At 39.0% G+C, this 72,089-nt stretch overlaps 1 protein-coding gene across 2 annotated transcripts; it reads left to right on the forward strand.

Annotated features, from left to right (window-relative positions):
- Window positions 1-18,256: 18,256 nt before the first annotated feature.
- EIF4E3 (eukaryotic translation initiation factor 4E family member 3) lies at window positions 18,257-43,645 on the forward strand. Of its 2 annotated transcripts, none has more exons than XM_081945046.1 (7): window positions 18,257-18,560; window positions 32,027-32,099; window positions 32,424-32,518; window positions 36,048-36,108; window positions 37,775-37,841; window positions 41,732-41,887; window positions 41,984-43,645. In XM_081945046.1, exons 1-7 carry the CDS (start codon window positions 18,382-18,384, stop codon window positions 42,028-42,030), a joined length of 678 nt encoding a protein of 225 aa, XP_081801172.1. In that variant the 5' UTR covers window positions 18,257-18,381; the 3' UTR covers window positions 42,031-43,645. The 2 variants fall into 2 exon arrangements, with proteins under 2 accessions (XP_081801172.1, XP_081801173.1); XM_081945047.1 differs by lacking the exon at window positions 18,257-18,560 and adding an exon at window positions 19,135-19,202.
- Window positions 43,646-72,089: the final 28,444 nt, after the last annotated feature.

Here is a 72,089-nt window from a genome sequence, read left to right on the forward strand (position 1 = left end):
AAGGACAACCTTTATAAGATGGCAGCTATATAAATGTTTTAAATAAATAAATTAATGGAGATGAGTATTGAAAGATCATTTTAGCTTTTATTTCAAAGGTTTTCTGATTTTATTTATTTTAGATTTATTACCATGAAGAAGTAGGTTCACAAGACAACAAATATAAAGTAGAATCATCATTCTATTAAAGAAAAAAATGCATAGTAATTAGGCAACTTTAAAAAGAATAGGAGAGGGATATTCTTCCAGTTTCAAAGTACTATTCCATTACAAATGATCTGTTGAATAAGCCATTTTCAGTATTTCAGTCACACAACTAATATTTAGCTGGTGATTAATTATATTTGTTTAATATTAGGAAAGTCATGTTCCAAAACCAGAATAAATTCTAGATGTTTTCAATTCAGAATTAGTTCATCTCAGAACATCATCAATTAAGATTAAGCAAAATTCTGGCATCATGTTTGTAACTCAAAGTATTAATTGGCCGAACTATTAGAAGGAGCTAGGTAATTTGAATAATGTTGAATTGTACTGGTAAACTCTTTCATTTCTAAATCAATTCTCCTATTGTGGTTTAAGATAGAGATTATTTCACTAAATTGTGTTTATGGATGGATCATTTAAATGGTTCGTCCTCAGGTAACAATGCAGGAGCTGCATATTAATTCACTATACAGCCAGTTTTACCTTTGAATGTATTTGGATCATCATTTTTTTTCAGGTTATTGCATCTTAGTTTGTATATCTAAAAAACTGGTTATTTATTAACCTGCTCTTGAATCCTGTTCTTTCATTGCTACTCTCCTTCAACAATTTTCTTAAATTGTGAATAACCCACAGGCACTTTCTACATGCTTATTTTAACAGCTTTAAAAACCACTGGCCTGTGTTCCTAAAAGCAACACAGTGAAGCTAATGAGCTTGGGGAGATACTAAGACACTGTAAACTTCTCAATCCAGTTGTAATTAGCATTCCGAAGATCACCATTTCTTTGCTCTAAAGCTATTATTTGATTCAAGTTGTTGCTTTTTTAAAAAAAAAATCCCCTCCGGAGGTGAACATTTTATATCTTGTAATTAAGTAAGTGCTTCATTACCTTATACATATGTAGAACACTAGACTAGAAACATCTTACTGCTGTATTTAAGTATATAGTAGGGAAATAGATTTTTGCATTCTTTCCGCTAGGTCACAGATGTCAATCTTGCCATGTCATGTTACCGTCACATGACATTTGCTGATTTTTTTTTTCTCCCATTCGCGGAGCTGGTATGAGAGTGGCCTGTGCATGATGCATCCAACCAGTGAGCCACTACTTTGACACCTCTGCCCTAGGTCTATCTGATATACAATACAATACAATAGTAGAGTTGGAAGGGACCTTGGAGGTCTTCTAGTCCAACCCCCTGCCTAGGCAGGAAACCCTATACCGTTCCAGACAAATGGCTATCCAACATCTTCTTAAAGACTTCCAGTGTTGGGGCATTCACAACTTCTGGAGGCAAGCTGTTCCACTGATTAATTGTTCTAACTGTCAGGGAGTTTCTCCTCAGTTCTAAGTTGCTTCTCTCCTTGATTAGTTTCCACCCATTGCTTCTTGTTCTACCCTCAGGTGCCTTGGAGAATAGTTTGACTCCCTCTTCTTTGTGGCAACCCCTGAGATATTGGAACAATGCTATCATGTCTCCCCTAGTCCTTCTTTCTCTTAAGCTAAACATACCCAGTTCCTGCAACCGTTCTTCATATGTTTTAGTCTCTAATATACTGTTAAGGTATGGTGAGTCTCCATATAAATAAATAAAAGATGACCAGCACTCTTAAAATATAGATCTACTTATCATTTGATGAAAATAAAATTTGTTCTCTTTCAAAGTTTCTGCATTTCTGCAATTTTACTGTTTTGTGTTATATACTGCAGGTCCTCCTGATATATAAAAAGAATATAAATAAGCATCAAAAAAAATTTCATTTCATGAACAGTGTGATTCAACATGCAACATTGGAGTCACTAATTTGAGTTCTGTGCCCGTAGAAATCTGTTTAACAAGTACATCAATAAAATACATATCACACTGTGAAAAAGTAATTGACCTCTTCGATTCCATAACTGTCTGTACCATCTTTGGCTACAATAACTGCAACCAAGTGCTTTCTCTAAATGGGTCATTGGTTTCTGAAATTGCTGTAAACAAATGTTGGCCCATTCCTTCATGGCCAACTGCTTCAGTTTTGCAACAGGCATGAGGTTTCTATCTAGCATGAACTATTTGCTTCAGGTCCTGCCATAATATTTCAGTGGGATTAAGGTCTGGATTTCAGGTTAATTGTTGGAAAACTTCACATTTGTTGCTCTTCATTCTCTTAGATAATTGAGATCACTGTCCACTGTCTGAGCTGCTTCGGATTCAGCCTCCGGTGATGTACAAATAAACTGATATTTTCACAGGAAAATGTGACATTCTCTGATACAAGGCAGAATTTATGGTTCCTTCAATGATGGCAAGTTAACAGAGTCTTGAAGCAGCGAAATATTCCCAATCCATGACATTATCACCTTCGTGCTTGACAATTGATATGAAGTTCTTGCAGTATTCAAAGCACTGTTTCTGCCAAATGTAATAATACCCATCATGTCCCTTGAAATGTGCTACTTTTGACTCATCTGCCTCTATAATATTCTTCCACCAACCTGGATCTTTATCTATGTGCTTTTCAGAAAATTTAACACAAATATGAGTTCTTGCTTCTTCTCCCACAAATCCCAATTTTATCTATCCAGTGCTTTTTTGATGACACAATCATGAACACTAATTTTTAGAAAGAATGCCCTCTCCAGATTTCTGGATGTTGCACTTAGATTCTTTGTAAATCTTGTACAATTTGATGATATGTTTGTGAGGACAATTTTGACAAGAAAGCTACTATTGGGAAGATGCATAGTATTACAAAAAATTGTAGTTTCAAATTATGACTCTGATTATGGATTGATAGAGCTCTAAAATCTTAGAAATGGTGCTGTAACCTTTTCCAGGCAAAGAGCATCATGGGCTTTTTGATACAACTCTTCAGAATTTTTTTAGCAGGCATAATTGATCAACCTCTGAAATCTACAAGGTGATTACCGAGATGTGGAAGTCAAAGTTTGTGAGACTTAAATAAAGCATAATTTTCTCTAGTTCTCCCTTTAAATGAGGGGGGAAATGTGTATTTCTCACATTGGAAAACATATTTGATTACTCTTCATGAAATAAATGAGAACCTTCAAAATTAGTGTTATACATAAAAGGGAATGAGCAAGGAGATAAGTAGAGCTGAAATGACTCTTCATTTCATTCATTCACAGAGATGGATGTGTTCAGGAAGTCAGATAAAAAGTACTTTTTCACAAAAGTGTAGATTTTATTTTCCTTTGCCTTGGGTTTTTTTTAAAAAGAGAGACATTGTAATTTGATAGAAAAGTAAAGCAGTAATCGCCCTAGTTTGAAGGCAAGATGAAGCACTTACTTTGCATATGTAACTCAATATGTCCTTAGCATATTGAGTTAAAAAGGTTAAATAGGAGACAAAGCACTCCTAGACTGATAAGACAGGACCTTTGTATATCAAACACTTAAAAGTTAAGGAACTGCAGTACAGATTACATTCAAGGACTATTGAATACATCAGCTCTGGCAGCATTTAACTGCTAGACAACAGTACTTATAAATAAGACAGGTGGAGCAGAATGGAATTGGTTAGCCTTTTTGGCAAGCAAGGAAGAAAAAAGGCATGGTCTGGGTGGGACTCAAATGGGGATTCCTGCATAAAATATGATAAGAGTTTGGCCAAGTCCTTTCTTGGACATTTCTCAAAATTCAGTTTCACATTTGCAAAATGTATTGGGGTGAAATAAGCATACATGTAATAACAGTTGTTTTTAGGCTATTTAACCGTCAAATAAAGTAGATAGCAATTTTAGGGCTTGTGGTCTACTATTCTGAAATCTGATTTACAATTGTTTCAAGCAATGTGCATTTTTGATGGAAGCCATAGCAAGCAAGGAAGCTTACATTCATAAAATGTTAAAGCTCCCTCTAATGGTCAGTTGATGCTCTCGTCCATGTTCTAAATTTTTCTTTTCTTGGTGGAGCTGTGCATATTGGTATGCTTGAGGAGAAAAGGAGAATCTAAAAATTGAGCCTACAAAGACAAACCTAGCAGTATTGAGTAGAGGAGCCAAGTGTATATTAATCATCTCGGGGGGCACGGGACGAGAACGTAGTACTTTCAGTCTTGGTAGGGAAGTGTTTCAGATAATAGCAGTACCTGAATTCACTACCTGAATTTACCTTCTTAAAATTTAACCACAATGCAATTCAGTTGGCAGGAGACCTAAGGCCACACCTCCTGGTTTTAGCAAACAAGCCAACATTGTTGGATTAAGCATTTCAGATGACATTATGTCCTGGCCCATTGGCTAATTCCAGTTAAGGATATGAAACATGAAGACAAATATACGTATCTCAGAATGTGGCAGGATCCTATCTGTGTCAGTCTCGTTCCAGTAGAGAGAATTTTCCTGAGAATAGGCTCCAGCACGAGTCCAAAAGCTCAGAAGAATAAACCTCAGTGACCGACCCAGATTGGATCCAGCAAAGAAAACATGGTTCCCATAAAGGCAGAGTGGTATAATCTGTTTAGCAGGATTTTGATCATGGGTTATTACAGCATGGAAGATACATTTCATACACCACCTTTTAAGGGTTTAGGTATTTTGTTAAATAGCAAGTAAAATCTGGAGATAGTTCTGATTAAATAGATTGTGATCGCTGCCTACTGATAATTAAATTCATAACAATGAATAAATATGCCCTAATTATATAAATCCTTGTATGCCCCCTATTTGTGAAAATATCAAAAACAGGACCAGCAGGCTACAGTAAAAATACAATAGGTATATTGGAACACAATTTTCTAGCAAACTATTAAATTACTATGATATTTTAATGCAAGAACAGGGAGGTGATTAATACAAAATAGCAAAATGCTTGAAATGCGATCCTGATGAACTCTGTTACCTTTCTTTAAAATCTTGAGGATTATAAAATAAAACCAGCAGGATATAAATTCTTGGATTTACTTTATAAATTAAAGTATCAAAACTAGAATGGCTTTCACCCCAGGGTTTTGTTCAGCAATTACACACATATATATATATCAACAATGTGATGAGTATACAGTAATTTATCTCTTCTGCCAAGACAGGAAAAATTCAAATGCTGAGATCATTTTGAGAGGCTGTAATGCTAATCAGTTTATTTCCTTCCAATATATTGGCTTGTAGCCAATAGGAACTTTAAAGTTTACAATGAACATTTTACTTGAATTAGATATATTGAATTTAAAAAAAAAGAAACGATCCATACGTTTGGCACAGAAAACCACTGTCATTTTACATTCAGGTCATCTGGCAGTATTTACCAAAAGTTGATTAATGCTGACACAGGTTCTCCAGATGTTTTGAGTTACTTTCAACATATAGCATAACAGTTAAACTAGCTGATCCAAAGCATAGTTACTGTTTTGATGGAGAATGCAAAGTAGCATGTTGTATGGTTAGGAGTGAAGCAAGAAAGAATGTTGGCACTATTTTCCAGTAAAATCCATGGAAAAGATTACATTCCAGGAAATTTACTAAAAATTAAAACTACTGAAGGGAAACCATCTTGATAACTTCAGGTTTTTTTAAAAAAAATGTTCTTATTAAAGTTTATTATAAGTTAAAATACAAATACAAAAGTTTAGACAATTTAAAAGAAAGGAGAAAAATGAAGAAGTAAAAAAGAAAAAAAAGTGACTTCCGTTTTTTTCAGTGCAGTTAGAATAATTATGAGCCAGTTGTCAAGTGTCTGAATTTTGATCATGTGACTATGCTGCACCAATTGTTTAAGTGTGAAAAATAGTCATAGGTCAGTGTTGCTGTAACTTTGGTCATCAAATCAATGGTTGCAAGTCCAGGACTACTTGCACAATCGCCTTCTTTTGCTCTAGGAGGAAAAGCAGATATCCATGTAATTAATATTATAAATAGGCCACAATATATTCTTAGGCCACAGTTTCTGAAACACTACAATGCTAATAGGTAACTAGTTCCATACAACGTATTATATTCAGCTACAAATCTGGGAAATTATACCTCATCAAGGCAGAGAGAGATCATCATCCCTGGTTTCTCTGAGAAATCCATTATAGCAGTGATGGTGACCCTTTTAGATACCGCCTTCCCAAACTGTGCATGTGCATGCTCAAAGTGAAAGGTGTGTGTGAACGTGTGGACATGTGTGAATGCACGCATGCATGGTCATGTGTGAATGCACACATGAATGGTCATGTGTGATGCATGCATGGATGGACATGCACATGTGGACATGTGCACACGCACAGCAGAGACCCGAAGACCAGCTGGCCGGTGGGAGGCAGGGCATCCGAACACCAGCAGCACGGCAAGAGGTAAGATCTTTTTCCTCCCATTCTTGAAATCTGATGTAGTACACTAGGACTGAGAAAATTGGTTTTATCTTTTGCCAATATATGGGAAGTACTGCATGTAAATCTTTTTATCATTAACTTATGCAATAGAAATAATCTATCACATGGTAGCATACTGCACCCCATTTATGTATATTATCAGTAAAACTCACTGTTTCCATAGCAACAAGCATTAAGAAGCTTTAAGAAGCCGATCTTTCTTAAACAGGAAGCCTAAAACATGCTTTTGTAGAACACATGTGCATGCACATGCACTGACACACATAATTCTGCCTTCATAACCATGGTGAATGCTTTTATACTTACATACATTTTGTTCTATGGATGGAAATTTATGAGACATTCAACCTAGAAATAAGGAGAAATTTCCTGACAGTGAAAAGAGTCAGTGAAATGCTTTGCTTTCAGAACTGGAAGTTTTTAAGAAGAGACTGGACAGTTGAAAGTAGTATAATGTCTCCTGCTTGAGCAGAAGGCTGGACTAGAAGACTTCCAAGGTCCCTTCCAGCTCTGATTCTATTCTATTCTATTTGATTTGGATCACAAATTTGTATCTTCCAGGCATGTTTATGAATTTTATATAAGGAAATGCCATGTATTTTCTGTATTCCCAACTCATTCCATAAAAAAGAAAATTGTGGACTAGTTTTATCAACCCAATGATTTTTCCTGCTGGAGGAATGGTATTATTCCCTTAAGTGAATTGACAATAAGTAAATCTGCCGTATATAGAAACCATGTGTCTACCTGACTATGATTTCCACATATAAAAGCTTCCTTTCTGGTATAGTTCAATAGTAGCTGCCGTGGGTGAAATATCTTAGTGAGCTTAGACTGTGGTTCTTACCTGATCCTTAGTGCCTTTTATATTGTACTCTCTTGCTGATGTTTTATACATTAAAGTGAAACCGAAATAATAAATAATACAGCCATTAGTTGGCCTCCACACACGTCGTCTGGCTAAAAACAATGAAAGTTGAAGCCCAATATATCTGGAGGTCAGGTAACAAGGCAGAAAATAATGTAAACAGTTACTAGAATAGAAACCATTACAGTAACTAGGAAAGTCTTCCCCCAAACTTTTGTCTCTGTTCCCTGTTTATTAACCTTCTGTATGATCCAAACCACAAAGTGCTACAAAGGGAGCAAATATTGCATTACAAGAGGAAACAGCTTCTAGGGCTACATACTTAAAAGAGAGATTAAAAACAAAAATAAAATACTTTTGGAGTGTGGTTTTTCTGTTTTTTTGTTTGCCAATCACATTGCTATTCATCATTTTTACCCTTTTAGGTAATATAATATCAAGAAAAGAATTCTGACAGAAGACAAGTTAAAAGCTTCCCTGGACAACTAGCATTACCAAAAGAGTCTCAGAGGCAATGCAATCCACAGCTGGAAGTGGAAACCAAGCCACTCCTTTCTACCCGGAATAAAGCAAGTAGAAAAGATGGGAATCCAGGGCATTAACTTCTGTGATTAATTTATCCAGGGATCTATGGCAATTCGCCTTGGACAACTCGCCACAGCCAACTCACCACAACTAACTCTCCATGGGACAACTTTCCACGGCCAATTCACCACGGGGCAACTCACTGTGGGACAAGAATTACATTAAAGGAAACGGAATAAAATCATTAAAGAAAGGATGCAAAAGGAGGGACAGAATGAAATGGGAATGACAGTAATTAAAATATTTTTTATTTATTTTAAATACGTAAATTGAATTGTTAAATTGTCCTGCAGTGAGTTGTCCCATGGCAAGTTAGCCGTGGCGAGTGGTCCCACAGAGTGTTGGCCAAGGTGAATTAGCCACAGCAAGTTGGCCATGGCCAATTGATTTTAGTGAGTTGACTGTGGCAACTTGTACCATTCCGTTATCCAGAGTTCTCAGCGCGAATGTGACAACAGTCAAGGGCTATTTATAAATCAGAGGTGGGGAACCTTGGCCCTTCTATGACTCGTGGACTTCAACTTCCAGAATTACTGAGGTGGCTCAAGAATTCTGGGAGTTGGAAGTCCTCAAACCATAAAAGGGCCAAGGTTCCTGACCCCTGATGAAAATGATTCTGATGTTTCAGGAGTAATAACTGTGGAGTTGTTGTATCTTACAGTGAAGTCCTTAGTCTAGCAAGATTGATGCAAATGATCAAGAAAGCAAGATTCGCACGAAGTTTCTTTAACAAGTGTTGGAAGAAATGCACATCTGGATTCAGTTCCAAGTGGGAAGAAAGACACTGGAAACATGGGAGACTGCTTGGAAAGATGGTTTAATGGCAGACAGGACCACATAGTTTGAGAGCAAAAAGAGCACATGGGTGAGAGAGGGAGAGATTTATACCCTCTTTGGGCCCCGCCTTGGAGCTTCCTATTCCTGTGTCAGAAATGTACACTGATTGGTTGTCAGACTCCCATGGGGCCATGTAGGGGTAACTTTATAAGTTGTCTTGAGTCCCAGATCTGGTTGAATCTTGCTGGTTGATGATGCAAGGAAGGGGCTTTGGGCCATTCCTATTATGGCTTAATGGCTTTGTCCTGGTTTGGATCTTGAGTGAGGGCTAATCCTATCATGTCCTAAGGGCCACGTCTTTTATTTTGTGGATGTGGCCCAGCCTTTGTCTTGGCACCGAAGTATCTGCTGGGGCAGGGAGCTGAGGCTTTGAGTTTATGTCTTTAGAAACATGTTTCTTCTTTAGAGAAATATAATAGTCTACCTTTTTAATATTTCCTAGAATATTTTATTTTCCTAGGTGATGGGTGAGTGCTAACTTCCTACACAAGCTTCAATGCCAAGAATTAGGAGTTAAGAGATTCAAAATCTTGAAAACTGGGGCAGAAACCTTTCAGCCTTCTGTTATTAGCCAGTCCATTTTCACTGAAGATCTTAAATCTTTTTCCCTAAATGCTTCCATGAAGGAATGAGACTCCATTTATTAGATTGGCCTGTAATGGGGTCCTTCCATCACCCGATTGTTTGTGTTTAAGGACTCTTTCTTTTTTTTAACCTTCAGCACAATCTCCTAGACACTTTCGGAATTGAAGCTGTGAACGTGATGATTCAATCAGAAATAGTAAAACTGAATTCACAGAAGTGGGCAGAAGTATTGATTGCCTCCTTCCGACGTCTAAGCGGTACAAAGATATTGATCTATGTTGCAATTTTATTCAGAAATACGTCCCGTTGAACTGAAAAGGCTTATTCCAGTATGTGACATTTGCTGGCTCTGCTTCAAGTTAATGGTCCAGTTGAGTCTTTTCAGATGGCAACTAAAATCATATGAATACACGCAGTATGCAGCATGCATAAAACAATAAGCCTCCACAGGAAAGGATGCAATCAATCAATAAAACATAAATTGACTTACTAACAGCTGACCCTCCAAGAGCCAGTTTGGTTTCATGGTTAAGGCACCTGGCTAGAAAGTAGGAGACTGTGAGTTCAAGTTCAGCTTTAGCTATGATAGCCATTCAATGAATTTGGGCCAGTCATTCTCTCTCAGCCCAACCCACCTCCCAGGGTTGTTGTTGTGGGGAAAATAGGAGGAGGAAGATATGTTGAATATGTTTACCACCTTGCGTTGCAAAAATAATAAAGGTGGGATACAAACACAAACAAACAATTAGGCATTAATACACATATGTCACAACTTACATCGAAGCCTTTCCAACTGCATTTTTGGTGGAAGGGCCAAAAACCACAGAATGAAAGAGTGGGGAGGGGTCAAACCTCCCAGAATTCCCTTATCTGGATGTTGACAATCCAGGGCTCCAGAGCTGCATGTTCTTTCACCCTTCTGCTCCAGCTCACTGTCGGGTGATCCCACCACTGGCTGGCCCCGCCCCTTGCCCTCCCCTCTCAGTCACTCCTCGCCTGGCCTGAGAAGGTAAGGGCGACGGTGGGGGATGGAGATTCGCTCCATATTCCAGAGTGGGAGCGAAGCACCCCTGTACTTGCTGGGTCTTGCGGGCGCTTCTTCCAGTGGCTAGCTCTCGCCTCCCAGATGTCAGTTGCTGTGATGCCCCATCTCCCCGCTGATGGTCGGTGTGCTGCTAGTCTGCCATCTTCAGTGGGTTCTGAAGCAGCGGCGGCGGCAGCAGCACCAGACCATGCAGATTCAAGACATGCGTGTTTCTCCCAGCCTTCTCCTGTGGCGGGGGTCGCACCTTGGATGGAAGGGGGAAAACTCCGCAATTGCCAGCATGCTCCTTAGTTGACCTGCCCTTCGGAGATGCTGCGGCTCCTGTCATTCCATTCATGCATTGGCTCATTCTAGAGAGAGTACTGAATGAGTGTAATGATCTGTCTCTATCTGTGCCTGGCCCACTGGACTTTGCAAGGAACATAAGAATTGTTCATGTGCCTGATTTGTCCCAGAATTTGCACCTGCTTGGACAAGTTACATTATTCTGTCTGTTCTTGTGCAAACACACACACACACACACACACACAGATTCAATGGGGAAGAGCTGTCCTTTATACCCAAAGGCGTATTCTTGCAGCAACTTGTTCTTGAACATGGATGCATAATGGCTGGGAAGGGGACTGCTTTACAAACATGCACTCAGTTGTTGGGGTTTTTTAAGGGTTCTTAGAGCAGATCTTTCACATCTGTTCTCTCTCTCTGGACATCAGATTCCCATCAGTTCAGGGGTTTCTTCCCTCCCCCAGGGGGGAGGGAGGGAGGGAGGGAGAGAGAGGTTTCCCACAGAAAATAAAACACCCACAAAACCTGGGTAGGTGTGGCTGGGGGGGTGTCATGTGACTGGGTGGGGGTGGCCAACTCAACGTTTTGTGGCTCCCAGTGTTTTCTTTTCTGTGGGAAATGGATACAAATGGCTCTTTGAGTGTTTAAGGTTGCAGACTCCTGCCACAGTCTAACACAATCTTACGTAGCTGCTTAGCAATACTGCTGTGATTACTTATTTTCCAGAAATAAACATCCTCCTGGAAAATAAACAATTGCAGTTGTGCCTTTATTTGGGATTCTCCTGCATAACCCTGGCCTGTGAGGTAAAGAGCCCATGCCTTGCAGTAAGTAACAGAAAAATGCAACTGATCAAAATGAAATACTGTATATTCTCTGTAGCCACTTCCTAGCTGTACAGCATGAGATTTGTGTCTAGGGAATTTAGCCCCCTCTTCTCCTTTGGCAAGAGAACAACCCCAGAGGAATAAATAACATAATTCTAAAAAAGGGAGAAAGAGAAAGTAAACATTCTTGAGTTGTTTTAAGTAGTCACATGTAAAAGCAAGACCTTGACCAGCGCATTGAAAATAAAAAAACAACCTTGGCTCATTGGATATTAATCTACATTTACCCAAGTAACAGTTCCTTTGAATCAAAAATTCCTGATTCAGATGTAGTTTGTTTGTTTTGGGGAAATACTCAGCTTAAATCGTCAGCCCAAATAAGAGATTGTTAAGAGGGCAGTTTCAATTTTTCAAATCTGCCCACTGGGCACTTTTATTTCATTTCTTTCCCTCAGTCTTTTCAACTTCACAGGAAGCGGATTTGAGACGAGCACTTGTGAACAATCTGGCCATCTGGAAGAGAGGCTGGGAGGACGTTTTCTCCCATCAATATCCTTCTAGTCAGCCAGCAGAACGTGTATTGCAATGGTGATGGCGGGAAAAAGGAAAGTGGGAAGGGCTAAAGCAGGAGTCCTCAAACTTTTTAAACAGGGCCAACTCAGACTATCAGGGCCCCGGACTAGCTAGGTGGGTATGGCTAGGCAGTCATGTAACTGGGTGGGCATGGCTAGGTCATGTGACTAGGTGGATGTGGCCAATTTAACAGTCCATTGAACAATGCACACACATTAAACTTTGTTTTGCTCATGGCGGTGTTTTATTTGCTTTTGTTTCCATGTTGCTCTTTTGTTGCATTTTCTTTTTACTAGATTGTTTTTTCAGTTTTTTAGGGATCTAGTGGTCCACTTCAGGAAACTCAATTTTGCAGCAATTCTTCTCAGCCCCAAGGAGCTTGAGAAATCTTTCTGCCTCTATTTCTTTCTTTCTCTCTCCTTCTCTCTCTCTCTCTTTGTCTCTCTCTTCCTGTGTCTGTCTCTCTATCTTCTGGAGGCGGGAGAGGTGAAAAACGGGCCATTTTTTGATCTCCTGGGGCATCTGTGCATCCCATTTTTCACACACACACACACCCCACCTCCAGAAGAATTCTGCAGGCCAAAAGCAGGCGAAAATTGTTTGGCCAAAAATGGGCCAGTTTTGCACAGTTTTTGGCCTCCTGGGGTGTCTGTATGCCCCGTTTTTCACCCCCCACCTCCAGAAGCATTCTGCAGACCAAAATTGTTGGCGTTACCTTTCAGTTCCAGGTTGTGGGGTGCCTGAAGCTAAGTCCTGTGCTTGACTGAAGGGTGGGCAGGGCGATGTGGGCGGGGCAACTTTGTGGTCCTAGGCGGACCTAGACTACCATAGTTTGAGGACCCATGGGCTAAAGCATAACCTCTCCCCACTCCCACCCCTCTTTTTATGGTTTGCACATCCTCCTAAAGTCAGATTCTCATTAAAAATAAATAAAACATAGTTCGATGAAGTTTCAGGCATGTTTTTTTTTTAAATCCCAAGAGCCAAAAGCTGTAAAGCAGAGCTGAATGTTCTTTTTCAGCCACACGCTCTCTGTTCTTTCCTGCCAAATGCAATCCCAGGCCACAAAACAGAAAGACGAATCCATCTTTGCCTTAACAACTAGGCTGAAGTTGCTCATCTCATCCTCCAATTATCCTGTATTTCTCAAAAAATGTACAGAGTCCCCTGTGACTGATTCTAAAGCCTCTCTGAAGATAGCATAAGAGTAGAAACGAATCTGGCAATATAGCAGTCACTTACCAGAGAAACTCAAAAAAGGAAGATAGGCTGAAGATTGAATCAAGAAAAGATCACAACCAATTTGAAGAGCATTCCTTGTAGCAAAATTTTAATTATTAGAATACATTCTGCTTTGAAAAGCACAAGGAGTGAGAAAAAATCTTTCTCAAAATACTAGCTAAATATAAATATCAGTGATTCTTTACATATTATGCTTGTAATATTACATATTACATTTTTAGTACAGATTAAAATCCTTAAGGAACATTCTTCAATCTGATTATTGCAAAATCTGAAAAACACAAGCATAACTTTTGGTGGTCTCATACATTTTAAGTTCTGCTAAATTTATTTATTAATTAACTGGATTTATAACTTAACACAAAACATTGTGACTCCGGATGGCAAGAGTTAAAAAGATACAATTATTAAGCCGTATTATTCATTTTAATTGTTTTAAATTTACTATTACATTGTTAAATTTTATCTTATTTTCCTCCCAATGTTGTATTGTAAATTGAAAAACTCAGTTGAATTTGATTCCTGGTGACTTCATGGACATGTTTATATAGTTACTTTTCCAAGATCAGCCAAATTTAGCTCGGTAAAGATAAGGCTTCCTTCCAGTCTGAACCAAGTTCTAATCACTTCATGGGCATGCACAAATATTTTTGGTTTGCCATTGTCTTCTGCAGTTTTTTTAAAAAAATATCTATTAACCCTAGTATTTCCGTGTTGTCACTCATCTAAGTATAATAAAGCCTCATCCAGTATTGGCTAAATACTGCCATTTACCAAGTATTGTAATAAATCCTCAAAGAAATGTCAAATTGACAAGAAAGTAACTCAGGACTTACCAAATATTTGTCCTCTCCTACTGTTTCTCCATTATATAATTCTTTTTCCCTGACTGATGAAGATACTATTATTAGCTTTTGCTGGCTATACTTACTGTTTTATAGAATTAGTCCAGTTTTCTGCATTTACATAAGATATGGATAATACATTAAACCAAGCTAAAACATGTATGAGTAGTGCTGTGTTGCATCATATGAACATAAATAATGAATGCAGAGAGATTGAATGTGAACCCTCTTCACAGTGATAAGGCATATGTGACAAAGTTACAAGAGCTTAATTCAAAGCCAGAACACAGACCAGTGACAATCTGGAAAATAGTAGGTAGAGGTAGGTAGGTAGGTAGGTAGGTAGGTAGGCAGGCAGGCAGGCAGGCAGGCAGAGCTATGCCTTAAAATTCCTTAGTTAATTTCAGTAATCAAAACATGTAAAATGTTTTCTGCATTTCTGTTTAAGGGGGAGGTACAGAATGCAAGGGCAAATCAATATAAGACAGAATAGCTATTTTTCCATTCTGAAATCAATTATAAAATCAAATTCCAATTACCGAAGAATAAACTTGCTTCTAATAGATGCAAGCTAATAGCCATTCTAATATGCTACATTCACGGTTAATTATGCTAATTTCATAGCCATTAGATAACAATATCATAATGTATTCCCAAAATAGGTAGTGATGCTGCAGATCCCCAGCCAATGTGGGAGCACATCTGGAAGGTTGCAGATGCTTCAATCCATTCCACCATCTGCCGCCCCTTTTAGGATGTTTTCATAGCAACAGTACTATTGCTCATTGTTCTTCTCATCCTTCCATAACCTTTGAATTGCTCCCGGTTTGTTGTAAATATAATATGCGGCAAGACTCTTATCTGATGTGACTCTCCCATCATGACCCCTACTGACCACACAAAGCCCTTATAAGCAGAGGAATACCGACATTAACATTCCCTAAATTCTGCTGAAGATGTTACCTAGCCTGGTAATGAAATGTTCAGAAACCAACCAACAGGATCAGAGAACGAACCTCATAATGCACACACACACACGAAAAAACATAGTCCTCGGGTGAACACAGTAAGGGAATCTCCCCATCCCACATTTATGTTTTACAATGGTCGTAAAAAGGTCACCCATGATCAACCTGATTTTACAACTTTTTTTGCAGCAGTAATTAAACAAATACAGTAAGTCATAAAGCAGCTTCTGCAGTTGTTAAGCAAACCAATGGTTTATGGTCAAGTATTGCCAAAATCTGGAAGTAAATGCCAGTTTTCAGCAAAACCATTGTAAAATGCACTGTAGGATAGCAATAGCACTTAGACTTATATACCACTTCACAGTGCTTTACAGCCCTCTCTAAGCGGTTCACAGAGTCAGCCTATTGCCCCCAACACTCTGTGGCCTCCTTTTACTGACCTTGGAAGGATGGAAGTCTGAGTCAACCTTGAGCTTGGTGAGATTTGATCTGCCAAACTGCTGGCAGCCTTGTGATCAGCATAAGTAGCCTGTAGTACTGCACTCCACCGCAGTTCTAGCAATAGCACTTGGACTTATATACTGCTTCATAGTGCGTTACAGCCTTCTCTAAACGGTTTACAGAGTCAGCATATTGCCCCCAATGATCTGGATCCTCATTTTATCCAACTTTGGAAGGATGGAAGGCTGAGTCAACATTGAGTCAGTGAGGATTGAACTCCTGACAGTCAGCAGAATTAGCCTGCAATACTGCATTCTAACCTCTGCTCCACCACAGCTATTGTGCTGCATACAGCCAGAAAAGTGGCTCGCTTGCTGAGAGCCCGAAGGGCAGTCATGCAACAGTGGGGGATGCTGTTGGAACTTCGAATCCAGTCATAAATACCGCCAGAGAGGTCATTCATAACTTCAAAAGGTCAATAAATAACCGGTCATAAGTTGAGAACAACCTGTATTTAAATTTTAACTCCAAAATATACATGTTTTAAAAACAAAGATTAAAAACTAATAAAAATGAATATAGAACAAGGAAGAAAGAAAAAGACATCAAAGGAAAAGCTAAGCGCACAAGAAAGAAAAAAGATACAAAGAGGCTTCCAATTGTATAAGTACAAGTATAAATTTATCTCTTCTTCTAAAATTAGATCAAGACTCTTTTCTTTCTCTAATCAATCCTATCTAATTGTCAAAATCATAAATCATAACTTTTTTCCCGTTTTCTACCAAAAAAAAATCAATAATGTATTTATTGACTTTTGCCTAATCAAACAAGTCAATTTGGCCATCTCAGCAATTTCTATCATTTTCATCAATCATTTTGCTCTTGTAAGTATTGCCAAATCTTCCCATCTTTGTGCATACTACGATCTTGCTGCGGTTATTTTACACAAAAACAATGTTCCATGACATTTTTCCAACTGCTTGTCTCGTTAGTCTCAAGAGGAAGATTCTTTCAAATCCTTTGAATCATCAGTGTCTATATCCGAATCCAAAATTCTTCTAGCTTTTTTGCACATCTGCCAAGCATGATAAAATGATCCTTCTTCTTGTTCACATTTCCAAAACTTTTGAAGTGCCTTTATATATTTCAGACAATTTCTCTGGTGTCATATACCAATAATTACGCTCATTTTCCTATACCTGAAGAGTATGGGAGTTTATCTGTAAACAACCATCCCCGCAGCACAGCACTATGTGAGTGAGAAAAGAACTGCAAAAAACCTTCCAGCAGATTATGTACAAATCATAGCTCTCTAGGGAGAATTCCTAAATATTAAACTGCTTGAGCTTTGCCTGACCTCATACTTTTTGATACTACAGCTTTGTTGCAGATAACAGCATCTTTCATTGTTACAGAACACAGGAACACTAATATGGTATAATCGGTGAATTCAGCAAGATGTGCTGCATAATCGGGAATATTCAAATATAAGTTTATGAGCTGAATGATCATGGTTTATTTTTCTGGTGTCTATGTGTATTGCTGGCAGTTGTGGATGGCATCTTCAGAGGCAGAGTGAGCTGCTTTAAGGAGTATTTCTGGGCAGCCCACAGGGAATTAACAGGGACTGTTAAGACCTGTTCAGTTCCAGTTGTTAGCCAGTGCCAATCAATCATTGTTATTTCTGACATAAGAATGCCTACACCAGGATACTTGGGAGTACCTTAAAATTTGAAGATTCCAGTATAAATAGTTAAAGTATTCCATATGTTTAGTGAATCCTTGCACCATACCGGCGATTCAGAGGAATAAAAACTGAAATAGTATGAAGAGAGGCTGAACCAAAAAGCTAAGTATACATAGGTGTGAATTTATCCTTGTATTTGAGTTTCTTTAAATACAGTTAAAGTACAGTAATTACGTGTCATACATTCTCACTGAACTGAAACAAATACTAATCTACCTTTTTTAAAAACTTAAAAGATAAAGCCAATGTTTGCCTTCCCAATCTAATGACCTCCAGTTGTATTCCAGTTGCAACTCCAAAACACTGGCCTCCATTTGGGGACTCAGTACCACTGCGACACCATTTGGAAGGTCTCGTCTTGAAGAGGGGCCTTCGTCGAATTTAGTAGGGCCACCAGGTATAAAAAACGCTTGAAAGCTGCTGCCACCAGTGACGGCTTGGATTTATGCTCCCTTGATCGACAACCCTGCATTCACGGAAATAAAACAGGCGAACCGAATTGCACCTTAGCAAATTCACGTGCAACTCTTACCTATCCTAAAGGTGCTTTTTTCCAAGAGGCAACTGGACTTTCTGGTTTTTCTTTGAAGACGTTTCACTTCTCATGGGTGAGAAGCGAAACATCTTCAAAGAAAAACCCGATAGCCCAGTTGCCTCTTCAAAAAAAGCACCTTTGGGACAACCATGACCTGGATGTCTGAGAACCTCTTACCTATCCATCGTCACTCCCCCTCCCCCCCCCATCTCTTCTTGCTTGGGTTGCATTTCAGAGCGCCCGCATTGCAAGGCACCAGCTTGCCAAGCGAAGCCTTGTACAGCATCGAGGAGGGAGGCGAGCCTCACGCATGTGCGCAAGGCTGACGGCGGGCTGATCCAAGCACCGGCACTTAGAGTAAGCCAGAGAGGGCCCCCTGGTGCCCGCCGGCCGGCGATGCAGCGAGGCGGGCTTTCGCCGAGCGAGGCGGCGCTGACTCAGCCAGGGCCGAAGGAAGCGCAGGGCAATGGCGCTGAGCCCCCCCGAGCGGCAGCCGGGCCCGCCTGAACCCCCGTGCCCGGCGCCCCAGCAGCAGGAAGACGAGGCGGACGCCGACGCCGCCCTCGACCCTCAGCAGCTGCGAGGCCTGGAAGACGAGGCCGGCGGGATCCCGCTCCACTCGCCTTGGACCTTTTGGCTCGACAAGTGAGTGCGGGCGGGGAGACCGGATGGGGAAGCGGGCGAGAAAGAGGGAGAGCGCCGCCTGCGCCCGGCTCGGCTGTGGGGCGCGAGGGCGTCCTTCCCGGGCTCCCCGCGCCGCCGCTAGTCCCGGCCCGCCGGAGACGCCGAGCGGCGGCTGGGGAGAGAGTTGGCCTTTGTTGGCTTTCTCCTCGGCCCTTCCCCCCACTGCGCCGGCAGGTCTCCGCTTTTCAAGGGCGAGGAGCGCGAATTGCCCAAGCCCGGGAAATCGGAGTCTCGTCTTGCTCCACTTTGGCTCAGCATCTCGGCCGCCCACGCGTGGTTGCATCGCTGGAACCTCAGCCCGCTTCGCCTGGGACCCGCGTCTGCCTTACCTGCAAAATGCCCTCGGGCTATAAGTCTTCGGACGTTTTCCTTGCTATTTCTGGCAACGTCGGAAGCCGCTGTCGTGATGATGGGAGAATAAGTCATAAATGGGGGCTCTTAAGCAAAACGCGGGGGTGGGTGGGGGAGGGAGCTCTGCGGTGGTCACTCTTTCCCCCTCCCTCGCAGGCTTTTAAAGTGGGCAGACATTCAACAAGTGCACCTCCCTCGGATGCCCACAAGAGTTTTGGAGAAGCACATAGAAAGGGCAACAAGTCTGGCTAAGTTAGTGCCTCGCTCTAAATTTTAAAAAAATGTTTGTGTACAGTTTAGAGAAGGTGTGAAGTTATACACTATCTAATTCACCTTTTATGGCTTAGCTTTAGATATGAATTGGGTTACCGTCCCCCCAAGAATAACAGTTGGAAGGGGACCCTGGAGGTCTTCTAGTCCAACCTCCTGGAACACAACACAAATGGTTGTCCAATCTCTTCTTAGAAACTCTGATTCAAACAAGCTCCTGCCTAAGAGGCTTGATTCTGGTTAACAAAATAAGAGAAAAGGGTTGCATTTTGATACTTATGCAATTTCACTGAACTTTTGAGTGCCTATCTCTGAATTCTGAATATTAAGCATCATACTAATGGTATTTTAGCGATTTAATTCATCTTTTCTAGAGGTGTTTCTTTTTAATTGGTTGCACTTTTCAGAAGCTCCATGACCTACCAACCTTATCCTAAATAGCTGATGTTCTGTACTGCAAATTCTATCATCCTTACCCGGATTTGTGTGATGGAAGATTCTAGGTTTTATTATTATTGTGGATAGATATTGTTTTAATTTTGGGTTGTGATCCATCCAGAGCTTGGCATAAGATGGGTGGCTATTTGCACATTTGAATAAATAAAAGTTTACTGATGGCAGTTGTAACCCGATGTATTTTGGAGAGTTTCATAGTAGTAAAAACTGCCTTAAGGTAGGGATTCCCTAGCTGGAAAAAAGTATTTTGGAGTGCTTTGATGTGAACGTTTTGTCTCTATCTCACCCAGATAATGATGATAATTTAAGGGGAATGTTAAATGGTTTGATTTAGTTGACAACACATGGAAGACCTCCAGGATATTTGTAATAGTTGCTTTTTCTAAATATAAAAGTTGAATCATAATTATCTTTAAGAAGAAGCCTACACCCTAAGGAGCCTTGTGCTGCTCATCCTCTGCCACTCCTAAATCATTATAGTATTCTCTTTAAAAAAAAATAAAAAAATAAAAGACTAATAGGCAAGGCTTCCAGAAAAAAATTGTTGCTTGCTGAGCTGTTTTGAAGGAATATACATTTTGAATCTTACTCCTCCCTGTTTAAGCATTATATTGCTGTGCTTCAGCCTATAAACCTGATCACTTTAGTTCAAGCAGAACTTTTTATAAATTGTTAACTGTCCCATACTTCGTATCTTGATCTCTTTCTGCATTCTTTCTCATTCAATATTTTAAAATCGGGCTGCCTGAGAATCTATACTCCCTACATCCATGTTATTAAACACAGAAAAAACACACCCCTGGTGACCCCTCTCCATTTTGCTGCAAACATAATCATTTCTAAAAATAACAGTGTTTTTCTGGCACATTTATAAATCATGTTGACCTTTTCCCAGGTCAAAACTGCATCAAAAATAATGTCAGTTATTCCAAAATTAGGCAGATATGCTTGGTTGTACTGAATCAAGTGATGATTTGGGGTTTTTTTTCTAATCCCTTGATAGCCCAAAACTTGTTTCACTCCCTGTCCAGTCAGATCATGTAAAAGGAGTTTCTTTACAGAACTGGAGTTGTAACTTGAGAAAGACAGGGGTCCTTAAGGAATAAACAGCTTCCTCTGAGGCAAGGCACTCTGTCCTAAAAAGTTTAGGACCAATTGTATTTTATTAGCAGTCTTTTGTGCTGAAGAGCTTGTCAAAAGAAAAGGACAAGACCGGATGATTTGTTTCCCATTTGAAATTTTAAAAGGAGTTCAATCTGACTTCAGCATAGGGTCATATAAGTTCAGAGTGCTGATTTATGACACTTATTTTCCCATAGACATTGATTTGTTGCTCAGTGGATATTTTGAAGTATCACAAAGAGTTAAAAGTGCTTGGAATGTAAGTGTACAGGGAAGTATGATATGAGGGAATAGCACTCTGTACTGCAGTTTTCCTTCCTTTTTTTTTTAGTTAGATTCCGACTTCTTCATTATGCAGTTAAGGACAAACTATTATAATCTCACCCTGGAGAACTTCTCTTCACGTGGTCATTAAGAGGCAACACTCATTTGATGGCACATAATCAAAATCATTGTGATGATGCCTAGATTGGCGCTTATTCCAGACTGATGTTTTCTTGCAGTCTTGCAGAATTAAAACAGGTCTTAGGTCAGATTTTTTTTTTCATGAATGTGTGCCTGCTTACTGAAAAATACAGGAATATAATAAATACTCTGCTCAGAATGCCATTTTGGAATAAAAACCAGTGAGATGGGGGTAACAGATGCTAACATCAAAAACGATATAGGTAATCCTCGTTTAATAATCACAACTCTGTCTCTAAGCAGAATGGTCTTTAAATGAAACAGCCCATGGCCATACCCAATTTACGATGTCAACTCTACAGGGGTTATTAAATGAATTACCTGGGGTTGTTAAGCATGGTGTTACTACAGGTAGTTCTTGACTTACTGTAGGCAGGTCTTTAATTACGATCTCAATTTAGCCCAAAATTTCCATTGCTAAGAAAAGCAGTTGTCCATTTTTACAGACTTTTTGCCATAGTGTTACATGTACCATTACAGCTGTTAAATGTTAACTTCCCCCATTGAATTTGCTTGTCAAAAGCTCCTAGGAAGATTGCAAACGACAATCCCAGCACCCCAGGACTCTGCAACCATAGTAAATGTGCTCTGGTTGCCATGTGCCTGAATCATGATTGATTGACCATAGAGACGCTGAAGTTGTAACCTTAACCTTCATAACTGGCCCTAAACCTTCATTATCAGCACTGCCCTAAGTTTGAACAGTTGTTAAACAGGGAAGTGGTTAAACCTGTAGCAAAAGAAAGAGTAAAACATCAAAGAAGTAGAAAAGTGTGAAATGTTGAAAAGGCCTTGTTAAAAGGATGAGTGTGGTTCTTCTACATGAGAGGTGGAATGAAAGCAAATAAGCCACTGCAGAGAACTCTACTGTACATTTATTTTTCAAGGTTTTTAATTAAGTAGAACAACATGCAAATAGACATCAGTTTCCAAGTTCCAAAGTATAATCCCAGTTTCGGACTATAATTCTGTAATAGAGAGATAGTTGAGTGTGCGTGTGTGTGTGTATAAATAAATATAAATAAACGGGCTGTGTGTGTGTTCCAGCATAATTCTGGAACGCCTTGAGCAGTTTCAACCAAACTTGGTACACAGTGTCTTACTCTCTGGAAACAAATACTGTGGGGGTAAGACACCCTAACTCCCCTCGGTATCTGTGTGTGTGTCCGTGTGTGTGTGTTCCAGGATGACTCCTGAATGCCTGGGCCGCTGAAATGAAAAGGACTGAATTATATCTATAGTGTCAAGTCACAGTACTTTTGCCAGTGATAGTGTACATTTTGGATTCAAGTTGTGTTAAGATACACTCTGTTGTGCCTTAAAATGGCTTCTACTATACAGCACAGTGGAGTTGCCATGTTACGGCTTTGAAGTACTTCACAAGGGGGCTCCCTCTAATACAGGATTGGGATAAATACATACCCGAGCTATGCCCGGTTATCAGATAGTACTTTCTAAAATTGGAGTACATGTACATTTCCTGAGAATAACCATAGTAGCTAAAAGACTATTAATAATATGGCTTGTAGTAAATAATCCCTTACGTATTGTTTTATATGAATTATATATTGATATTGTTCCTATCTTATATAAATTGGATTCACAAATAGATAGAAAATTGCTGGAATATATTCCTACAAATAAGATCAGAGAAGATAGTCATAGTAATATTGAAATTAAAAACAGGATATTCTAAAATAATCTCCGTATTCAGTCCTTGGATGGCAGTTGGAATTGGAATTTCCATCGTAAGTGATATAGTTGTAAGTTGTGACACCATATGACCATGTTGTTTAATGATGGTAATCCGGACAGTCCTTGTTGTCGTTGCAATCCCAGGACCATGCAGGTTGTTAAGCTAGAGGAAATTGTGGGTCAGTGTGCAGGAGCCATGGAATAGGGTTGCTATAAACAAACGGTACTGAGCTTGCGGATGCCATGGGAGATGGAGGGTGCTGCAGGGAGGCACTGGAGAATGTGGGTTGGTGGAGGTGCCATGTGGATGTGTGTGCTACAGAGTCGGAGTGGGCATGATGAGTATTGGCAGGGGGCGAATGCTACAAAGTACAAACAGTGGGGGGACAGACCTTCCCTGCTGACTTCCTCATTGATTTTGCTTGTGAGAAGTCAGCAAGGAAGATTGTGACATCATAACTTCTGCGCTGTCATAATCGCTGCAAAGTCATAATTGTGAGTGGGCTCCTGAGCTCCCAGATCATGAAGTTGTGATGGCCACAGCTTCATGAACCAATAGCAAAGTCCCTTTCCTGACTGCTGTCGTAATTTTGAATGGTCACTGAATGATTGTCACAAGTTGAGGACTACCTGTGTATAGATTTGTGATTGCTGTCTTACAATCTTAAGAGCTGCAGGCAGCAGATTAAAATAGTGAGCCGATTACTTTGGGTTCATTACCAATTAATGCTGTCTACTTAAGCTGGTGCATTGAGAGTGTGCCAAGGTCTTCTAAGCAGATGTTAGGAATACTGCAATATTTTCCCTGGCCTATTTCTTGAACTAGACAGCTGTTGGACTTCTTCCAAATCTACTCGCTGAAGCGTTCTTGGATCTCCTGTCCTTAACTGTTTCTGTTTCAGCCTGAAGTTCTATAAATCAGACTGTGAGCTTATAAGATTCTGCTGCTATGTATGTTTTCTTCCTCTTGTAGTTTTCCCACGACTATGATTTGCCCAAGTGTTACAGCAATTAATAGGCAACTCAGATGTTACTGTTGCCAAGTTTCACAATTAATGTATCCTCTTGAGCATCCCAAAACAGAGATCTCTTGGATCTGGAATACTGGATTGGATTACATACCTTGTAAGTACATAACACATCCATATGTACAATAACCTTGCTTTTAAAATAACCTTGGTTTTGCAAAATTATTCTGCCATTCTTGCCTATACTATAAGTTTCTATTCATATTTTGCAGTATTCAAAATGCTTATTTAAACAGGAAGTGGAAAACACAGTCTACAGTAGTACTCCATAATGCCACAAACTTTTGCATTTCCCAGCATCCTTGTTGAACTAAATGGTACATAAAGCAGTAGATGGAAAAGAGAAGAAAGATTCAAGTGCTGTGGGACTTTTCCTTGGTCACACTCAAGGAAAAACTATAAATTGAAACTACTTTAATAATACACATGTTCTTTTCCTGTGGATTAGAACCTTTAACCTTTTTTATATTATGGGAAGGTGCTGTGAGCAGCATCTATAATCTTCCTGCATTTTCTAGATTCAAACAGATATTTATTTTAACATATTTTTAAAATCATAAACAAAATTACTAATTTTACTAATATGTAATTGTCCTTGTTCTCAACCTATGACTCAGTGCTTCTATCTTCAGAGTATTTAAAGAGAATCACATTTATAAAATTCCTGTTAAATAACAGTCCACTACAATGGAAAATACTAGAGAATTATTGTTTAACCTTTTGTAGATTCAAGTAAGAAAAGACTGAGGCAGGAATTGTAAAAGCTAACTAGTTTATTAACAGACTAACTGACTGGAACGAACAACACTGAACTCATCTGACAGCTATTTATAGGTGTAGCTGTCAGATGGGGAACCAATGGGAAGAGAGTATTTTTCCCGCCGGCTGGCAGGCGCGCCTGGGCCAATCAGAGGCGCTTCTCCGAATGCCCTCTGGTGGCCGGGGCTGGCAGGACACAACATAACCTCTTGCTTTAAAAAATGATTCACTATTGTTTATGGAATGGGTGTCAAACTCGATCATGTCAAGTGATGTATTGCGACGTATCATGATGTTTTTTGACTTTGTGGAGCCGGGGTGGACATGGCCTGCGTGTAACTTATCCGGCCCATGGGCCGCCAGTTTGAAACCCTTGTCTATGGCATAATGCAGGGGTGGCGAACACGCGGCTCTCGAGCCGCATGCGTCTCCCGGCCAAAATGAATGAGGCTCTTTGCCTCTTATCATTATTTTGTATACTGTGGCTCGGATCGCGCGCTCCCTTTCGGCGCTAAACCCGGAAGTACGGTCGACGCGACGACGCTTGCCTGCGCTCCACCAGCTCGGCTGGGAACAGAGACGTTTCTCTGCTCAGCAATGTCTTCAGTGGAGTGGTGGCAGCCTGGCAGGCTGAGCCTGCGTCTCTTTCAGGCGCTCCGCTCCGCTGAGGAAACGTCTCCGTTCCCAGCCGAGCTGGTGGAGCGCAGGCAAGCGTCGTCGCGTCGCCAGGGGCGGGGCAAGACCGTACTTCCGGGTTTAGCGCCGAAAGGGAGCGCGTGGTGTGGCTCTCTGACTCTCACAGTTTCAAATTTTGGCTCTTTTTGTCAAACTTGTTCGCCACCCCTGGCATAATGCAAGTGGGAAGTTATTGTTTGGGTCCACACAATCATATTTAGTTACAAAAGAGGAAATTTCTCTAATTGGAGAGGATTAACAAAAGAAACTAAAAGAAACTATCCAAATAAATCAAAAATATTTACAATGTTTGGACAGCATCTAAAATCACAAAAAACCCAGAATGTATTCCACAGCATCAGAAAGGATCAACCAAGTCCAGGAAGTGGCCAGCATGGCTCTCTAGCAATGTCCAAGAAGCTATTAAAAGTACAAAACTTTCAGGAGAATAGGAATCTTCTCTTAAATCGAAAGAAAGAGTAGCACCTACTTTGACCAAAAAATTATAAAATCATAATAAGAAATATAAATTAATAACTTTATTAAGGAAAAAATACATGAAAAATAAAATAAATTATTTAAATAAATTCAAAGAAGAAAACTGATAAGAGAAGCAGTTGGGCTGTGTGAAAGGGATGTCCAAGAAGGTTATGGAGATTACAGAGAAAATGCATTGTGTCTTTTGCTACTTCAGAAAATATAGAACAGATACCTGGAAGTATAGATTAATCCTTGATTTATGACCATAATTGAACCAAAAATTCCCGTTGCTAAACAAGGCAGTTGTTAAGTGAGTGCACCCCATTTTGCAACTTTTTGCCTCAGTTTTTCAGCTCTGAAGCCAACCTAGCTAAAGCCATTTTGTGATGCCTCATAGTTGCCACAAAGAAAGGGGGAAGGGAGGGGGGGAAGTAGATAGTCCGGTTCCGGTCAAAACAAAATGCTTTCCTGTAGGAACCAAGGTCATTGAAACAGGTGGCCGTTGAAAGAGGACAAGAGCCTGCCTACCATCTTTATTGGACAATGTGACAGGTGACACCTGGGAAAGGGGAGTTTGATTCTTTTAATTAGGTGAAAAATGCGGGAATTATCAGAGTTGGTTTTCACCAGCTGTGCCAATATGATGTATCCAATAAACATATCCTTTGAGGAATCTACCTGCCTCAGAGTTATGCTTTCAATGAGTGCATTACTCGGACAGCTAAGTGAATCATGATTGTTAGCAAATATGACTTCTCCCATTGATTTTACCTTTCAGAAGCCGGCAGGGAAGATTGCAAATGGTGATCACGTGACCCGGCACAGTGCATAAATACATGCCAATTGCAAAGCGTCCAAATTTTGATCACATGATCATTGGGATGCTGCAAAGGTTGTAAGTGTGAAAAACGGTCAAGGAACTATTTTTCAGTGGCATTGTAGCTTTGAACAGCCACTGAATGAATGGTTGTAAGTCGAGGATTTCCTGTATTTACTTCATCAAGGAGAAAATCAGGATACCAAAAAACAAGTTGCTGCAACAAATTTTAAGACATCTTGAGAGATGAGAACAAACCACAAGGTTCTGGTGGCAGTTCTGCAGAATTCCTTAAAAATAAATAAATATGAAAATGAAGATCTCTGCAAAAGTAGGTAATTTGTTTTTCAAATTAACCTGAGGCCTAGTTTTCAAAAAGAGGCCTCAGGAAGATCTGTAAATTGAGGTCCATCAGTGTAACTTTCTGGACAAATTAATGGAAATAGTAATAAAGAGAAAAAAGGGATTTTGTTGAGCAAACCTTATGGAAGGAAATGTAGCAAATTAATAAAGCAAATATGTACCATATTCAGCTTCCTGAGTTTCTGAAAATGCCAATAGGCATGTGATGGAAATAAGCCTGTAAACGAATATTGAATAATACAGTAGTATATTATATACTGCAGTATATTTTGTATAGTATCTATCCTCTTGACTTTGCATAGAACATTAAAGGCTTAACTCTTCCTCTGGGTATTGGATCAGGATGTTGGGTAAGACCATCTTGTGCCTTTTATGTCAAATTGTTATTATTTAGGCACAATCATTCTGGCTTTTTAAAATCTGATTTATTTTTGTTTTGTTTATGTTTATTATTGTCGACCACCCAATGTCATATATTAAATAGACAGCCAAATGAATGAATGAATAAATAAATAAATTTAAAAAAAAACCTTTGGCAAAGTTCAAAACTCTAGAGCAAATAACAGCTATGTAGTAAAAAGCCTCCATATATATAACTAGTTAAAAAACTTTTGCCTTTTAGAATTGCCTATCAACAGCAAGGGAATTAGCAGTCGTAAAATAGCATTGAAGATCTTGGAAAAAACATTGAGATGTGGGACTATATCTATATCTACAAAGATCATACTTATGCAAGCCATGGTATTTTTTCTGAATCTTTATTGACGCGAAGGTTATTTTTTTTAAAACCCACCATATTGATACTATTGAATATTTAGTTTTGGAAATCCTGGGACTGCCATACATACCCAAGAAAATAAATAAATGGATAATCGAACAAATCAATCCACAGTTATCATTTGAGACAATGGCCAGGCTGAAATTATCATGTTTTGGACACATTAGTGAAAGACCTCGTCCTTTGGAAAAGGCTGGATAGAATTATTAGCAGCAATGGATACCATTGGAAGATCTGAAGGACCAGGTTGGAGGCAGATTGTCCTAACAAAATGAAATCCAATGGTGAAAAAAGTAAGGTTCTACATTTAGGGAAGAAAACCCAAATGTACAGGTATAGAACAGGTGGTACCTGGCTCAATAGTAGTAACTGTGAGAGGGATCTTGAAGTCCTAGTGGATAATCACTTAAATATGAAGCCAGCAATGTGCTGCGGCTGACAAAAAAGCCAACACAGTTCTAGGATGCATTAACAGAAGTATAGAATCAAGATCACATGAAATGTTAATACCACTTAATACCATATCACCTACCTTGGTAAGATCACACTTGGAATATTGCATCCATTTTTGGTCGCCATGATGTAAAAAAGATGTGGAGAGACTAGAAAGAGTGCAGAGAAGAGCAACAAAAATGATTAGGGGACTGGAGGTTAAAACATATGAAGAACAGTTGCAGGAACTGGGCACATCTAGTTTAATGAAAAGAATGACTAGGGGAGATGTGATAGCAGTGTTCCAATATCTCAGAGCTATTGAAAAGTGGAAGTCAGGCTATTCTCCAAAGCACCTGAAGGCAAGACAAGAAGCAATGGGTGGAAACTAATCAAGGAGAGAAGCAACCTAGAACTAAGGAGAAATTTCATGACAGAACAATAAATCAGTGGAACAACTTGCCTCCAGAAGTTATGAATGCTCCAACGCTCTCTTTTTGAAAAGAGATTGGACAACCAATCTCTGAGCAGCGGGTTGGACTAGAAGACCTCCAAGATACCTTGAAACTCTTGTTATTCTGTTATTAATAGCACATACATTGGTTAAAAATAGAAATGAATAAATGGGCAGTTTAAAGGGAGTAAGAAGTGGAGTCTCTCAAGGATCTTTTTGTGGGTGGTGTAACTTGTTTATCAGTTATCTTGATTGATAGGTGAAGTAAACACTGAGGTGGCCATATTTGTGGATAGTACAAAATGTTCAAAGTAATAAACACAAAAGAGATTGAAATTTTTCAGAAGAATATTTTTAAATTGGGGGGGGGGGGGAAACCAAGCAAGAAGCAAAAAGCTATTTCAGTTTAAGTAGGTATAAAAACAATCCTAACTTCATTAAACCAACATTGATAGATCTGACGCTTTGAAATTAGTAATTAAAAGAAACTGTGATGCTTTTCTTTGCTATTATGTCTGTATTAAGAGTGTGCACATTTCAAGTATTTGAGATCTTGTCCTAGTGTGGCACCTCTTATGCTGTTCATTATTGTAAGCTCTTATTTGGGCTATTGTGTAAGTTTAGAAAATTTGTTGCTGCTTTAAGGAATGCAGCTGTCACACTGACAGCTGGGCAGTGAGTTTAATATTGTCTATTCTCTATATGGTAAAATAAACAAATCTTTCAACATTAAGGTTTGCTTTTTTAAAAAAAATGGAACTGCGGTGATTAATCCTTGTAACATCAAACTGAAGAAGGGGTGCATGGAATCCTATTTGTTCAGTATGCTTAGCCATTATCTGTTTTGTAATAGTTCTCAGTCAATAGTTCTAAACATACATTCAGTTTGTTTTTCTGCTTTAGATTAGATCTCCTTCAGTTTAACAATGTGTATATTTTCAAAGCTGCAAGGATGAGATGTTGTCATTCCCCATTAATATAGAATATTTATAATACGGTGTATGGTAACATTGATACGTGGCTCCTTTATTCACACAACAAAATGCATAATAAAACAAAATTATCATTGATAGAACAAATAATAAAAGTATGACTGCAGATACTCCTAAATTAAATCCAACATTCTGTCACTTTATTGCTCTGGCTTCATGCTTGGCATGTTTCTCCACTTTATTGTAATATTTTGCCAGTTACATTTTCACCGAACCAAATTGCTAGTGCATATTGGGTACCTACATTGGCATTAGAATTAATGGCTGCTGGTAGATTAATTGTAGAATACAACATAATGTATAATACTTACATTTATGGTTAAGCATTCATTCTGTGTTATACCTGTGCCAGGTTCTGGTGCTTTACAGTACTTGCATGTACTGAAGTAGTTCCAGTGAAATTAGGTTTTTGTTGAAGTAAGATTTAAGTGATCATTATTTAACTTGTAACAGTAAATTCATAGTGGATTGCCATCTAGTGGTAAAAATAGGAATTGAATAAAAGGATTTGTCAAAACGAGTGTGATGAATTTAATATCCATTTAATCCCTGTGAAAATGCAGGATATAAAAATACACCGTGTTAAAATAAAACTGAAGCTAAATATTAGAATTAAAATTAAATTATGGAGAAGGTATATAATTACTGTAACAGTGAAATGTTTTTCCCAACTTGTCGTTATTCAATATCTGAATGGGGTTGTATATAGTTATAATATGGATTTATGCATTCTTACTTATAAATGCAATTGTATTTTTGGAATTTAATCCAAGTTAGGTGGGTGTACAATTGCCGCTTAAACTGCTTAAGTGGCTTGGAATAATTTGTGGTTTAAATAGGCTAAAAGAGTGAAAGATCGTGATTTTGCACATTTTTATTACATAAAGTATGTGAATATCCCTGTTTTTCCACAGTGTGACTTTCGTCGTCATTATGGTTCTATGTATCTGTGAATTTATTTATAGAAGTTATACATTGTTTTTCATTATGAAAACAATGAAATTATTGTCTCTGAAAAACTATGACTATCCTATGCAATAGAATACAAACATTTAAAATGATAAAGCAATACCATTATTGAGTAATAATTAGAGCAGAGAGCAAAAAGCTAGATATAGAAAAACTTAAAAGTGCTTGAGTCATCAATCAAATTTTCAATTTAAAGTAGAAATATTTTGCAATATGGATCTATCTAATCTTCACAATAAATTTGTTTCATGTGGTGGATTATCTATAAACCAATCTCCACATCATAGCTAATCATGGTTTTGCCAGCAAGACATTTCTAGAATGCAAAGAGCATATAGGTATGTATGTAAATTCTCCAATAACATGACCCAAAACCTTGCACCTGGCTTGGTATCTGATTGATGTTCACTCTTCGACATAGAAATATTGTGTTTGATAAAAAGTTCCTTGAGCAACTTAGTAATGGCGTTTTGCAACGGCTTCTTAGGTGTAATCCCCATGTAAAATATGTTAAAATAATTCAGTCCTCAATTTATTAATGCATTAGTGCATTGTTTGTCAACTTTAAGATGCTGGCTGGGGAATTCTGGGAGTTGAAGTCCAGATACCTTAAAGTTGCTGAGGTCGAGAAACACTGCATTAGTGCAATAACCATTAATTCCTGATCTACCCTATACAGGAAAGACTGCATGTATCACTCCAACTAAACCCAGTAACATGTTTTTAGCTACTGATAATTTTGCAGGTCACACCCAACCACAAACCTTCCTCCTTCAGGAGGATACAATAACCACAGTGCATAAAACTAAATTGAATATGGGAAACATTCACAGAACCTAAATCTTAGTACAGGGATGTCCAAACTTGGCAACTTTAAGACTTGTGGACTTCAACTCCCAGAATTCCCCAGCCAGCTGGGGAATTCTGGGAGTTGAAGTCCACAAGTCTTAAAGTTGCCAAGTTTGGACACCCCTGTCTTAGTAGGAACTAGCTTTACCTAATTACCCTTTTATGGCCTGTTACTGCACACAAATATTGGCCATGGACATTCATGTTCAGTATGCAATAGAAAAGAAGAAATGCATGTTATTTTGAATGTCACACCGATGCTACCACGTTGCTACAAATCATCCAATGACTGCATCAAGATATAATATTAAGTACCATTGAAGATTTTTTTAAAGGATTACATGTTTATAGCATTAGCATCTAGGATAAACTGCTGCTATGTGTGTAACATCGATTTTATGATCACTGTTTTTAATTCTCTGATGTGTATTGAGTACATTTTGTTATAATTCTTTTTTCTTTTACATTTAAGGTCCCTTCCCGGTACCACAGCAGCTGAATGTGCATCAAATTTGAATAAGATCTACACGGTAGAAACTGTACAGGTAAAAAAAAACGTGTTAAGCATGAGAATTATATAAAGGAATATAAAATTATGATGATGGTCTCAGACTTTAGGAAGGAAGATTTCTTAAAGCCAAAGGAGACTGTGACCATTTTACTTGTTGTCACTGCATTAACTGCCAGTGATTGAAGAGAATTTCAGGCAGTTTCTATTTTAGCTAAAAGTACTATTCAGCGCAGCTGAATTTTTGTGTGTGTGAAGCAGGTGCTTTATATCTGAGCTATGATCTTTTCCTAAACAAATGGTAATTTCATATTGTTTGCTGGTATTCATAAATTAATAAAATATATTATTCTCCATCTAGATCTTCTGGAGCGTTTATAATAATATTCCTCCTGTGACAAACCTGCCTATGAGATGTAGTTATCATTTAATGCGTGGAGAGAGACGACCACTGTGGTACGTATTCAAATGATTGGTGTTTTTTGAGAATCTGTTGTATTTCATAGTTGGGGGTGGGGGGGAAGCGATATAAAAGACATTGGGAAGCAAAGAACAGAAGAATATTAGAGACTTTTTTTACTATGTCTAATATGGCACATTGCATTAAGATGATTCGTGTTTGTCTTTCACAGCGTCATGGATTGTTCTAGTTAAAAGTTCATGTTATGCAATACAATGTTTGTCTATTGCATATATTTGAACTAAAACACACTTTGCAAAAATTTGGGTAGAACTTTACTAATTAATGCTTGCAACAATGCTGTTGAAAAGCCCAAGGTCTACTAAACTGAAATATTAGTTTACTTACTCAGAAAGACTTTTGAATTTGCAGTGATAAACTAGTTGAGCCACTTTTTCATGTAACGGTTTACTGTTCTTCCCTGAAGTCCACCCTGTATCAGCAGCTTTCATTTACAAATGTAATTCTATGTCATCTGCATCCTAAATCAGAGATGAGTAGCTTGTATAGCTTTGCTATAGTGCCCCTCATCTCAGCCCCCTCTCATCATTTTAAATTTTGGCAGCAAGCAGGCAAAGAGTAATAGTGACATTTACTGAGTTATAGTAAAACAAGTAAAATAGTAAAATTTTATCCTGTTGTAAACTGTTTTATTTTAAAAACAACCTTCCCCAAATGAAAAAGAGACAGGAATTTCACCATCACTTCTCCAAAGAATGCATTTCATATAATTTTGTATCCCCCTGTGGTTGTCCCTCACTATGTAAAGTAAAACCTTCATGTTGAAAATTGCATATATTGTATGAAGTGTTCCCCGATTGTAAATAGAAAAGTTGGCAAAAGTCTGTAGAGATTCTCAGGCATTCAGCCATAGTTGTCCCAAAGGTACTTTTTTTTTCAGGAAGCAATTGGACCTTCTTGTTTTTTCTTTTGAAGATGTTTTGCTTCTCATCCAAGAAGCTTCTTCAGCTCTGACAAATGAAAGGATTTATATTCCTTGCAGACATCTGGTCATTTGAATCCTTTTAGAGGGAAGTTGAAGCACTTGTAGCTTTATCTGTCTCCTCAGGGTCACCTGAGCAGTGCTCCTGGTTCCTGTAGTCTGCATTTTTTCTTCCTTTCTCTGGAAATCTATTCCTACTCCCACACCATTCAAAAGGTGTTCATCTCAAATTGTATAGCTATTTGATTGTAGAAATGTTATTTCAGATTGTTTAGTTAGGCCACCTAAGATCATGAAGAGAATTTCATATTTTGCCTGGAAACAAATTGGCAGCCATTAAAGTGTTTTGGATTTACAACCTCAGTACATCTGAAAAGTTGGGGAATGTTGGATTTTGATACATACACACAGTTCTGGTCATCTATTCAAATTCTTCTGCTGATAAATCCTACCATTCATTCTTTCTTTGACAAGGTCCTGGGAAATAGCCTTGAATAGTTCATAAATCTCTTGGGCAACACACAAAAGATAGTAAATATGGTAAATACATTAATCAACTGTACTTATCGATAACTGGTTGAAATCTGTATACATCACGTTCCAAACCTTGATTGTAAAGCAGAGTTTTAATTTCTTTGGCACTTATTGCACCAATTGGCGCCATAGGTTTGCCACTCATCCATTCAGCCTTTTTCCTAATATTGAGAAATACATTTTAAATCTAGAGATGCTAGAAGCTTTCATATTTTATCATATTGAGGATTATTTTATGCAGGGCAGTATTTAATCACCACTGAGAACATTCTGCATGTAATGGTCAGATTAGCAAATTACGTAAGACATATGTATTTTGCTAATTTGGTTTGTTAGTCTTGGGACAAAATAAAGAACTCGACAGGAATTTTAAACCTAAAGCTTACTGATGATCATTCATTCTACTTGATCTCCTCTTTTTCCGAAAAGGAAAGTGTTTCTTCTTAATCAAGGAGAAAGAGAAATTTTAGACATTCTAAGCTCCCGACTTCTATGTGTTACTAAATTCTTTTTTCTTCTTGATGCTTCTATGGAATAGACATAGCCCTGCGTTCACACTGCAGCACTGGTCAAAAGGGCCCAGTAGAGATTACATACAATACAATACAATACAATACAATACAATACAATACAATACAATACAATACAATACAATACAATACAATACAATACAACACAACACAACACAACACAACACAACACAACACAACACAACACAATACAACAACAGAATTGGAAGGGATCTTGGAGGTCTTCTACTCCAACCCCCTGCCTAGGCAGGAAACCCTATACCATTTCAGACAAATGGCTATCCAACATCTTAAAGACTTCCAGTGTTGGGGCATTCACAACTTCTGGAGGCAAGCTGTTCCACTGATTAATTGTTCTAACTGTCAGGAAATTTCTCCTCAGTTCTAAGTTGCTTCTCTACTTGATTAGTTTCCACCCATTGCTTCTTTTTTTACCCTCAGGTGCCTTGGAAAATAGTTTGACTCCCTCTTCTTTGTGGCAACCCCTGAGATATTGGAACACTGCTATCATGTCTCCCCTAGTTCTTCTTTTCATTAAACTAGACATACTCAGTTCCTGCAACCGTTCTTCATATGTTTTAGTCTCCAGTCCCCTAATCATCTTTGTTGCTCTTTTCTGCACTCTTTCTACAGTCTCCACATCTTTTCTACATCGTGGCGACCAAAACTAAATGCAGTATTCCAAGTGTGGCCTTACCAAGGCATTATAAAGTGGTATTAACACTTCACGTGATCTTGATTCTATCCCTCTGTTGATGCAGCCTAGGACTGTGTTGGCTTTTTTAGCTGCTGCTGCACACTGCTGGCTCATATTTAAATGGCTGTCCACTAGGACTCCAAGATCCCTTTCACAATTACTACTGTTGAGCAAGGTACCACCTATACTGTACCTGTGCATTTTGTTTTTGTTGCCTAAATGTAGAACCTTACTACCTGAGACTTCTCAGGAAACAACAACTGAATGAAAAACTGTTGATGACATTCCACCGCTGCATCATAGAGAGTGTTTTAATTTACTGCACCTGTGCATGGTTTGCCAATTGCATAGTGGCAGATAGGACATCACTCCAGAAGGTTAACATCATTGCCCAGAGGATCATTGGTTGCCCTCTCACCTCCTTGGAAGAGCTTTATAGGTGCTGCTGCCTTAAGAAAGTTCAGAATGTTCTTAAAGATCCATCTCATCCTGGGCACTCTTGTTTTTGAACTTTTACCTTCTGGCAGACGGTACAGGATAATAAAAACAAGGGAAAATAGGCTGAAAAACAGCTTGTATCCCAGGGCAGTAACTATATCGAATTCTATGATATAGTGCAATATTAAAGCAATATCAGGTTTTCAATTCAATTGTATAGAATGTGAAGGATGTGTGTTCGTGTTTTTTTATAGTTATAATGTACACTGAAGATGGCATTTAATTTCGTTGCATGAGGTGCAATGACAATACAATAAATTAAAAACTAAACACAACAGTATTGTAAAATTGTATAGTGGATCTTGTGTTTTTTCACAAATCAGGGAAGAGGAAAGCAATGCCAAAGGAGGAGTATGGAAAATGAAGGTCCCCAAAGACAGTACGGTATGTTGTTTTCGTGTGCATGTAATTTTATGTTGAGGTATATTAATGTAGGGAGACTCACATCATATTTCCAGTTGTATGAGTTATATAACTTGGAACATACATTATTTAATGTCACATAAGTAAAAAAAAAAAACCTGTTCATAAGCAGGAAATCCCTTTTCTCTTTTTTGCACATCTTCCATATGCTTTGTGCAGGGCAGTGATGGCTAACCTCTGTCATAGCGTGCTGAAAACACATGTGCACGCTCCTAATGCAGTGTGCACATGACCACATCCCCGCATGCATCCCCGTGCATGCGCACATGACCCTATGCATGTGCATGACCCCGTGTATGCATGCACGTCTCCTGCAAGCGCTCCCCCCCATGCATGAGCGGCAGAAAACCAGCTGGCCGGCACGCATGTGCATGCAGCTGAGCTGGGCGACAGCTCGCATGCCCACAGAGAGGGCTTGGCATGCTACCTGTTCGCCATCACGGGTTTAGGAGGAAGATTTTTCAGCAAGCCAACACTGATCAAGAGAATACTTATTTGCTTGCCTTATCTTAAGGGTTGTAACACTTAACTTTGCATATCACAATCAGATTCTCTTAGTTTTGGCTTAGTTCACTGCATAGAACTGGAATTAATATTCAATAAAAAAGTTTTGTTTTTCAGTGATATAACCCATGCTGCCACTCTTTTGTGTGTGTGTGTGTGTGTCTGACCATTAATAGCTAAGATATCTAGACTTAGACTTTGAGCCTCTAGGGCAGAGGAATTTCAAACCAGTGGTGAAATCTAAATTTTTTTGCCACTGATTCTGTGGTGTGACTTGGTGGGGGGCTGGGGGCATCATGTGACTGGGTGGGCATAGCCAACTTTTTTTCTGTTTTAAGGCAGTTTTTTCTGCCTATTCGCCCGAACCAGCAGGAAAAAAGTGCTTTAAAAAGCGGGTGGGAAAGCTTCCAATGATTACGCGGCTCACAGTCCCCCCCCCCCCTTTTAAAGCACTTTTTCCCTGCTGGTTTGGGCGAATAGGCAGGGGGGGAAATGCTTTAAAAAGCAGAAAAAAGCTTCCGATGATCTCGTAGCTCACAGCTGATCCGTGTGATCCTCAGAAGCTTTTTTAATACTACCGGTTCGCAGAACCAACGACAATCGTCCCTACCAGTTCAGCCGAACTGGGAGGATTTCACCCCTGTTCCAAACCCTGTGAGCAGTCACCAGAACTGTACTAAATGGACAGACAAAAGGTGATGTATCAATGGTAAATGGAAGGGTAGTCGTCATTTGCCATTCATGGGGTTTATTATAAGTGGACAAATTCATAAGAATCCATGCAGAATGAACATAAAGACTGACACAGGAGCAATAATCTAACCAAATCAGTTTCTAGAAGAAAGAATCCTCTTTCTTTGCGCCCTCAGTTAGGAATGTGCAGTGTTTTTATAAAAAATGATTAAAAGGACATTTGTTACATTACCTGTTCAATTCATCAGCTTCCAATACATAAATATTTTTTCTGCGAACAATTATGAATGCAAAGTTATAATAATATGCATAGCTAGAATAACATGGTGGTTATTGCAAAAAAATACTTTGCGGGTCAAACTGGGTATGTCATTGTTATTGTGACAGAATCAGCATCTTAATTTCTTTCTTTTTTTTTTTTTTTTGCTAGTCTGCAGTTTGGAAAGAGTTACTGTTAGCTACAATTGGAGAACAGTTTACAGACCATTGTGCGACAAGTAAGAATATGTTTTTATTATTTGATGGTGGCTTTAACTTGTGAGCATCTCGTGCCTAAGCTTGCTGACCATTTTAATTTAGCTGGCCAACATTTGCTAGGATTTTCACATTCAGAGTGGATTGGTTTTGAGCCTGAATCAGCTGGTACTAAAAGGTACCTGTACTGATTTTTCTCAAACTTTATCTAAGGGTGAAGCCAAGAGAAACAGTAGTTTCATTCAGTTATACGTCTATATGTTTGACATGCCTGATAGCGGTTTTTGTAATCCTTTTTTGTAAGGATTAGCTTACAAAATCTGCCTGGTTTTTATGGGTGCAAAGTGGAAACAAGGCTATCGCCCACACCTACGCAAAAGGAAAAGAAAACAAAATAGGATTTTAGAAAAGATAATGCTATGCTTTATCTGCTAGCACTGTTCCCAAGCAGAATGGAAAGGTTGACTTTCATCCTGGTGTGTAGCTTAGAAAGAGAGCAGTTCCTCTTGACGAGGTCAAAACAAAGAAAGAGAAATTTAGATCATAGAGTCAAATACATAATCAGTGAAGGAATCTAAATTAAAAATATCCCCAACAGATGGGACTGTCTCATCTCTGCCTGAAAATAAGCAGTCAATGGAACCCACTTTCATGACTGGGTCATTGATTCCACTGTCAAACTGCTCTTACCATTGGGAAAACCTTCACTTGTGTGACATCCTTTCAACTATTTATCTATCGTTTTACTCTATTTTTATAACCTCGTATGTTATCCCCTCAGGGTTCTCTTGACTAAACATACCATGTTCTTTCAGTTTAAATGCGTGGGGCTTTGTTTTTACCCACAACCATTCTCACTGAAATCATCTTTTCATCTGTTTCCGTTTCTCTGAATCCTTCTTAAAGGGCAATGCCCAAAGTGGACAGTGTGTTGAGATGGGGTTTGTCCAACACAGAAGATCACAGAACAATTATTTGATTTGGAAATGATACAGTGTAACATTACATTTGTCCTTTTGCAGCCACAGTATACCACTGATTTATATTCTGCTTGCAATCAAACAGAATATTCTGTGTGCAATTACCTCGTACTTAGAGCCCTTTTTGCAAAATGCCATCAAGTCTGCATCTTGTTTATTTTGTTTCCAGCATTGTTGATTTTTGTTTCCTAAAGTGAAAAGATTTACATGTATCTTCATTAAAATCCATCCTGTTATTTTCTCTAAGTTATCAAGATCTTTTTTGTTTTTTTCTTCTTCTAATATATTCCCTACCCCATATATTCATCTGCAAATTTGATAAATATTCACTATACCTCTTTATAAAAATTGTTAATAAAAATACAGAGTACAGGACACATATCTGAAGTATCCGCTCAGTTATTTCCCTTTATTATAATAAGGAGATTTTGATTAGTATTGTGTAAATTTTTGAAACAGTTACGTATCTATTTAATTGTCACGCCTTGTCATCCATCCCATACTAAATTTAAAAGGCAAATCAGGGAGACCTCATCAGATTACTTTACTAAAATCAATATATGTTCCTTCTCCATCATTCCATATTCTGTGGAATAAGGATAATGCTTGTTCTTGACAAAGCTGTGTTGATGTCTTGTAATTGTCAGACATTTTTGCAAGATGTTTACAGATTAATGTCTTTATGATCTGTAATAGAATCTTCCCTGGTACTGATTTATATTGATTGGTCTGTAGTTCACTGGATATTATTTTTTCCCCTTTTTGAAAATGAGGACAACATCCTGTTGTCATCTGCACTATGTTAGTTCATATGATTTCTTCAAAAAGATTTGGCCAGATACTTTAGAATGGAAAAAAATAAAATAAAGCTGGAAGGGACCTTGGAGGTCTTCTAGTCCAGACCCCTGGCTCAAGCAGGAGAATCTATACTATTTCAGATAAGTGGCTAATTAGTTTCTTCTTAAAAGCCTCCAGTGATAGAGAGCCCACAATTTCTGAAGGCAAGCTATTCCACTAGTTAATTGTCCTCACTGTTAGGAAGTTTCTCCTTAATTCCAGTCTGCTTCTCTCTTTGGTTCATTTCCAACCACTGTTTCTTGTCCTGCCCTCTGGTTTGGAGAATAATTTGACCCCATCCTCTTTGTGGCAGCCCCTCAAATACTGGAATACCTCTATCACGTCGCCCCTATTTCTTATTTTCTTTAGATTAGCCAAACCCAAATCCTGCAGCTGTTTTTCATATGTTTTAGTCTCCAGACCTTTGATCATCTTAGTTGCTCTTCTCTGAACTTTTTCTAAGCTCTCAACATCTTTCTTATAGTATGGTGACCAAAATTTGTTGCAGTATTCCAGGTGTAGTCTTCCTAGGGCAGCAATGGCGAACCTTTTTTGGCTCGCGTGCCACAAGTGGGGGGAGCGCAGGGGGGTCGTGTGTGGGCGTGCCGCACCCATAATGCAATCCGCGACCCCCCAGTGCGCATGCGCCCATAACAGGGGCGACCCCCCCATTTTTACATGCTTTTTTCACCCTCCCCAGGCTCCAGAGGCTTTATCTGGGGGCCTCTGGGGGGGGCGGGGGGGCTCTTTTCGCCCTCCCCAGGCTCCTATAAAGCCTCTGGAGCCTGGGGAGGGCGAAAAAATGGCTTTTATAAACGGTGAACTCAGTTGGCCAGTGTGCACATGCACGCTGGCCAGCTGACAGGGAAGCGCCTCGTGTGCCCTGACAAATGGCTCCGCATGCCACCTGTGGCACGCTTGCCATAGGTTCGCCATCACTGTCCTAGGGTTTTATAAAGTGGTACTAGTACTTCACGTGATCTTGATTCTATGCCTCTGTTTGTTCCTTCAGTACCACAAGATGCAATTAATTTTGAGTTTTAGCTTTGCTGATAATTTCTACACCTGAAGGATATATGTATGCACTTTTTTAATGACCTGCTTCTCTTTCCACGTTATATATATATATTTGTGCAGCCACATTAGCTTCTGTTGCCATCCATTTTCTTCCTGTCATTAGGCATTTTGCTTTTAAGTATCTTTTTAGGAACTTCCATCAGTCTTCAGCGCCTTTTCTTATTATCTTCTCCTGCCATGGATTCATCCTTCCTTGGAATCCGAAATACACAGCTGACTATTCGGACTTTACTTTTCTTTAAAATCAAGACCTCGAGTGCTACAGTTACTTTTCTCCTAATGTTCATGGCTGCTTTCTGTTCCTTGACTAAGTCTTCCCTTCCCTTCTAGTTAGTGTTACACAGTGGGGAAATTCAATTTTGTTTACTAATGGTTCTGTGGGCGTAGCTTGGTGGTGTGGCTTGGTGGGCCTGGTTTGGTGGGCATGGCAGGGGAAGGATACTGCAAAATCTCAATTCTCACCCCACTCTGGGTCCAGCCAGAAGAGGCATTTGCCGGTTCTCCGAACTACTCAAAATTTCCACTACCTGTTCTCCGAATTACTCAGAATTTCCACTATTGGTTCTCCAGAACCTGTCAGAACCTGCTGGATTTCACCCTTGGTGTTACATCTAGTATAACTGATTCTCTTAAACAATATTGCACCCTCTGAAGCTCAATATAGAAATAACGAGGTGGAATTTTTAGCATTGCATGTCAAACAACGTAAACATGTATTTTCATTGTGATTGTTACACTTTATTTAATAAGCTCATTTCGTGTCTCTGTTTGTAGGGTAAGAGTTCTGTATTAAGTTGAACATATTTGTATCACCTGACTCCCAACAACTCTGGTCAAAAGCATTGAAAACAGTACCAAAGTAAATAAAAATAAAGTCAAAGTTGGCAAAGATGACAAAACCGGATAGGAATGAAAAAGAACAGATCTCCGCAGCCCAAAGGAGGCTTCAATCATCCTTGCCAAAGGCCTGGGCAAAGTCTTTTCAAAAGCAAAATAACATTGTGTTTTTTCCCCAACAGATGATGAAGTAATTGGCATTAGTGTCAGTGTTCGTGACCGGGAAGATGTTGTTCAAGTCTGGAATCTAAATGCATCATTAGCAAATGAAGCTTCAGTTTTAGAAAAGATCCATGAGCTTCTGCCCCAGACATCGTTTAAAGCAGTTTTTTATAAACGTAAGTGGTCTCTGCACGCGATGTAAGTCGAGTGCAGTGTTTACAAACTGTATCAACAAAATCTGTTTAAGACTCACGAGCTGTCTTGCCTTTCAGCCCATAAAGAACATCATGCTTTTGAAGGTAGACGTGGGAGACATTAACTAGGACAGAACTTGGAAGATTTTTCTAAGAACACCGCAACAGAAAGATGGACAAAACATTTACAAAAGCACCACAACTCTTAGTGTATTTTTTTAGACCTTCGTATTCCTCTTGAGCCACTGGTACTGAAAAGCAAGAACTGCTGCCTCAGTAGCTGATACTATTTTGATTTCTCAGCTCAATAAATCAGTTTCTTTTAGTATTCCTTTCTTTTTAAGGTAGAAGACTACAGCAAATTCTCAGTATCTGCTTAAACTGCAAATGTGCACAAGCATGATATGCTGCTTCCCCCCCCCCCCCCCCAGATCTGAATCTAGATAAATCATAGCTTAGGGAACCATGTTTTCTGAATTTGTTTTTAGACATTCCTATCATGTTCACATCTAGTTGTAGATCCCCACCCCACCCAATGTACACTGTTCTAATCCACAATGACAAATTGAATCATGCCAATTCTACCCAATCTCCATTAAACAAATGGAGCTTTCACTGCACCTCTGCTATCCGGCTTGCTTCTTAGCACCCCTAAGCCTTTGCACTTGCTAATGCTGATGCTGTAAAGATGTTTTAATAATCACTGAACAAAGCCTATAAACTGAGAATACCGTTCTATTTTGACAAAGTCTGGGGGGAAAAGCCCTTAAGAAAGATTGACTTGGTTCACACCCCTTAATCACACACCCCCATTCTTGAAATTCTAAGCTAGGCAATGCTTAGATAGAAGCACTGTTTGTGATTATATATCTACTGTGATTTCTATGATAGTAGCAGCAGTTGAGTTGTTACAGTTGTACTGTTAGTGCAGAGACTACAGTCAAGTGAGAAGCAGTCAATTGTTAGTTGATGTCTGTTTTATGGCTATTTCAAAAATCTTAACGTAAAAGAATGAATAAGTTTTTATCCGGAAACCTTACAACTTTTATTTCTTACGTTGTTTGATTTTTTTTCTTATCTCACTATATATTTTATGTATCTCTGAAAAACAGATAATGTTTTCTACTACGTTCTCACTTAAAATACAAAGCTTCACATTTCTTCTTCTTCACACTTATAATAATATACCTCTCCCCCCCCCCCCCATCATCCTCATTATGATAACAACAGATACTTTTTTTATCCTTTAAGGTCAATATCAATTGAATAGTACCTTCATGGTTAACATAATCAGTACAATTTTGTTTAGTTATAAATTATAACGCCTTAAATACACTTTTCAGCATAGAGAGAAGTCAGATATGTTTTAAAGCATGAATGTGAAGTTTTCAAATTAGTTTGTGTGATTTCTTCCCCATACTAATTTATTGGAGGTTGCAATACATTTTTATTTTTTATTACAAAACCAAAGATTTATTTAGTTCCTCAGCAGAGGACACCGATGTGCTAGAGGGAGCGTTCATTCCCATCTAAGCAGAATTACTGGATTAGTATTAGTATTTTGAAAATTGTTCTGACTGCACTGATATCAACTCACATTTAATCGTATAAGAAGGTGACTGTTGGAATGCAGTACATTTATGAATCAAATTTTTTCTTTTTAATTTTGTACTAGTTCATCTGTATTTATGAATTAAACTTGTGCATTTACCAAACCTTATTAAACGTTTTATAAATTCATGTGTATAGTCAATTATTACATTTCATTATATCTACACTTTAGAAATGTAAGGCTTCTCAGACCTCAATGTACATAGATACATATTCATGATTCTTTCAAGAACTTGGTGCTGTATAGTATATCTACATCTACTAATAAAAGTTGGAGTTGAAGAAGGTATAAATAGAATAGCAAAAAACATTAGTGATAATTTGTCCCATTGAAAAAACTGTTGATAAATGGATTGAAATATAATTCATTTAGGACATTCACAAGATATTTTTAGATATACCACTGTCAGCTTCCCCTTTATGTTATTTAGCTCAGGAAAATATAGAACAGTCGCTTCCTCAACATGTGGCAGAGTGATCCAGTAGTTATTTTGCCGACTGTCAAGGTAAAGGAACCTTCAGAAACTTGATCCTATTCAGAATGCACAGAGCCCCTGGGGTGACCCACATATTTGATGTTGTCCATCTTGCTTTCCCGCTGAGTCATGGGAGAAGGGTGATTAAAGCATGTGTTTAAAGACAATGTTGAAAATCATTTCGTATTTTGGCTCATTCAAATTTTCTCTGCATGAAGTTTCAGCAGCGATAGCGCCTTCGTATTAGTTGTGCAAACAATTTTTATGCAGAATCATACCAGCCCATCTTCCTAACAGTAAAGCGATCACAGTTGCCCTAATAATGATAAGTTATTGTATCATGTAGACTTGAAGGAAGCTTCTTTAGTAGCTTCTAATACCATCGGGCAATGTATCTTCTTGGGCTACTTAACTGGATAAAAATAGAATTCCTTCTAGAGAATGATATCTGCAACAGCTTAAGCCACAGGATTATTTTGCCCTTTGGCATCTTGTACACTTGGCCCTAATGTACAGGTAGTCCTTGACTCACAACTGTTCATTTAGTGACACTTCAAATGGCACTGAAAAAAGTGATTTATGACCATTTTTCACATGACCATGGTCAGGTGATCAAAATTCAGATGCTTGGCCATTGACTCATATTTATGATGGTTGCAATGTCCTGGGTCATGTGATCAGCTTTTGCAACCTTATGTCCAGCAAAGTCAATGGGGAAGCCAGATTCACTTCACCATGTTACCTAATTACAATGATTCACTTAACTGTTTCAAGAAAGGTTGTAAAATGGGGCAAAACTCACTTAACAAATGTTTCACTTAGCAACATAAATGCTGGGCTCAATTGTGATTGTAACTCAAGGACTACCTGTATTTTTTATAGTAGCAAGGATAGGCATTTCTACTGTGTTTCCTCCTAGGTTGATTCTAGGCTGGATTCATATCTGAGTTGCCCTTAAATTGTGTATATTGTATGGACTGTTGGATCAGTCCAGAAGCCAGTCTAGTCCAATGCTCTGTTCCACAGTGGTCAATATTTATGGGGAACCTTAGAAACAGAAGCATGTTAGCTTCTTTCCTTTTGGGTTACCCAGCAACTAATAGTTTGAGGCATATTGGATTTGATTCAGAAAATAAGCTGGAATGAGCCATTGGGAATACATCTTGCCAACTTTCACATCTAAACAAATATGCTTAGGATTCTTCCTCTTTTGTTAATAATTCCACAATACTTGAGTTCTCATAAGATTTCGTGCCAGTAGCTGTTCTTCCCTGGCTTTCTTTCTGTTTGTGCTTTCCTCTTGTTTGTGCTTCTCAATGAGATAGGATTTTTCAGTTATTTGAACGGGTTGTATAGATACCCAGAGGACAGTGTTATATTTAACACAATGCCTTTTTAAATGTAAATTCCCCTTAACAAGGAGGGCTGTCCCTGAGGCATCCTGATTAAAAGAGCTGCTACAGCAGTAATTACATAGTTCGTCTAAAGAAATAATTTGTAGATGTTATAATTCTGAGATAAAGCCATATCTTTTCTAATTTTAGGTTCTAGTCTTCCCCAACTGCCTGGTTTTCCTACTTTCTTATTTTATTCATACTTCTGTTATTTCTATTTTTATGTTCTTGAAAAGACTCATCTGAAACAAAGATTTGGTCTCATGCTTGAGATAGAAAATTATGCTATTCAACCACCTCTCTACCCTGTATACTGTAAGCTCGTATATATCAATATTACTTAGACTTAAATTACACCTCACAGTGCTTTACAGCCCTCTCTAAATGGTTTATGGAGTCAGTATATTGCCCCCAAAAATCTGTGTCTTCATTTTACCAACCTCAGAAGGATGGAAGTCAACCTGGAGCCAGTGAGAATCAAACTGTTTGCAGTGGGCAGAATTAGACTGTAATACTGCATTTTAACCACTGTGCCCCCATGGCTCTGTATCACCATGGCTCTGTATACACATGCACATACACACACATATCAGTGTGCCTTGTTTGCATAGAATGATCTTGTTATATTGTGTGCTGTGAATTGCGTGGTCATATTTGTGGTGCAGAATTATCAACTTCCACAGAAAGCACTTGATTTAATCCCAAACAAGCCAGTTCTTGCTAGTTTGTCAGAGTACGGGGTGAGATAAACTAACACTCTCCAATCAACCAGTTCCATGATATGCAAAGTTTATATTCTACAGAGGTCTCCTATAAAGCCTCTGGAGCCTAGGGAGGGTGAAAAAAGCATGCAAAAAATGGGGGGAGCGCCTCATGCGTACATGCGCACTGGGGGAATGTTGCACATTGCATTATGGGTGTAGCGTGTCTGCGCATGACCCCCCCTGCACTCCCTTATGGCACGCGAGCCAAAAAAGGTTTGCCATCGCTGCCCTACATCATTTCTGACAAATGGCAGTCCAATCTCTCCTTGAAAGTCTCAAGTGATGAAGCCCCTACAACTTCCGAAGGTAACTTCTGTTCCATAGGTTGATTGTTCCCACTGTCAGAAAGTTCCTCCTTATTTCTGGGTTGAATTTATCTTTGGTCAGTTTCGAGCCATTATTCCTTGTCTGGCCTTCAGGTGCTTTGGAAAATAGCTTGACCCCCTCCTCTCTGTGGCAGCCCCACAAATATTGGAATACTGCTATCCTGTCTCCCCTGGTCCTTCTCTTCACTAGACTAGCCATGCCCAGTTCCTGTAACCATTCTTCATATGTTTTAGTCTCCAGTCCCCTAATCATCCTGGTTGGTCTTCTCTGCACTTTTTCTAGAACCTCAACATCATTTTTATAGTGTGGTAAACAAAACTGGATGCAGTACTCCAGGTGTGGTCTTACTAGGGCTTTACAGAGTGGTATTAGTACCTCATTTGATCTTGATTGTATCCCTCTGTCAATGCAATTTAGGATTGCATTGGATTTTTTGGCTGCCGCTGCACACTGCTGGCTCATATTTAGCTGGTTGTCCACTAAGACTCCAAGATCCCTGTCATAGTCACTGCTGTTAAGCCTGGTCTCACCCAGTCTGTATGTGTACTTTTGGTTTTTCTTATGTAAGAGTAGGACTTGACTTTTCTCTACATTGAATTTCATTTTGGTAGATAGGGCCCAGTGTTTTTTTACCATTGCAAAAAATTCCTAAAATTGAGTTCGCTCCAATATGGTTGTAAGCTGAGGGCTACCTATATATACTTCAAACTCATTTCAGGAGCAACAATTGATAATGTCACAGGTTTATGTTGCCTGCTAAAAACATCTGGTTTGGGAATGCCTTATTGCTAAAAAGCAATGAGTAGCCTGACTACAACCAGATGGAGCTATAACATTAAGTCCTGGAATTTCCCAACTTTCAAGAAATGCGATCTATCTATTGAAAGGCAAAAAAGGACGCTGGGAAGAAAGCTTGAGAAATGGTATATCAATGCCTAAGTTTTCCTTCACTTGTACCCCAAATTCTGCATCTTGCCAATTGCTTCAGTGGAAAACCCCAAAGAGATTATACTGTACACTTTTACCATTGCCAGCTAATTAATTGTTCACTTCAGACACAGCAGGTACAAAGGAGCAACAGCATTCCAGGGACCTTGTCAATGGAAGCCAACTGGAAGATGTACAGGAAAATTCTGGAAATGTTTCTCCTGCCATGAGAGCAATTTGAAAAGCAATGAGAAGAGGTATGTGCAGAAATAGACTTGTTTTACTGCCAATAATTCTGAATGCAGGGGACCTCCCGCCACAGTAATTAACACAGCAGAATTACCTGTACAAACATTTTCACATCTACCAACATGTCAAATTTCTTCTGATTATACTTTACTTGGGGGGGGGGAGTTTAATGAGCAGTGTTCTGTGTTAAACACTTCATCTTCTACTTGTAATGATTTCTCTCAGGATCAGAAGGGAGGAATTATTGAAAAGATTGAAATGAAAGAATCCAGAATTTTGATCTAAAATATCACCATCAATCTTAACTGTACTTAAGTCTGACAGATTTCCTAATTTTCTAATTTGACAGTTTAATGAAAAATGAAGTTCTGTGAAAAAAAATCTCATACAGCTTGAAATAAGCAGCTAGCCAATTTGAGTAGAGGTTGGGGACTGTGTTTAATATGTGCAAATACCCAGAACTAAACCAGAATAGAGGTGCACTCCATTAATTTTTTGTTAATCTTCAAAATACTTTTGGCTCCTACAAACTAATAAGTCTGGTTGCTTCCTGGATAAAAAAATATAAATTTCCCAGGTAACAACATGGAAATGACTTGTTCTACTATACTTTTTAAAAACATCCTATACTCTACATTTTTGTTAGAAGTTTCCTAATTACATACCAACAACATCTCTTAGCTTTTTCAGTTCTGGCAGAGTCTAACTTTTTGCCTCATCTAAGTTACTGAAATAGATCAGTAGAGCAGGGTTTTTTTTAATGGTTAGAGGCCAACCATTACATTACTCAGAGTTACAATGTAGGGAAACATGAAGAATTGGATTTTTTAAACATCTTTTTCAATAGTAGCCTTAGCCATTCATGTGAATAAAGTAGTTGAGAAACATTCTGTGCTGTGTCTAAAGGAACAGACTTTTCTATAGGAATCCATTTTTAGGAAGTCATTTCTCTATAGACCCACATCCAGATCTGGTCCATTTGTAACTTGATCTCCCTCCCTCCCTCCCTCCCTCTCTCTCTGCTTTCCTCCCTCCCCTCTCCTCACTCTTTTGCTAAAGTCTACTCACACACCTAATATGACTATAATATGAGCCTCATATGGCTCATTGCAAGAGTCAGTTCCTGAAGACACCAGAGAATCAGTTCGGGGACGTGGCCAGCCTGGGTCGCTGCCGGTTCTGCGACCCAGGCAAAAATACTACTACTGGTTCAGCTGAACTGGGCTGAACCGGGAGCAACCCACCTCTGGCTCAGTGGGTAAAAGCAGCTGAGCTTGTCATCTGGGTGTCTGGGTTTGAGAGCTGAGCGTGGTGCAACAGGGTGAGCCTGCCTACCTAGCAGTTCGAAAGCATGCAAACTCGAATAGATTAATAGGTACCACTTTGGTGGGAAGGTAACAGAGTTCCATGTGCCTTTGGGGTATAGCTATGCTGGCCACCTGACCATGGAAAATGTCTTCAAACAACGCTGGCTGCCTTGGCTGAGAAACAGAAATGAGTACCGTGCCGTATAGTCGGATAGGGCTGGACAGGGAAACCTCTCATATCAACGTGGCCGAATTCTGTTTTGTTTTTAAAGAATTATCCTGCGGATGGACAGGGCTCTAAGTCCCTTTAGACCATTTCGTTCATACACCCTATTAGGTGAGGAAGAATAAGAAGTATCAAGCAGCAGTTACAAGAGTAATGTTCTAACCCAGATATTCAACATTTTCTGCTGTCCATGTCACTCAGATTAGCCTAAATGGATGGAATACAGCTGAAAGCCCGGCGAACGGGCTGATATAAGTGGTACAATTTTGCAAAAGGAAGAAGGTAGAAAGCTAAGCTGTTTTACTTAAATAAAAGCTTTTATTTTAATCAACCTAACCTTTACATGAAACTTTCCTAGGCAATCTTCCAAAGAAATAATGACTAAAGAACACCTGACAAATAAATCCGTGCAGATAGACACATTCTCCAAACACATATCCTAACCAGGAGACGTCAATAAAAAGCTACCACAGGACAGTCGGCTTCACTTTTTCTCTAGTATTATAAAATCTACATTTTAAATAGAAACATAGTCAAAAATAAAGCCACGGATTTATAACCTGTGCTTCTGCAGAATTGAAAATAGATTCAGTGAAAATGGTGAACAATTATGTATCATTCCAATCTAAAGTTACAATGTATTTGGATTATATAGGTATATTGTCAAAAACAGACATGCACTCACTGGATATTTCAAGATTGTCAGGACCATTTTAATGTACTAATACAGATAGTGACACCCCCCCAACCCCCACCCTTATGAAACTATTTGCAGGGGAAATAGTAAGCAGAGGTTGTCACGGGAAAGTTTTGGTGGCACAAATGATAGTCCAGAGGGTAGAATGAATGGGTTTAGAGAGGGAGAATGAAAGGATAAGAAGTCCTAATAACTTTTCCCTGCATAAGAGAAACAAGGACATAATGGGACACTGTTACATGTCTCTTTCCTTTGGGTTATAAATGTAAAACTAGCAAATTCTAGAGAATCCCTAAATGATATTGCTGAATGTACCTTTTTGCATTGTAGGATTGTTTTTTTTTTCATGATATAAAGAGATTCCTTCAGGCAAGCAACAAAAAGGACCTTGTCACTTAAAACAGAGTAAAGCACCGGGACAAAACTAGCCAAGAATCAGGAGAAAGACCTTGGAGATTAAGAAATTCCCAGACCAGGCGCAGGACTGAGAGAATATTACAAACACAGTAGTGCTCAGATGAAAACAGAAAAGTGCCCAAAATAAATAAATAAGATCCAAACCCAAAAAAAAGTGAGGCTGTAAAGATAAAACAAAATAGAAATATCGAAGTTGGAACTTTAGGCAGTGAATCAAAATTTCAATAAAATGTGATTTGATTAAATTAAATATGATTTAAATACTGCAATCAAAATCATGCTATATGGCTCAAATAGTATGGTCAACATAAGGAAATATTTGAGATATTGCTGGGAAGTTATGCTAAGTGATGCAATTGCTATTAATTATTATGATTAAATTTGCCACCTATTTCACCAGGGGGCTACTCTTAAATGCTTCAAAATCAAGCCATTTGTTTCCTGGTAAATTCCTTGATTGGTGACTTTATAGGATATCTCATGGATTGCATGGCTAGATTATGATGAAATTTTGTCTGATTCTCTGGGATTGACCCCCTTCACTAGAGTCAACGGAGGGCTGCATGAATAATACAATTTTGATCTATGGAGCTGAAAGTCACTTCTTCCTAACATGGGTATGGATTGTACATCTCATGCATAACAGTCAACGGCCTCCATGTGCTACATGGACAAGGAGTCAGTGTAATTCTGATTGACAGAAATATGTTAATCCTCCATGAATGGTAGTTAAGAGCAGAAAATGCTATTATGTCTCTCAAGTGAGCAGTGATCTGTATTCTTATAAAATGACACTACAGCCCCTCCTAAGCTGCTCTACCGTAGACAAGCCAGTCACACGTATTTCATGGTTTACTGATGCCTAATTTCCTCCATCAACCCTTCTGAACTGTCTGTGTTCAGTATCAGTGTCTATGACATGTTATCTTTGATGGAGAGGGTGAGGAGAAATGGTTTCCGCTAGAGCTGCTGTCAATAAAATTCCATAAATCAGCGAGTCAAAGAAGGATGAAGGCAAAGTCCTCTACAGGAACCATCTATCACACCTCAAGTAGGATAGAGTCCATTTCAAAAAAAGCTTATAGAGGAAAACAAGGCATTGATGGCAAATTAGGATGGAATTACCTGTAATTGCTTTATAGCTTTATGATTTTATAGAATAAATCTATCATTTTCTTTTTAAACGAAGGTTTCATTTCAATTCTTTTATAACAGAAACTGTACTTAGATATCAAGACACTGAATTCTAACATCACATTTTGATGATTGAATTGGTCCTGAATAAGGGGGGGGGGGAATCCTTGAAGTTGTAGTGGAGGTCTCAATTCAAATGTCAATCTTGTGTGCAAGAGCTGATGAAAGAGCCAAAGAAGAGCTACAAGAAAGATCAAAGATAAATCTGCTATTATTCTATGGGCTCCTTACAGACCTAAAGAATAATCACTCTGAAATATTATGTGTTGTTCTAGAGTCTCAAAGGTATAGGAAAGGATAAAAAAGGATAAGGGGTTTGGAGCAATAAGAAAAAGTCACATTTGCTACTTTTTATTTCATAGAAGAAACCAGAAAGGTATACATGATAGGGGATTATAAAAGCTCTATAAAATGATCACCGGTAAGGTATTCCTGGTCTCTAATAATTGAACTCAGGCTTATCCAATCAGAATGAATGATGAAGGGCTCAAGATATGCTCCTCTGGTTTCCAATACACATTCACTCTCACAGTTGCTATGGAAATTAGCACTTTATTAAAAGTCAAGAAGATAACAGCAGACAAGTAATACAAACCAAAACAGAATTTCTGAGAGAAACTTGCCTGGGTGATTTTGTTTTTAACAGCATGTGCAGAAGAATTGTCAAAATCCATTCTAGAGTTCCAAGATCAAGGTCAATGCTGTTAGCCAGTCCAGAAGTCAGAATTTCATGAGCAGAATCCACGTGAACATCATGCAAGACTTGGAGATCAGATGGTTTATTCCAACAAGGGTTCGTGGGGCAGGGGTGCTTCTTAAATCAGTCTGCAGCCTATTGCCTTTAATTAGACTTTAGTACACTTCCTTGCTGGTCTCCCCCAGGGTAGTGTGCAGGGACTAGTTGGCCTTACATCATCATCACCATCTCCAGCTGTTCAGGGGATGCCTGTGTTTGATCAGCCTTAGTGTAATTCCTGGCTTTGTGCCTCCTGAGGCTGATATTCCATAGATCCTTTTGGAGGCTCTTCTTCAGAGTCATTGTCTAATACACGGGCACATGACATAAGACTTGCAGAAGAAGCAGTTATATTGGCTACTAAGTTATAGTCAGAGGATTGTTCCTGCCTGACATTGATGATTTTTTTCCCCAGAAGTGTCATGGGAGAACTGAAAGATGAAGAAGAGACAACCAAAAAAGAATTGGGTGGAGGAGAGAGCTGATTGGCTGCTGGCGATGCGGAGTGTCCTCACTTTGTTCTGAGGGCAACAGCTGGGGATGGAGATGGGAAGTGCAGGGAAAATGCTTCTGTGTGAAATAGCCTGAAGTTAGCGGCCTCCTATAAATCCTGTGAGTAAAGAAAGAAACTATAAATTGTCTGGTATTAGCCAAAATCTCTTCAGTGAGTAAAGTTGCAGCTTTTTATTTTTTTTCCTTGGCAGTAAATCAGTTTTTCTTTAGGAGCTCTCTGTGCTGAATATAAATATGGGATGAACCGTAGAGAGACCTGGGAGTTTATACACAATAAAGGAGCGTCTGAAGATAAGTCTGTTTTTATTCCTTTAGAGTCAAGGGGCCTGGAGCAGCTTAAATTTAAATGCTTCAGCTTGTCCAGGATGTACTTTATGTAATCTGTTCAGAGTACAATTTCAGATCAGTGTGTATCCATACATTTCTAGGAGCATTAATACCTTCATTCAGCACATCCAGCTTTATCTACAAGACCTAAAGGAAGCCCAATGCAGAACCAGCATTTTTTGTACAGCCATCGTGTTAAAAGTCTTCAAAACAGCCTTAACAATGTTTATCCAGGAGGGAATTTTAAAGAACCTCACGCAGACATATTCTTCCCCATTCTTTTACCCCCACCTCCTTTTCCATCATCTTAGTTTTAAAATAGGAACTTGGGGGGGGGGGAAATACAGTGCTTGGAGCTCTCCATTTTCAAAAGAAAAATTATACTTATATCAGTGAAATCAGCAACTGCTGGGACCTCTAATCAAGCCGCTGACAAGAAGAGTCCACACCAGTAAGTCATTTGAGGACAGCTGAAATTAGAAGGTTTTTGAATAGCTTCTGGCTGAGCTAGAAGAGGCTTAACAGAACAGACATGCTTCAACATATGAGAATAGAAAGCTACAAAGCATGAGCATCTGTCCTGTACTTGATGTGTGTGAACCCTCTGTTCCTGCCACCCAGGATTCAAGTGGACCTGTTGGCAGTTTGCCAAGAAGCAAAATCATATACCAACGGCTGGGTTTGAGGAAGTTGTCAGAGTGATTACTTTTGTCTTGCATATTTCTCCCTAAGACAGTGAAGCAAATTTCTTGCAATAAATCAGTAGAAACAATCAATTATTTATTTATCAATTGCTTAATAAATAAATTATTAATTTATTGATTAATAAATTGCACAATTGATCAGTGGAATAGATAACTTTTGGAACAGTGGTGGTTCCACTTCCCTGCGCACTGGACCAGGCGTCCTAGTTGTGCACCCACTCTGTGCATGTGTGCGCACGCTACCGCCCCTGCAACACCCAGCTGCTTGGCGAAGGTCACACAGGCGCTGCACGCTGTGCATGCGTACGTAATTCGCCGGTAATATTATAAACAGGTATGGAACGCGGGTGGGCCAAATGAACCACCGTACTGGTACGGTGGCCGCTGCTCCCGGCTACTACTGGTACGGCCGTACCAGCCAGAACCCATCACTTCTCTGGAAATTGTGGGTGCTCCATCACTGGAGAAGAAAGTGGACTGTCCAGAATGGTGTAAGGTCTCCCGCTTGAGCAGGGGGATGGACTGGAAGACCTTCAAGGTCCCTTCCAGGACACTCCATGTAGAGTATACGCACAGGGACTATGCTGCTTTACAAATCCATTTTTCTATTGTATTAATTAAAAAGTAGAACTAAGAAACAAGATTGATGCGGAATAGTTATTCGATTTCCTTTAGGAATTCATATCCTATCATTTAAAAGAATTGTCACATTGAACATAGGATGAGCCGCGGTGACGCAGTGGATAGAATGCAGTACTGCAGGCTACTTCTGCTGATCACCGGCTGCCAGCAGTTTGGCAGCTCGAATCTCACTGGCTCAAGGTTGACTCAGCCTTCTATCCTTTTGAGTTGGTAAAATGAGGACCCAGATTGTTGGGGGCAATAGGCTGACTTTGTAAACCGCTTAGAGAGGGATGTAAAAGCACTGTGAAGCGGTATATAAGTCTAAGTGCTATTGCTAAGTGCTATTACTGATGTCAACCCAGTATGGAACATGATTGCCTCCAAACAGGTAAATATTACACAACTCCTTTTATCTTCATTGTATTTAGGAACTCAAATACTAAAAAAGGAAGATTTGATAGAAACAATGAGGTCTTTGTATTGAAGCCTTATGCATTTGGACTATACTGCAAAACAGAAATCAGAATTCATATCACCTTTTTCTGCTATTTGGTACGATGACATTTCTGAAAATACACATTATGGATTTTGTTCATTGTTCTGTTGATAGTTCCCATTTGGCTATTGGGTGAAACTGGATTTCATTTAAACTTACACTAGGGAAATCGAAGTTCTTGGCATTCATTGTTGTTCTGTAATTAATTACTGGCTATTTACTGAGAGGTGGAGAGAAGCCACATTATCTCTGTAGGCTTCTGGCTGGAGGATCTGTCTGTCTGCCAAAGATTCAGACACTCCAGTAAAAGCTAATCCCCCCCCCACTTCATTTTGAACTTGGATATTGGGAGTGAAAATAGGGGACTTTCATGCTACAGCTTGACACCTAGGATTATGCCTGTATGACATTATTATGAAAAGCATAACATGGAGTAGGAGATATTGGTGGCCATGAATTTGTTATTAAAAGAAATTCCAGTTCCAGCAATGCAATTGCTTGTTTCTCCCTCTCTTTATTCTGTAGAATGATTATATCAGTATTTGCTTACATGCAGCTCCAGTTATGTGTAAGGCACCAATATCAGGCAATGTCACTCAAGCATTTTTCAGACCTCCTTCCGAAAGCTAGTATGAATATTATTGCCAATCATATTTTGAGATTTATTTCAGTACAGTTATTATTAAACAACTTGTCTGTTCATGTGTTTGATTTGTATAGGCCCATGATGGCAAACCTATGCCATGTATGCTGGAAGTGGCACACAGAGCCATCTCTCCGGGCACACAAGCCATCGCCCATTGCTCTTCCGGGTTCCAGTGCACTGTCCAGTGGGTCTTCACAGGCGCGGGAGCGCTGGAAACTGGAAGACCAACTTCCTGATGCACATGCATGCATCGGGAAGATGACCTTTCAGTTTCCGGCCCACACATGTGCACTGGCCAGCTGGTCTTTGCACAAACATGCCTGCCAGAAACGGGAAGATCATCTTCCCTGTGCATCATGCGCACAGGGTGGCTGGTCTTCTTGTTTCTGGCGCACACACACACATATTTTGGCACTTAGTACCGAAAAGGTTCGTCAACACTGGCATAGGCACTCATCTCAAACTACTGTCCTTTTTGTTATGTATAGTACACGTTGGTAGGAGCAATATGAGCAGTAAATTAAGCTTTTTATTATTGTTGTTGATCAGCTTCTCCTAATCTGGCACCAAAGTTGGATCTTACTGTCTTACCAAATCTACCATATATGTGCTATGTTACTTCCCCCTTTCCCCTAATGTATTGGGCTATAGGCTTAAGATATACCAGCTCTCTGGTCAAACCAGCTGGGGACTCCTGTGAATTCTAGTCCAAATTCATATAAAGGACATCAAGTGGGATGGCTGGTTTACTGCCTCATGACTCCAGATTTTTGTAAAACGTGTTGTACAGTATATTCATGAGATAAGAGCTCTTAAGCAAAAATGTAGATGCTCGTGGTTACTTACTCTAAGCTGTTTGTTTTAATTATTCACAAACCTAACTTTAGGGCTAAGGGTTAAGATTGTCCTGCCTTACAATAAGTTAAAACAGTGATTCTCAAACTACCCTACGAGTATTGGATGACAAGTAATACTTTCAATGTTGCAAGTCACCTACAGATGGCAGTACTGACACACTAGAATTCACATACGTTCTTTCGCATCCTTCATTCAATTGGTGAGATCTTGCTGTCAGAAAATGTTATGTGGCTGTTTATCATAAAATGGAAGCCTTCAGTAAATATTCATCAATGCACTTTAAGCAAAGTGCATGCATTTTGAGTCCAGGAATCCTTTCCATTTAAATTCATAGACAAAAGCAGGTCGTGTATAGTGACAGTTTTGTTGACATTTGTACTGTGTGCTGCTGGGCCACAAAAAATCTAGATAACAGGATAGTTTATTTATGTGTCCAAGAATGAAATGGACAACTTGTGACAGTAAACAGGTTTCACAAGAGAGAGCTTGATAAATCAATGAACGCAATTGGTGGATCACTTGGAGACAAATTGCTGTCAATTGCATTTCACAAAAATGAGTGGATCACGTTATTGATGTTCTTCAATAATGGAAGGTTTGTGCATGATCGGTTTCCTGCATGATAATGGCAGAAATGAAAGCTTCAAGAATGGTTGTTATGCTACAAAAACGAGGGTAAGGAATTTGTTTGTTGCATCATGATTACTGACCAAACATAAGCTCATCATTATGCATCACTCCATGGAATGTTATCACAAGGCTTATCCAAAAAGTAGGATTTGGCAGGCAAAGTCATGGTTAGTTTTTTTGGGACATTGATGGTATGAGCTGTGGTGGCACAGTGATTAGAGTGCAGTATTGCAGGCTACTTCTTCTGACTGCCAGCTGCCTGCAATTTGGCAGATCGAATCTCACCAGGCTGAAGGTTGACTCAGCCTTCCATCCTTCAGAGGTGGGTAAAATGAGGACCCAAATTGTTGGGGGCAATATGCTGACTCTGTAAACTGCTTAGGGAGGGATGTAAAAGCATGGTAAAGCGGTGCATAAGTCTAAGTGCTATTGCTATTATTCTTATGAATGTCATATCACTATCAACTCAGAGGACTACACTGGGACACTCAAAACTTTGACACAATTATTAAGAAGAGTTTGGAAGTACAAGAAGGAAATGTTGATGATACAGAACAGTATTAGACTTCACACTTCATCAATCATCTAAGAAGCAACTGCAAAGTTGGATCTCATTGTTTTACCACATTCACCTTACGTGTGGAATGGGACTTCCCCCTTTCCCCTAAACTGAAGGAATACCTTCCTGGGCATTTGTTTAACTCAAATGAAGAAATGGAAAAGACTGTCAAGATCTAGTTGAAGAGACAAAGTATGAAGTTCTTTCATGAGAGCTTTAAGACATTTGTCCATTACAGGAAAAAGTGGGTAATGGGACTGTGATCATTATGTGGAAAAGTAAATATAGTACTCCACAATTTAGAAATTTATTTAGTCAACAGCCATTCAAAGTTGCAACAGCACTGAAAAAAAGTGAATTATGATCGGTCCTTGCACCTATAACCTTTGTAGCATCCCCATGGTCACATGACTAAAATTTGGATGTTTGGAAACTGGCATGTGTTTATGACGGTTGCAGCATCTAGGGTCATGTGATTGCCATTTACAACCTTAACGATCATGTGACTCGCTTAACACCTGCTGTGATTTGTTTAACACTCTTGGCAAAAAAAAAAAAGATTGTAAAATTGGGTGTGACTCACTTAACAGCTGCCTCGATTAGTAACAGACGTTCTGGTTCCAATTGTGATCATAAGTCAATGACCTCAGGTAATGAATGCTTTCATTTCAAAGATTATTTTGGTGTTATTTTGATATTTATTAAAATATCTGTATTAAACTAAAGCCATGGAGGTGGAGCTATTAGTTTTTATTCAGCCCTTGTATTGCCCATGTACCATTGGTAGTCTGCAGGGTTCTCTGTAGCCTCCATTAGCTGTCACAAGCAGGACTAACTTGATTCCTACTGCATTTACTATGTGAAATTGCATCCATAGTTGAAAACTGGTTCACTGAAGTATGTTAGTTAAAATATGAATAGGAAAGTAAATACTACTGTTCAGAAAACTGAAACCGTGAACAATATTCAAATATATTTACCATCTGTGAGTCCACATGGCACGGGGTACCTAAAATAATTCACCTAATGTTGGATATTACTTAAGTGCAAATTTTACTTTTAAAAAGCCTTTACAAATAAGAGAATTGGGAAGGCATTTGCAGAAGCAATTACACAGTAATACTCTTATCTGCCCCTTCCCTCCATTGTGAATTCCGGGGCTCTGAAAAATAAAAATGCGTGTGGTTATTAAGTCTGTGTTCACATTTCACTGAACATTCATTTAGTGGGCCATGACCGTAGAAGGTTTGAAAAGTCCTACACAGATCCATAGTTGGTAAGGACTTTATTTTGAAACTTTTAATATTTTTTCATGAGACACACCATGATGATCTCCGTGTGGGTTTTCCATAGATTCAGGGAATGCATTTAGTATGCATTTATTATTTATTTGTTATTACTGAGCTTCATACAGATGCGCATCTCGTCAAAGGTGAATCTGGGCAGGGTGCAACAATGAGATGAGACCGCTATTTAAAAAGCCATAAATATAAAATGTAAACATCCATATTAATAAAGAACATAAAAACATGAAATATAAGCCATAGGAGATGAGAGGGATAAAAATGGCCACCTCAACAACAAAGGCATTGTTCAGCAAGATTCCAGGACTGTGGGACACCCAGACCTGATACCACAACCAGGTCTTGAGGGCCTCTTGGAATATCAAAAGGGATGGGGCTGATCTAATTTGAGAGGAAGGATGTTCCATAAGGTGGATTGCACAGTAGAAAGGCCACCTCTCCTGGGATTCACCAAATGTAAGTCTCTAGCTTGTGGGACTTGCAACATGCCCTCGCTATCAGATCTAACTGGGCAAGCTGATATATCTGCCTATCTCCATTTTTGGCCTCTCAGCTGGCCTACACTTTGACACCACATCCATCCCTGCTGCCCCATGGACCTTTGCCATCTTCTTTCTCCCACTGCTGATAAAGAGTGCCTGAAACTGCCTCATTGGTCATACCTTATGTAAGAAGGCAGTGGAAGATTAGAGGCAGCAGGGGCAGCACAAGGTAGAGTGCAAGGGAGCCACTCGGACAGAGATGGGGATGGTGTTGAAGCACACTCTGTGCTCATAAAGATAGGTGGGCTTCCAAGCACCAGAATTTTGATCATGTAACTTTGAGGGTACTGTAATGGTCGTAACCTATGGCCTATCTTAACTACCATTTGCACAGCGCTATTATAACTTTCAATGGTCAATGAACAAATGGACATTAAGTGAGGACTATCTATAAAGTGGAACAGTTAAAACTCACAAAAGCAGTCAAGGTAACGTAAGAAGAGGAAAAATACTTTGAAACCACAGCAAGACAACATTCCTGGATGAGTGGAGCTTTTGCTCATTCTTGCCCTCCAAAAATGGTGACTGACCCATCCTGGTGAAGAAATACACAATAATATAACCCAAAATATAAACAATAAAACATCCTTAATATGATGTATACACAGTAAATACCACATAATAAAACAATTAATACTCTGTTGTTGTATCTTTTATCCTGTAGTAAGCAAATAAATCTGATAAATAAATCTGATAAATAAACAGACAAACAAACAAACAAGGAATATGAACAATAAAAATGTCATTATACTGCTATGTCTAAATGATATTTTGCTCTCTAAAGTCTCTGGGATTATTCAGTGTTTACTGCTTCTTAGGATGCCACCATGGTTAGGCTAAACTGATGTCTAAAGGGAGACTATTCTATTACAGATAATCCTTGATTTACAACTATTTATTTAGTGGCCAATCTAAGTTACAACAGCACTGAAAAAAAGTGACTTATGACCAATTTTCACACTAATGATCGCTGCTGCATCCTCACATGTGATCAATATTTGGATGCTTGGCAACTGGTTCATATTTATGACGGTTTCAGTGTCCTGGGATTTGGCATGACCTTTTGTGACCTTCCGACAAGCAAAGTCAATGAGGACGCCAGATTCACTTAACAACTGTGTTACCTATTTAACAATTGCAGCGATTAGTAAAAGAGGGCAAAATACACCAAACAACTGTCTTGCTTTGCAAAGGAAATTTTGGGCTCAATTGTGGTTTTAAGTTGAGGACTACCTTTATAGCTGAGCCATAACTGGGGGAAAAAACCCATAACTTTCAGGTTTCCACTCCCTCCTTATACTATGAGAATATTATAAACCGAACTTTGAACAGTTCTGAAAATCTTTGCCTGAAAGGAATGGAAAGGATGTTCTCCCCTGCCCCATTTTTTTCAGATGACAAAAGTCAATAATCCATTACTGTAAATCAGGTGTGGATTTCCCCTTCAAATATTGTAATTATTTTAGCCAATCCGCTTCCTTCCAAATGAAACAACAATGACAAAGTCCTACGGTTCCTAATATACAAGTACTGGGACATAGTCATGTACATTTTTAACAAACAATTGATTCCAATTCAACTTAAAAACTATTCTTATAATGCCTTTATTATGATTCTGTCTAACTTCTTTATGTAAATCTTTAAAGTCACCAAGAAGATACCTTTGAAACCTTTAAAAGATATTTTAAAAAATACTGGTAGGAAGCGACCATAAGATGGCACCATTAGCTAATGTATGGGGAAATTACCTATAAATATGAAAGAAAGCATTAATATAAATAATTTCAGTTGCTCAGGAAAATCTTGGCATACTTGTAGTTGTCTTGCTTCTTTCCTCCTTTCTCTTGTTCATCTAGTTCACAGATCCTGGAATTAAAAGTCCGAAGACATATATGTAGCATCAATTGACAGGATTAAAAAATATAGATCTTTTCTGAAGCCTTACCTTGATATTTACTAATAATTTCTATCTAACTCTAACATATGATACATGCAAGAACAAACAGATACTGAGCAATGCTACATCAGAAGAAAGTAGGGTAACATGTTTGAATAGAATTGAATAGAAAAAGTACAATTGTTGTGATGTCACACAACTCTACTTGTTTAGCTAGAGGTTTATTTATTCGTGTATTGTATACAAGAATGAATAAAATAAATTCTTAGCACTGAAATTTTGTCAAGCTTATTATTCAGTCATAATTTCTTCTGATTTCATAATGGATTCACCCAAAGTAAGCAGAATGGAAGGGTGAGGATAAGCTAAGGTCCTTCTCCTTTGCATTGAGTTGTGTCTTTGTTCTGATCTCAGAGACAGAAAGGCACAATCTTGAGAATTATTTCTCATTTTATTTGTTCATTATTTAATAAATGGATCAAGGATATTTAAAGAATATTCACTAGAATTTTTGCAGCTCTTAAAATTTTCATTTTCTAGAATAGAAATAGAATGAATGCTTTAGCAGACTTTCTGAATTGAGGATTTAATCAATGCACATACATGAACTTGTTGATGACTATAGAAATATTAATGTAGTTTTCATTGTAAAAAAACAGTTTTCCATGGTCACCTTCTGGGGATTTTTTAAAGCTTTTCACTAGTTTGCAACTGTCTTGCTTTGCAAAGGAAATTTTGGACTGATGTTTTCTCATCTGAGACTAACTTGGTCTAACTGTGATTAGCTTCCAAGTTTGGATACGACTGATCAGTTGCTACCACCTGCAGAAACAAATACATCAATTTTAGTATGAAAGTTTCCCGCCAGTAAGTGAGCATTTGTGGAAGTTCACAAGACATCAATAAAGCCAGCTGTTAGTTCTCATGTAGCTGCGTTCACACATAGCAATTTTAAATGGATTTTAAATGTGGACTCAGATGATAGAAAACCCGTTGTGACCACAAAGGGGATTACAGTACAGTATTGGCACTGTAAGTATAATTCTGATTTCCCACCATTTCATCCCTGTAAGCTATTGTGAAATATCTCATATACCTAAATCCGGGAATCTGTTGCTAGCACCTTCCATTATTTCGTGTGACCAATTTGTAAAGTATGGTTGTAATAAGGTCCAAGAAAGAATTATTATTTTTAACAGCATTTTTAGAGCATTTACACTCTGCCTATTTAAACAAGTCTGGGAAGTTCACAAGGAAAACTCCAATAGACATAAAACCTCCAAATACCACCATTCTCAACCTGTTAAAGTTAAAAACATATTTTTAGCCAAAAAGCAAGCAATATTATTTTAATTTAATCTAATCTGGAACAAACTATTTTCACAGCCATCTACCTTTTATGGGGGCCACAGAGATCTTTTAAGGTATATCTACGTTCTGTTGTGCTCCCTTTTTGTCTTCCACCAGCATAGTATGTCCTATATATGCTTAGTGGCTACTCTCAGAAACAGAAGCTAGTGGTTTTTCTTATTCACACTTTAAACACTTTAGTTTTTTATAGCATGCTTCTGGGAATTGCGAATACATAAATAAAATGGAAGTACTACCTGCTAGTAACTGATCTGTTCTACATGGAGTCCCATCAGGTTCAATTGTAAGAATCAACAGAAGGAGACCTGCTTTTGAATGTCAACCAAATTTAAAGTTTCCTTTTTCTTTAAAAAGATAGAGATAGTGATGTCTTCTAAGGAGGCCCTGAATAAAATGAAAATAAACAGAAGCAGTTTATGAAGCAGTTGAGCAAGCCTGCAAAGCAGATGTGCTGCTTTATTGACTCAATACCACCCACAGCAACGCTCTTCTTTAAAATTGATTTATTTATTTATATTTTGCATTTCTAGACTGTCCACCTCCCTCTGGGCAGTGCACAGTATGCTATCAGCATATAAAACAGTATATGTCAGTGTTTCTCATCCTCAGTCACTTTAAGAAGGTGGACTTCAGCTCCCCAAATTGCTCAGCCAGCTATGCTGGAGGGAGAATTCTGGGAATTGAACTCTGCATCTTAAAGTAATGACCTTGAGAAACACTAGTATATAAAATTAAAGTTAAAATATTAAAGCTAATTTAGGATTAAAACTTAAAAAAATTATTAAATTACAAAAAAAATCAAACAAGAAAACATTCTCAAGAGGACAATTTAATCCTGATAAAATTGGTTAATAAAGGCGGAGGGAAATCTCTCATGATACCAACCAATTCTACGACTCATAGCTCTTTGTGCCCCCCAAGCAAGGGGACAAAGGCATGTTCTGAGCCCTTTTGGAAGGCAAGGAGAGTGTGTAGGAAGTTAGCACCCACCCCTCTCCTAAAAAAATGAAATGTTCCAGGAAATATTAAAAAGGCAGAATATTATATTTCCCTGGATGAGAAAAGGAGAAACATGTTTTAAAGACAAAGCAGCTCCCTGCCCCGCCCTTCAGCTCAAGGGTGATGGGATTAAGATATGGCTCTCAGGATATGATAGAATTAGTCCTCTACCCATCTCACTATAAGGCACCTGGAAAGATTACATCATCCAGCAACAGCTCAACCAAGCTTCAGACTACAAAGTTAGCTAAGACTCCCACTCCCTGGGAGTCCGACAGCCAATGGGATACATTTCTTACACAGGAACAAGAAGCTCTAAGGCAGGGCCCAATAGAGGGTATAAATTTCTCTCTTTCTCTCACTCATTTGCTTTTTGCCCGGACCTCAAGCCATGTGGTCCTGTCCACCATTAAAACCATCTTTCCAAACAGCCACCATTGTATCCCATGTCTTTTTCTCCACTTGGAATTGAACCCAGATGGACATTTCTTCCAACAAGTGGGGTGGAGTATATTCCATAATACGAAGGCTGCCTTCCTGGACCCTAACAGTCGGAATTCTTTGACTATCGGGGACTGCAACATACCTTTCCATCCTGATCTGGTGGGACTGGCTGATGTGATGGGGCAAAGCTGGCCACATGCCATGTAGGGCTTTATATGTGAAGATCAACAGCTTTAATTGGACCTGGAAGCAAACTGGCACCCAGTGCAATTCGCGGAGCAAGGCTGTTATAAGTGTCTTTCTTTGGGCACTCAATATAGCTTGTGTGGCTGCACTCTGCACCTTTTGAAGCTCCTAGATACTTTTCAAGAAGCATGTTGCAATAATCCAGTAGGGAATTTATTTGCCAAGTCAATTGACTTCTCAATCCCCTCAGTTAAGTTTGGGGGGGAATTATTACTTAGCTCCAATACAGGCTGATTTTTAATCTGAAATTTCTATAGCCCCACGATTCTCTTTATAATCTGAGGATATCTGCAGAATGGGCAGGGATAAGTATGTTGGCCCATCTGGATAGATGTAGGATTTGTTCAAAAGGTTAAGCACTTTTTGTCCTTTAAGAAACCTTCAAATATGGGTTGAATATTCTTCCAATATTTATTCTGGGTATGGTCCTTAAAAATCCGCCAGTAATAATAAAAAGGTGACCATGATTTATATCTAATAATAAAGAGTGAGTCTTCTAGATCAGGGGTGTCAAACTTGATTTCATTGAGGGCCGCATCAGGATTGTGTTTGACTTCGGGAGGCAGGGGAGGGTATGGCTGGGTAGGTGTGGCCAGAGTGGGTGTGGCAGGGTGAGCATGGCCAACTTGGCATCCCTCACGTTAGGAGCACCTGTGGTGGCCAAATGCTAAGGCAAGGCTTCCTTCAGACTCTTTAGCAGCATTTGATATTACCTACGGTATCCTTTTTTCCAGGGTTATGAAGTAAGAAATATTACCGTAATTCCCATTTTTTCTCGATGATCTGTACTACAGCTAGTCCTCAAGTTATGACCACAATTAAGCCCCAAATTTCTGTTGTTAAGTGAGACATTTATTAAGTATGTTTAGCCCCATTTTATGAACTTTCTTGCCACAGTTGTTAAGTGAATCACTGCAGTTAGTAACTGGGTTGTTAAGTGAATCAGGCTTCTCCATTGACTTTGTCAGAAAGTTGCAAAAGATGATCACGTAACCTTGGGACACAGCAACGATCATAAGTATGAACCAGTTGCCAAGCATCTGAATTTTGATCACATGATCATGGCGATGCTGCAATGGTCATAACTGTGAAAAACAGTCATAAGTCACTTTCTTCAGTGCCGTTCTAACTTTGAATGGTCATTAAATGAACTGTTGTAAGCCGAGAACTCCCTATATTCTGTTTTGCTCCAGTTGTATCTTCCAAAGAAAGTTACATTTTGCAATGAGAATGAGAGGATTATTGAGAAAACCCCAGCCTCATTTCAGACTGGAGTGTTTTATATGCCAACACTGGAAAAAGCAAGCTGTTTTAAAAATATTACAATTAGCAAGCCAAGATCCTTTTCACATGTTCAATGGTGCAATCCTGTGCATCTTTTGCTCCCCATAAACTCTCACTGGGTTCAGGGAAACATACTTCCATCTCCAAGCTGCTAAAAAACTCTGCTGAAATTAATGAAAATTATTTGAAGAATGCTATATTCCTGCTCTCCACTTATTTTAGCAGCACTTGGTGAGGATAACTTTTGTCTGGTTGGTGCCAGTAAATTAACTTCTGTTTAAAATACTGGTAATTGACCACATTTGGTGCTAAAATAGAACTTAAATAGTCCTCTGCTGCACAGTTGAAATTATATCTCTTATTTTTGCATAGTTGGTTTTCTATAGCGGAATCTTATGGTCCTTTAAGGGCCAAGTTAGATGTGATCTTTAATGCATTTTTGCATGTAATGTGCATATTTAGAAATGTATATAGCAGTCTTATTTTAAATGCAAATAGGGGGCTGATAACTATTGAGATTGTTCCTCAGGGAAGAAAGCTGATAAATAACATCCTCCCAGGTGGATGCTATTTGCATTTTTAAAAACTGTAAGCTAAATACAAAGACACTTTTAATGTCACAGCTAGCTTGGCAATGTGACATTGGACGTGTCTGAACGCACCGCCGGTCTGTTTTTTCTCCTGCTAGAAGAACATAAAGAACTGGTTTGGATTGATTCTGAACAGAACAAAACAAAGCCCTTCCTCTATATTATGGCATTAATCCACTCACTCCATTGAATTCCACTCTGTATAATGGAGGTGAAGAAAAACATATTGGTACAACATGGGTGCGCGTACTTCCCTTCTGTTAACTTTTGTGAGTTATATCGTTTTGCTTCTTTAGTGTTGGAAGAAATGTCCTTCTGGGTTCAGTTCCAAGTGGGTGAAAAGACGCTGGAAACATGGAGGCTGCTTGGAAAGATGGTTTTAATGGTGGACATGACCACATGGTTTGAGGTCCTGGGGAAAAGGGCCTCAAAGATGTTTGAAGAAGAAAAAAAGGGGAGGCTTGCTGAGAGTCCCTGGGTTTTTATGCCCTCTCTGGGTCCTAACCTAGAACTTCCTGTTCCTGTGTAAGAAATGTATTCTGATTGGTTGTCAGACTCCCAGGGGATGGGGGGTCTTAGCTAACTTTGTAGGCTGTCCTGAGACCCAAGTTTGTTTGCCTTGCTGGCTGGTGTAATTTTCTCAGGTGCCTTGTGGTGAGTTTATGTTTGCTAGATGGGTCTGCCTGAAGGGAGTAGATCTTTGTTATGTAGAATAGACTGGTTCAGGCCTTAATGGCCCATTGATAAAGGTGTGGGGGGAGCGAGTTTCTGTCTCCCTTTTAGAGGAAATATTCTGCCCTTTTAATATTTCCTAAAATATTTCATTTTCTAGTAGAGGGGTGGGTTTTAACTTCCTACATTAGAAAGTGTCATCTATCCTCCCTTCTTCTTCAGGCCAGGAGTATGTTCAAGAACATTGGTGCTACTGCTCTTATTTCTTTTAGACCCCTGTTCAAAAAACTATTGTGCATATTTTGGCCTAGTCCCAATACCTTACTGCAGATGTGGGAATGATGGCCCCCTTTATGACTTGTTCTGGCTCAGGAATTCTGGGAACTGAAGTCCACAAGTCATAAAGGTGGCTGGTTCAGCTGCTTCAGGAATTCTGGGAGTTGAAGTCCACAAGTCATGAAAGGGCCCATTGTTCCCTACTCCTTTCTCTACTGGAACAAAGCATGCTAAATTTTCTTCCCTCTTTACCTTCCTTCCAGCCATTTCTCTTCTGTCTTCCAATATACTTGATTATGACTGTCAACTCTGAGGGATAGCAGTGTCCTGATATATGGTGCAGCACCATGAACAAAGATAAGTACTTACATCATGGTTAACAAAAGACAAATTTACCCATTCATGAAGCTAGTGAAAAATCATAGATTGTTCCGTCTGTCCTCATATAGAAAAAACACTCTTGTGGGTCCAATGTTTGGATCCTTGAATACATCTGAGGCTTGGGAATACAGTATTAACGTGCCGTTTGAAGCCTGGCCACTGGAAAACAAAGCAATTGTAGATGATGGTTTTATTTCTGGCTGAACCTAAAATAGAGATTGCCAAGGGACTTGCTTGGTAGCAGTGGGCATGACAAGCAGTCGTCCCTTTTATTCATGTGTAAAAAGGGAGCTAGAAATCCTGGTGGTTGCCTGGGAGAGAGAAGCTTTGCAATTTACATTTGCTCTCCAAATGATAATTGCTATTGCATGGTTGGAAAGATAGGTGGCAATTACATTGTTTCACTTTTTATCTTCCTTTGTCTTTGCATACTCCTTTTTGTATAATTGTTCAGATTATTGAACCCACCAATACAAGGCGGGATAATATAGAGCAAATAGTTCTATGATAATAGCACTATGAATAGCCAAACAAGAGTAACTCATAGGAGAAAAAAGAAAGAAACAGATACATAGACAGTTAGATAGGCAGACAGAGAGACTTTGTATTGCGGATGATACTTTCTATATGTCTATTTACTATTTGGAAATATATGAAGTCTTTGCAATATATTAGCACACAATAATTCAGTGGGAATGGATTTCACTGGTCAATAGGTTGACTCAGCCTTCCATCCTTCCAAGGTGGGTAAAATGAGGACCCAGACTGTTGGGATCAATATGCTGACTCTGTAAACCGCTTAGAGTAGGCTGTAAATCACTGTGAAGCGGTATATACTGTAAATCTAAGCGCTATTGCTATTGGTCTCCTTTTGGGGCTGATATTATTCAATGACACCAGCAACCACAGAAATTGACAAGGGTATTGATAGAATTATAGGCAATATTCAATGACACCAGCAACCACAGAAACTGACAAGGTGTTGATAGAATTATAGGCAATCCTCCACATACCACAACAATTGAACCCAAAACTTCCATTCTTAAACAAGATAGTTAGGTGAATTTTGTTCCATTTTATGACCTTTGCCACAGTTGCTAAGTGAATCACTGCACCTGTTAATTTAGTAACATGATTGTTGAAACAAAGCTGCATTTCCCATTGATTTTGCTTGTCAGAAGGTCACAGAAGGTGATTACATGACCTTGGGACACTGCAAACCTCATAAATACATGCCAGTTGCCAAGCATCTGAGTTTTGATCACATGACCATGGGGATGCTATAAGTGTGAAAACCGGTCATACGTCACTTTTTCTAGTGCTGTTGTAATGTTGAATGGTCGCAAAATGAATGGTTGTAAATTGAGGACTACCTACTTAATCTAAATTAAATAGATTGCTTCTCTAAAGCTCAATTTTGCCAGCTGCATCTTTATAGACAAATATTTGTAAAGAAAGATCTGTTGTTAAATGTACTAAAATGAACCCAAGTTGTTGATGCTTGGTAATTTCCACATAGCTGTCTGATTGCTCATGCTTAATCCAGAGGTGGGTTGCTCCTGGTTCGGTCCAGATTGGGCGAACCGGGAGTAGCGGAGGCAGGAGGCTCCGCCCACCTGCCCGGATGTTTCTGCAGTGCTGCAAGCGCACCCGAACCAGTAGTAAAAAAATTGGCAACCCACCACTGGCTTAATCCCTATTAATATCAGGGCTGAAGTATCTGAACATTAAAATAAGCAGAAACAGAATATGTTTCAAAAGCTCTTGGATAGTCAGGTTGGACTATTATTTGGAGAAATCAGAGAAGAAGCAATTAGAGATTATTCTGATTCTACATGGGATCATATTTTTCCATAATTGGTTGTTGTGAGATGTGTGTTATGCCTTTTAAATTGCATTCTCTTCATGCCTAAAATAAACTTGGTTCTATTCTCAAAATGCTAATTCAATATGTAACTGAAGACAGACATATTTTTAATTGTCGGAAAATAATTCATAATTCTTGTTTGGGTACTGTTAATGTATTTCTTTTATTTATTTATTTATCGAATTTATTTGTCTCCAATCTTGCCGTTCAGCCAACTCCTCAGTAGCTGGCGGCAATATAGTCAGAATTATAGAAAAACAATCAAACTGGAAATGTTTTTGGAGTTATACATTGTATCTGTATTTTGTACTCAGACAATTATGCAGATTTTTCAGTGTGTTCAAACACTTTTATTGCCTTGTCTATTTCATTTTATTAATTTTTAAATATATTTAAATTATTATTTTTCCTGACCTTTCTACTTTTGATCTTTGTATATCACCTTTAAGATCAGATATAGGAATCTAGCCTCCAGGAATCATATTTCCGTAAAAGTTAATCCGAAATAAAATAGATATTCTTTTTTTTTCTTCATCCTGCAGGTTCGATCTTGGAGAAGTCCTTCAGCTTAAACCTCACTGAACAGAAGGAGAAAACTACAAACCCTTCCTTTTCAAACATTTCTGCATGGCCTACATCCGTGATGGCGAACCTATGGCACGCGTGCCACAAGTGGCACGCGGAGCCATTTGTCAGGGCATGCAAGGCGCTGCCCTGTCAGCTGGCCAGCGCGCATGCGCATGCTGGCCAGTTGAGTTCACCTTTTTAAAAGCTATTTTTCGCCTTCCCCAGGCTCCAGAGGCTTTATAGGAGCCTGGGGAGGGCGAAAAGAGCCCCCCGCCCCCCCGGAGGCTTCAGGGACCATCCCTGAAGCCTTTGGAACGCTTCAAACCACCCTCCGAGCAAACCGGAAGTGACTTCCGGGTTGCTCGGAGGGTCGTTTTAAGCGTTCCGAAGGCTTCAGGGACCGTCCGAGGCTTCCCTGATGCCTTCGGAGCACTTAAAACGACCCTCCGAGCAACCCGGAAGTCACTTCCGGGTTGCTCGGAGGGTGGTTTTAAGCACTCCAAAGGCTTCAGGGAAGCTTCCGGACAGTCCCTGAAGCCTCTGGAGGGCCTCCGGGGGGTCGGGGGAGGCTCTTTTCGACCTCCCCAGGCTCCTATAAAGCCCCTGGAGCCTGGGGAGGGCAAAAAAATGTAAAAATGGGGGGTTGCGCGTTGTGCGCGCATGCGCACTGGGGGGGTCGCACGTTGCATTATGGGTGCGGCACGCTCGCACTCGACCCCCCCTGCGCTCCCCCCACTTGTGGCACGCGAGCCAAAAAAGGTTCGCCATCACTGGCCTACATGAATCAGAATAATTCATAATTTCCCAAATATATTTTCAAATTCCAGTTAGGGGCAGCCACATTTTCAAGGCTCTTGCTATTTTAAAACAATGTTATAATTAATATTTTTATCAAATGTCCTAGTGATTGTTGAAATACATTTGTATCCCTTTTTCCATTCATGCTGAACTGATTGTTGACATGCAGTCCTGCTGAAAGTTTTTGTGGCACTAGTTCTGCATAGACTACCAGAAATGTATTCAGTGGTTAAAGACTCTGATAGTTATTCCAGCATAATGTAGCAGTCAGTCTACACTAAGTCAACCATGCTGACATTTTCTATCATCTGAGACTGAAAATATTGATCTCGAATAATTGTAAAAGACAAAATAAAAAGCAAAAGGGTAATTGACTGTCATGTCTCACATTGATCCAATACCACAATTCACAGTAGGTAAATTATTTTTAAGCTATTTTGATCTCCCCAATCTTCATTAACTGACATACATCTGAATAATACAGATCTAGTTGAGGGAACAGAGGGATAAAATCCCAGGATAATCCTATTTTCTTTAACGGAGTTTATTTAGATAAGCCTTTTTGAAATATATATTGCTTTGAGTTAAAAGCTATGCTGAGTTTGTAAAACAAAACAAGCAAGGAAATTTTCTTGTGGGGGCAATAACTGGAGGGAAAGTGGGAACTAGCTGGCCCATTTACCTTCTGTGGTGTACATAATCTTAGCATGTAGTCTTGTAGCCCTGGCATTGACTCAGATGTAATTCAATACATAGTGTAGATCACCATGCTAAGTTTGGAATTGAGAACCTAAAAAAGAAATCAATGTTTGAGAAGTTTTCCTTTCCCATGGTTCCAAATTTCAATGCCAGAGAAATATCCAACAACTTCCACATGGCATTGGATGTGATAAGAAGAAGCAGAGTACATAACACCTCCACCATATTCTCAAACAGTAGAATACAGAATAACAGAGCTGGAAGGGATATAAGAAGTCTTCTAGTCCAACCCACTGCTTAAACAGGAGACCTTATACCATTTTAGAGAAATAGCTGTCCGATCTCTTTTTAAAAACTTCCAGTGATGTAACACCCACAAATTATGAAGGCAAACCATTCCACTGGTTAATTGTTCTCATGACTGGGATTCGAGTCTACATACAGAAAATGTATCTGCACTATGAGGATAATAAATCCTTACAGCAAGAATTTGTCATTGAGAAAATCTATTGTTAGGAGTCAAAAACAATCTGATGGTACATAATCAATCAATTATTCATTCATT

The sequence above is a fragment of the Natrix helvetica genome (assembly GCF_964273705.1).
Source record: "Natrix helvetica genome assembly, chromosome: 1".
In the NCBI taxonomy this organism is placed as follows: Eukaryota; Metazoa; Chordata; class Lepidosauria; order Squamata; family Natricidae; genus Natrix; species Natrix helvetica.

What these genes read in the sequence shown, in the direction of transcription:
- EIF4E3 (XM_081945046.1), top strand. Translation starts at nt 18,382, where the DNA reads ATGGCGCTGAGCCCCCCCGAGCGGCAGCCGGGCCCGCCTGAACCCCCG. An exon ending in TGGACCTTTTGGCTCGACAA is followed by an intron (nt 18,561 to 32,026) that starts GTGAGTGCGGGC and finishes TTTACATTTAAG; the next exon opens with GTCCCTTCCCGGTACCACAG. An exon ending in TAAAGCAGTTTTTTATAAAC is followed by an intron (nt 41,888 to 41,983) that starts GTAAGTGGTCTC and finishes CTTGCCTTTCAG; the next exon opens with CCCATAAAGAACATCATGCT.